The following is a 72,089-nucleotide window of genomic DNA, read 5'->3' as shown; positions in this document are numbered from 1 at the left end:
AGCCGTTTTCAGATAGCCCTCAATACAAACGCTCTAGGCGCAACAATTGGTGTGAGAGCTAATTCAATCAAGGAAACATTGCATATTGATGAAGCGCATATTGAAGAAGAATCAGCCGGGTGGTTCTTGTGGGAGAACAACTCCATTTGGCTCACTAACTTCACACACCATCAGGCTTCCAAGCAGCTCTCAAGGAAACTCAGTTCTCACACTCTAGGCTTAATGCCCTTTGAGTGCATTATTTAGGAATGAACCTGGTAGAGCATCCCACACAAACCAATGCTCCACATGCGGGTTTCACATGCCACCAACTCCACATTCACAGACCACTTCAGCGCCAAAGCCGTTTTCAGATAGCCCTCAATACAAAGGCTCTAGGCGCAAATATTGGTGTGAGAGCTAATTCAATCAAGGAAACACTGCATGTTGGTGAAGGGAATATTGAAGAAGTATCAGCCGAGTGGTTCTTGTGGGAGAACAACTCCATTTGGCTCACTACCTTCCCACACTATCAGGCTTCCATGCAGCTCTCAAGGAAACTCAGTTCTCACACTCTTGGTTAATGCCCGTTGAGTGTCTAGGACTGAAATGAAGCTTGGTGAGCTTGCCACATAAACGAATGCTACACATGCGTGTTTCACATGCCACCAACTCCACATTCACAGACCACTTCAGCGCCAAAGCCGTTTTCAGATAGCCCTCAATACAAAGGCTCTAGACGCAAATATTGGTGTGAGAGCTAATTCAATCAAGGAAACACTGCATGTTGGTGAAGCGCATATTGAAGAAGAATCAGCCGAGTGGTTCTTGTGGGAGAATAACTCCATTTGGCTCACTAACTTCACACACCATCAGGCTTCCAAGCAGCTCTCAAGGAAACTCAGTTCTCACACTCTAGGCTTAATGCCCTTTGAGTGCATTATGTAGGAATGGACCTGGTAGAGCATCACACAAACCAATGCTCCACATGCGGGTTTCACATGCCACCAACTCCACATTCACAGACCACTTCAGCGCCAAAGCCGTTTTCAGATAGCCCTCAATACAAAGGGTCTAGGCACAAATATTGGTTGGAGAGGTAATTCAATCAAGGAAACATTGCATGTTGGTGAAGCGCATATTGAAGAAGAATCAGCCGAGTGGTTCTTGTGGGAGAACAACTCCATTTGGCTCACTATCTTCACACAACATCAGGCTTCCATGCAGCTCTCAAGGAAACTCAGTTTTCACACTCTATGCTTAATGCCCTTTGAGTGCATTATGTGGGAATGAAACTGGTAGAGCATCCCACACAAACCAATGTTCCACATGCATGTTTCACATGTCACCAACTCCACATTCACAGACCACTTCAGCGACAAAGCCGTTTTCAGATAGCCCTCAATGCAAAGGCTCTAGGCACAAATATTGGTGTGAGAGCTAATTCAATCAAGGAAACACTGCATGTTGGTGAAGCGCATATTGAAGAAGAATCAGCCGAGCGGTTCTTGTGGGAGAACAACTCCATTTGGCTCACTAACTTCACATACCATCAGGCTCCCAAGCATCTCTCAAGGAAACTCAGTTTTCACACTCTAGGCTTAATGCCCTTTGAGTGCCTAGGAATGAAACGAAGCATGGTGAGCTTCCCACTAAAACCAATGTTCTACATGCGGGTTTCACATGCCACCAACTCCACATTCACAGACCACTTCAGCGCCAAAGCCGTTTTCAGATAGCCCTCCATACAAAGGATGTAGGCGCAAATATTGGTGTGAGAGCTAATTCAATCAAGGAAACACTGCATGTTGGTGAAGCGCATATTGAAGAAGAATCAGCTGAGTGGTTCTTGTGGGAGAACAGCTCCATTTGGCTCACTAACTTCACACACCATCAGGCTTCCAAGCAGCTCTCAAGGAAACTCAGTTTTCACACTCTAGGCTTAATGCCCTTTGAGTGCCTAAGACTGAAATCTAGCTTATTGCGCTTCCCACACAAACCAATGCTCCACATGCGGGTTTCACATGCCACCAACTCCACATTCACAGACCCTTCAGCGCCAAAGCCATTTTCAGATAGCCCTCAATACAAAGACTCTTGTTCTTATATACAAAGACTCTTATTCTTATTATTTCACACTCTTATCTAATGCCATTTGAGTGCCTAAGACGGAAATGAAGCTTGGTGAGCTTCCCACACAAACCAATGCTCCACATGCGGGTTTCACATGCCACCAACTCCACATTCACAGACCACTTCAGCGCCAAAGCCGTTTTCGGATAGCCCTCAATGCAAAGACTCTAGGCACAAATATTGGTGTGAGAGCTAATTCAATCAAGGAAACACTGCATGTTGGTGAAGCGCATATTGAAGAAGAATCAGCCGAGTGGTTCTTGTGGGAGAACAACTCCATTTTGCTCACTAACTTCACACACCATCAGGCTTCCAAGCAGCTCTCAAGAAAACTCAGTTTTCACACTCTTGGTTAATGCCCTTTGAGTGCCTAAGACGGAAATGAACCTGGTAGAGCATCCCACACAAACCAATGCTCCACATGCGGGTTTCACATGCCACCAACTCCACATTCACAGACCACTTCAGCGCCAAAGCCGTTTTCAGATAGCCCTCAATGCAAAGGCTCTATGCGCAAATATTGGTGGGACAGCTAATTCAATCAAGGAAACACTGCATGTTGGTGAAGGGCATATTTAAGAAGAATCAGCCGAGTGGTTCTTGTGGGAGAACAACTCCATTTGGCTCACTAACTTCACACACCATCAGGCTTCCGTGCAGCTCTCAAGGAAACTTAGTTTTCACACTCTAGGCTTAATGCCCTTTGAGTGCATTATGTGGGATTGAAACTGGTAGAGCATCCCACAAAAACCAATGCTCCACATGCGGGTTTCACATGCCACCAACTCCAATTCACAGACAACTTCAGCGCCAAAGACATTTTCATATAGCCCTCAATGCAAAGGCTCTAGGCGCAAATATTTTTGTGAGAGCTAATTCAATCAAGGAAACACTGCATGTTGGTGAAGCGCATATTGAAGAAGAATCAGCCGAGTGGTTCTTGTAGGAGAACAACTCCATTTGGCTCACTAACTTCACACACCATCAGGCTTCCAAGCAGCTATCAAGGAAACTCAGTTCTCACACTCTAGGCTTAATGCCCTTTGAGTGCATTATGTAGGAATGAACCTGGTAGAGCATCCCACACAAACCAATGCTCCACATGCGGGTTTCACATGCCACCAACTCCACATTCACAGACCAATTCAGTGCCAAAGCCGTTTTCAGATAGCCCTCAATACAAAGGCTCTAGACGCAAATATTTGTGTGAGAGATAATTCAATCAAGGAAACACTGCATGTTCGTGAAGCGCATATTGAGGAAGAGTCAGCCGATTGGTTCTTGTGGGAGAATAACTCCTTTTGGCTCACGAACTTCACACAAAATCAGGCTTCCAAGCAGCTCTCAAGGAAACTCGGTTTTCACACTCTATGCTGAATGCCCTTTGAGTGCATTATCTGGAATGAACCTGGCACAGCATCCCACACAAACCAATGCTCCACATGCGGGTTTCACATGCCACCAACTCCACATTCACAGACATCTTAGCGCCAAAGCCGTTTTCAGAAAACCCTCAATGGAAAGGCTCTAGGCGAAAATATTAGTGTGAGAGCAAATTCAATCAAGGAAACACTGCATGTTGGTGAAGCGCATATTAAAGAAGAATCAGCCGAGTGGTTCTTGTGGGAGAACAACTCCATTTGGCTCATTAACTTCACACACCATCAGGCTTCCAGGCAGCTCTCAAGGAAACTCAGTTTTCACACTCTATGCTTAATGCAATTTGAGTGCATTATGTAGGAATGAACCTGGTGGAGCATCCCACATAAACGAATGCTCCACATGCGGGTTTCACATGCCACCAACTCCACATTCACAGACCACTGCAGCGCCAAAGCCGTTTTCAGAGAGCCCTCAATACAAAGGCTCTAGGCGCAAATATTGGTGTGAGAGCTAATTCAGTCAAGGAAACACTGCATGTTGGTGAAGCGCATATTGAAGAAGAATCAGCCGAGTGGTTCTTGTGGGAGAACAACTCCATTTGGCTCATTAACTTCACACACCATCAGGCTTCCAGGCAGCTCTCAAGGAAACTCAGTTTTCACACTCTAGGCTTAATGCCCTTTGAGTGCTTAGGACTGAAATGAAGCTTGATGAGCTTCCCACACAAACCAATGTTCTACATGCGGGTTTCACATGCCACCAACTCCACATTCACAGACCACTTCAGCGCCAAAGCAGTTTTCAGATACCCCTCAATACAAAGGCTCTATCCGCAAATATTGGTTGGAGAGCTAAATCAATCAAGGAAACACTGCATGTTGGTGAAGCGCATATTGAAGAAGAATCAGCTGAGTGGTTCTTGTGGGAGAACAGCTCCATTTGGCTCACTAACTTCACACACCATCAGGCTTCCAAGCAGCTCTCAAGGAAACTCAGTTTTCACACTCTAGGCCTAATGCCCTTTGAGTGCCTAAGACTGAAATCTAGCTTATTGCGCTTCCCACACAAACCAATGCTCCACATGCGGGTTTCACATGCCACCAACTCCACATTCACAGACCACTTCAGCTCCAAAGCCATTTTCAGATAGCCCTCAATACAAAGACTCTTGTTCTTATATACAAAGACTCTTATTCTTATTATTTCACACTCTTATCTAATGCCATTTGAGTGCCTAAGACGGAAATGAAGCTTGGTGAGCTTCCCACACAAACCAATGCTCCACATGCGGGTTTCACATGCCACCAACTCCACATTCACAGACCAATTCAGCACCAAAGCCATTTTCACAAAGCACTCAACAAAGACTGTAGGCACAAATATTGGTGGGACAGCTAAATCAATCAAGGAAACACTGCATGTTAGTGAAGCGCATATTGAAGAAGAATCAGCCGATTGGTTCTTGTGGGAGAATAACTCCTTTTGGCTCACGAACTTCACACAAAATCACGCTTCCAAGCTGCTCTCAAGGAAACTCGGTTTTCACACTCTATGCTGAATGCCCTTTGAGTGCATTATCTGGAATGAACCTGGCACAGCATCCCACACAAACCAATGCTCCACATGCGGGTTTCACATGCCACCAACTCCACATTCACAGACGACTTCAGCGCCAAAGCCATTTTCAGATAGCCCTCAATACAAAGACTCTTATTCTTATATACAAAGACTCTTATTCTTATTATTTCACGCTCTTATCTAATACCATTTGAGTGCCTAAGACGGAAATGAAGCTTGGTGAGCTTCCCACACAAACCAATGCTCCACATGCGGGTTTCACATGCCACCAACTCCACATTCACAGACCACTTCAGCAGCAAAGCCATTTTCACAAAGCCCTCAATACAAAGGCTGTAGGCACAAATATTGGTGTGAGAGCGAATTCAATCAAGGAAGCACTGCATGTTGGTGAAGCGCATATTGAAGAAGAATCAGCCGAGTGGTTCTTGTGGGAGAACAACTCCATTTGGCTCACTAAATTCACACACCATCAGGCTTCCAAGCAGCTCTCAAGGAAACTCAGTTTTCACACTCTAGGCTTAATGCCCTTTGAGTGCCTAGGACTGAAATGAAGCTTGGTAAGCCTCACACACAAACCAATGTTCTACATGCGGGTTTCACATGCCACCAACTCCACATTCACAGACCACTTCAGCGACAAAGCCGTTTTCAGATAGCCCTCAATACAAAGGCTCTAGGCGCAAATATTGGTGTGAGAGCTAATTCAATCAAGGAAACACTGCATGTTGGTGAAGGGAATATTGAAGAAGAATCAGCCGAGTGGTTCTTGTGGGAGAACAACTCCATTTGGCTCACGAACTTCACACAAAATCACGCTTCCAAGCTGCTCTCAAGGAAACTCGGTTTTCACACTCTATGCTGAATGCCCTTTGAGTGCATTATCTGGAATGAACCTGGCACAGCATCCCACACAAACCAATGCTCCACATGCGGGTTTCACATGCCACCAACTCCACATTCACAGACCACTTCAGCGACAAAGCCATTTTCAGAGAGCCCTCCATACAAAGGATGTAGGCACAAATATTGGTGTGAGAGCGAATTCAATCAAGGAAACACTGCATGTTGGTGAAGCGCATATTGAAGAAGAATCAGTAGAGTGGTTCTTGTGGTAGAACAACTCCATTTGGCTCACTAACTTCACACACCATCAGGCTTCCATGCAGCTCTCAAGGAAACTCAGTTTTCACACTTTATGCTTAGTGCCCTTTGAGTGCATTATGTAGGAATGAACCTGGTAGAGCATCCCACACAAACCAATGCTCCACATGCGGGTTTCACATGCCACCAACTCCACATTCACAGACCACTTCAGCGCCAAAGCCGTTTTCAGATAGCCCTCAATACAAAGGCTCTAGGCACAAATATTGCTGTGAGAGCTAATTCAATCAAGGAAACACTGCATGTTGGTGAAGCGCATATTGAAGAAGAATCAGCCGAGTGGTTTTTGTGGGAGGACAACTCCATTTGGCTCATTAACTTCACACACCATCAGGCTTCCAGGCAGCTCTCAAGGAAACTCAGTTTTCACACTCTATGCTTAATGCCTTTTGAGTGCCTAGGACTGAAATGAAGCTTGGTGAGCTTCCCACACAAACCAAAGCTCCACATGCGGGTTTCACATGCCACCAACTCCACATTCACAGACCACTTCAGCGCCAAAGCCGTTTTCAGAAAGCCCTCAATACAAAGGCTCTAGGCGCAAATATTTGTGGGAGAGCTAAATCAATCAAGGAAACACTGCATGTTGGTGAAGCGCATATTGAAGAAGAATCAGCCGAGTGGTTCTTGTGGGAGAACAACTCCATTTGGCTCACTAACTTCACACACCATCAGGCTTCCAAGCAGCTCTCACGGAAACTCAGTTTTCACACTCTAGGCTTAATGCCCTTTGAGTGCCTAAGATGGAAATGAAGCTTATTGAGCTTCCCACACAAACCAGTGCTCCACATGCGGGTTTCACATGCCAACAACTCCACATTCACAGGCAACTTCAGCGCCAAAGCCGTTTTCGGATAGCCCTCACACAAAGGCTCTAGGCGCAAATATTGGTGGGAGAGCTAATTCAATCAAGGAAACACTGCATGTTGGTGAAGGGAATATTGAAGAAGAATCAGCCGAGGGGTTCTTGTGGGAGAACAACTCCATTTGGCTCACTAAATTCACACACCATCAGGCTTCCAAGCAGCTCTCAAGGAAATTCAGTTTTCACACTCTAAGCTTAATGCCCTTTGAGTGCATTATGTAGGAATGACCCTGGTAGAGCATCCCACATAAACGAATGCTCCACATGCGGGTTTCACATGCCACCAACTCCACATTCACAGACCACTTCAGCGCCAAAGCCGTTTTCAGATAGCCCTCAATACAAAGGCTCTAGGCGCAAATATTGGTGTGAGAGCTAATTCAATCAAGGAAACACTGCATGTTGGTGAAGCGCATATTGAAGAAGAATCAACCGAGTGGTTCTTGTGGGAGGACAACTCCATTTAACTCTTTAACTTCACACACCATCAGGCTTCCAGTCATATCTCAAGGAAACTCAGTTTTCACACTCTATGCTTAATGCCTTTTGAGTGCCTAGGACTGAAATGAAGCTTGGTGAGCTTCCCACACAAACCAATGCTCCACATGCGGGTTTCACATGCCACCAACTCCACATTCACAGACCACTTCAGCGCCAAAGCCGTTTTCAGATAGCCCTCAATGCAAAGGCTCTAGGCACAAATATTGCTGTGAGAGCTAATTCAATCAAGGAAACACTGCATGTTGGTGAAGCGCATATTGAAGAAGAATCAGCCGAGTGGTTCTTGTGGGAGAACAACTCCATTTGGCTCAATAACTTCACACACCATCAGGCTTCCAAGCAGCTCTCAAGGAAACTCAGTTTTCACACTCTAGGCTTAATGCCCTTTGAATGCCTAGGACTGAAATGAAGCTTGGTGGGCTTTCCACATAAATCCAATGCTACACATGCGGGTTTCACATGCCACCAACTCCACATTCACAGACCACTTCAGCGCCAAAGCCGTTTTCAGATAGCCCTCAATACAAAGGCTCTAGGCGCAAATATTGGTGTGAGAGCTAATTCAATCAAGGAAACACTGCATGTTGGTGAAGGGAATATTGAAGAAGAATCAGCCGAGTGGTTCTTGTGGGAGAACAACTCCATTTGGCTCACTAACTTCACACACCATCAGACTTCCATGCAGCTCTCAAGGAAACTCAGTTTTCACACTCTAGCCTTAATGCCCTTTGAGTGCATTATGTAGGAATGAACCTGGTAGAGCATCCCACACAAACCAATGCTCCACATGCGGGTTTCACATGCCACCAACTCCACATTCACAGACCACTTCAGCGCCAAAGCCGTTTTCAGATAGCCCTCAATACAAAGGCTGTAGGCGCAAATATTGGTGTGAGAGCGAATTCAATCAAGGAAACACTGCATGTTGGTGAAGCGCATATTGAAGAAGAATCAGCCGAGGGGTTCTTGTGGGAGAACAACTCCATTTGGCTCACTAACTTCACACACCATCAGGCTTCCAAGCAGCTCTCAAGGAAACTCAGTTTTCACACTCTATGCTTAATGCCCTTTGAGTGCATTATGTAGGAATGAACCTGGTAGAGCATCACACAAACCAATGCTCCACATGCGGGTTTCACATGCCGCCAACTCCACATTCACAGACTACTTCCTAGCCAATGCCGTTTTCAGATAGCCCTCATTGCAAAGGCTCTAGGCGCAAATATTGGTGTGAGAGCTAATTCAATCAAGGAAACACTGCATGTTGGTGAAGGGAATATTGAAGAAGGATCAGCCGAGTGGCTCTTGTGGAAGAATAACTCCATTTGGCTCACTAACTTCACACACATTCAGGATTCCAAGCAGCTCTCAAGGAAACTCAGTTTTCACACTCTAGGCTTAATGCCCTTTGAGTCATTATCTAGGAATGAACCTGGTAGAGCATCCCACACAAACGAATGCTCCACATGCGGGTTTCACATGCCACCAACTCCACATTCACAGACATCTTAGCGCCAAAGCCGTTTTCAGAAAACCCTCAATGGAAAGGCTCTAGGCGCAAATATTGGTGTGAGAGCTAATTCAATCAAGGAAACACTGCATGTTGGTGAAGCGCATATTAAAGAAGAATCAGCCGAGTGGTTCTTGTGGGAGAACAACTCCATTTGGCTCACTAACTTCACACACCATCAGACTTCCATGCAGCTCTCAAGGAAACTCAGTTTTCACACTCTATGCTTAATGCCCTTTGAGTGCATTATCTAGGAATGAACCTGGTAGAGCATCCCACATAAACGAATGCTCCACATACGGGTTTCACATGCCACCAACTCCACATTCACAGACCACTTCAGCACCAAAGCCGTTTTCAGAGAGCCCTCAATAAAAAGGCTCTAGGCACAAATATTGGTGTGAGAGCTAATTCAATCAAGGAAACACTGCATGTTGGTGAAGCGCATATTGAAGAAGAATCAGCCGAGTGGTTCTTGTGGGAGAACAACTCCATTTGGCTCATTAACTTCACACACCATCAGGCTTCCAAGCAGCTCTCAAGGAAACTCAGCTTTCACACTCTAGGCTTAATGCCCTTTGAGTGCCTAGGACTGAAATGAAGCTTGGTGAGCTTCCCACACAAACTAATGTTCTACATGCGGGTTTCACATGCCACCAACTCCACATTCACAGACCACTTCAGCGCCAAAGCCGGTTTCAGATAGCCCTCAATACAAAGGCTCTAGGCACAAATATTTGTGGGAGAGCTAAATCAATCAAGGAAACACTGCATGTTGGTGAAGGGAATATTGAAGAAGAATCAGCCGAGTGGTTCTTGTGGGAGAACAACTCCATTTGGCTCACTAACTTCACACACCATCAGACTTCCATGCAGCTCTCAAGGAAACTCAGTTTTCAGACTCTTGGTTAATGGCCTTTGAGTGTCTAGGACTGAAATGAAGCTTGGTGAGCTTCCCACATAAACGAATGCTCCACATGCGGGTTTCACATGCCACCAACTCCACATTCACAGACAACTTCAGCGCCAAAGCCGTTTTCAGATAGCCCTCATTGCAAAGGCTCTAGGCGCAAATATTGGTGTGAGAGCTAATTCAATCAAGGAAACACTGCATGTTGGTGAAGCACATATTGAAGAAGAATCAGCCGAGTGGTTCTTGTGGGAGAATAACTCCATTTGGCTCACTAACTTCACAGACCATCAGGGTTCCAAGCAGCTCTCAAGGAAACTCAGTTTTCACACTCTAGGCTTAATGCCCTTTGAGTGCATTATGTAGGAATGGACCTGGTAGAGCATCACACAAACCAATGCTCCACATGCGGGTTTCACATGCCACCAACTCCACATTCACAGACCACTTCAGCGCCAAAGCCGTTTTCAGATAGCCCTCAATGCAAAGGCTCTAGGCACAAATATTGCTGTGAGAGCTAATTCAATCAAGGAAACACTGCATGTTGGTGAAGCGCATATTGAAGAAGAATCAGCCGAGTGGTTCTTATGGGAGAACAACTCCATTTGCCTCACTAACTTCACACACATTCAGGATTCCAAGCAGCTCTCAAGGAAACTCAGTTTTCAGACTCATGGTTAATGCCCTTTGAGTGCATTATGTAGAAATGAACCTGGTAGAGCATACCACACAAACCAATGCTCCACATGCGGGTTTCACATGCCACCAACTCCACATTCATAAACCACTTCAGCGCCAAAGCCGTTTTCAGATAGCCCTCAATACAAAGGCTGTAGGCACAAATATTGGTGTGAGAGCTAATTCAATCAAGGAAACACTGCATGTTGGTGAAGCGCATATTGAAGAAGAATCAGCCGAGTGGTTCTTGTGGGAGAACAACTCCATTTGGCTCACGAACTTCACACACCATCAGGCTTCCAGGCAGCTCTCACGGAAACTCAGTTTTCACACTCTAGGCTTAATGCCCTTTTAGTGCCTAGAACAGAAATGAAGCTTGGTGAGCTTCCCACATAAACCAATGCTCCACATGCGGGTTTCACATGCCACCAACTCCACATTCACAGACCACTTCAGCCCCAAAGCCATTTTCACAAAGCCCTCAATACAAAGGCTGTAGGCACAAATATTGGTGTGAGAGCTAATTCAATCAAGGAAACACTGCATGTTGGTGAAGCGCATATTGAAGAAGAATCAGCCGAGTGGTTCTTGTGGGAGAACAACTCTATTTGGCTCACTAACTTCACACACCATCAGGCTTCCAAGCATCTCTCACGGAAACTCAGTTTTCACACTCTAGGCTTAATGCTCTTTGAGTGCCTAGGACTGAAATGAAGCTTGGTGAGACTCACACACAAACCAATGTTCTACATGCGGGTTTCACATGCCACCAACTCCACATTCACAGACCACTTCAGCGCCAAAGCCGTTTTCAGATAGCCCTCAATACAAAGGCTCTAGGCTCAAATATTGGTGTGAGAGCTAATTCAATCAAGGAAACACTGCATGTTGGTGAAGCGCATATTGAAGAAGAATCAGCCGAATGGTTCTTGTGGGAGAACAACTCCATTTGGCTCACTAACTTCACACACCATCAGGCTTCCAAGCAGCTCTCAAGGAAACTCAGTTTTCACAGTCTTGGTTAATGCCCTTTGAGTGCCTAGGACTGAAATGAAGCTTGGTGAGCCTCACACACAAACCAATGTTCTACCTGCGGGTTTCACATGCCACCAACTCCACATTCACAGACCACTTCAGTGCAAAAGCCATTTTCAGATAGCCCTCAATGCAAAGGCTCCAGGCCCAAATATTTGTGTGAGAGCTAATTCAATCAAGGAAACACTGCATGTTGGTGAAGCGCATATTGAAGAAGAATCAGCCGAGTGGTTCTTGTGGGGGAACAACTCCATTTGGCTCACTAACTTCACACACCATTAGGCTTCCAAGCAGCTCTCAAGGAAACTCGGTTTTCACACTCTATGCTTAGTGCCCTTTGAGTGCATTATCTGGAATGAACATGGCACAGCATCCCACACAAACCAATGCTCCACATGCGGGTTTCACATGCCACCAACTCCACATTCACAGACCACTTCAGCGCCAAAGCCGTTTTAGGAAAACCCTCAATGCAAAGGCTCTAGGCACAAATATTGGAGTGAGAGCTAATTCAATCAAGGAAACAATGCATGTTGGTCAAACGCATATTGAAGAAAAATCAGTAGAGTGGTTCTTGTGGGAGAACAACTCCATTTGGCTCAATAACTTCACTCACCATCAGGCTTCCAAGCAGCTCTCAAGGAAACTCAGTTTTCACACTCTAAGCTTAATGCCCTTTGAGTGCATTATGTAGGAGTGAACCTGGTATAACATCCCACACAAACGAATGCTCCACATGCGTGTTTCACATGCCACCAACTCTACATTCACAGACAACTTCAGCGCCAAAACCGTTTTCAGAGAGCCCTCAATACAAAGGCTGTAGGCGCAAATATTGGTGTGAGAGCTAATTCAATCAAGGAAACACTGCATGTTGGTGAAGCGCATATTGAAGAAGAATCAGCCGAGTGGTTCTTGTGGGAGAACAACTCCATTTGGCTCACTAACTTCACACACCATCAGGCTTCCATGCAGCTCTCAAGGAAACTCAGTTTTCACACTCTTGGTTAATGCCCTTTGAGTGCATTATGTAGGAATGAACCTGGTAGAGCATCCCACACAAACCAATGCTCCACATGCGGGTTTCACATGTCACCAACTCAACATTCACAGACCACTTCAGCACCAAAGCCGTTTTCAGATAGCCCTCAATGCAAAGGCTCTAGGCGCAAATATTGGTGTGAGAGCTAATTCAATCAAGGAAACACTGCATGTTGGTTAAGCGCATATTGAAGAAGAATCAGCCGAGTGGTTCTTGTGGGAGAACAACTCCATTTGGCTCACGAACTTCACACACCATCAGGCTCCCAAGCAGATCTCAAGGAAACTCAGTTTTCGCACTCTAGGCTTAATGCCCTTTGAGTGCCTAGGACTGAAACGAAGCATGGTGAGCTTCCCACTAAAACCAATGTTCTACATGCGGGTTTCACATGCCAACAACTCCACATTCACAGACCACTTCAGCGCCAAAGCCATTTTCAGATAGCCCTCAATGCAAAGGCTCTAGGCACAAATATTGGTGTGAGAGCTAATTCAATCAAGGAAACACTGCATGTTGGTGAAGCGCATATTGAAGAAGAATCAGTAGAGTGGTTCTTGTGGGAGAACAACTCCATTTGGCTCACGAACTTCACACACCATCAGGCTTCCATGCAGCTCTCAAGGAAACTCAGTTTTCACACTCTAGGCTTAATGCCCTTTGAGTGCATTATGTAGGAATGAACCTGGTAGAGCATCCCACACAAACCAATACTCCACATGCGGGTTTCACATGCCACCAACTCCACATTCACAGACCACTTCAGCACCAAAGCCGTTTTCAGATAGCCCTCAATGCAAAGGCTCTAGGCACAAATATTGGTGTGAGAGCTAATTCAATCAAGGAAACACTGCATGTTGGTGAAGCGAATATTGAAGAAGAATCAGCCGAGTGGTTCTTGTGGGAGAACAACTCCATTTGGCTCACGAACTTCACACACCATCAGGCTCCCAAGCAGATCTCAAGGAAACTCAGTTTTCGCACTCTAGGCTTAATGCCCTTTGAGTGCCTAGGACTGAAACGAAGTTTGGTGAGCTTCCCACTAAAACCAATGTTCTACATTCGGGTTTCACATGCCAACAACTCCACATTCACAGACCACTTCAGCGCCAAAGCCGATTTCAGAAAGCCCTGAATACAAAGGTTCTAGGCGCAAATATTGGTGGAAGCGCTAAATCAATCAAGGAAACACTGCATGTTGGTGAAGCGCATATTGAAGAAGAATCAGCCCAGTGGTTCTTGTGGGAGAACAACTCCATTTGGCTCACTAACTTCACACACCATCAGGCTTCCAAGCAGCTCTCAAGGAAACTCAGTTTTCACACTCTAGGCTTAATGATCTTTGAGTGCATTATCTAGAACTGAAATGAAGCTTATTGAGCTTCCCACACAAACCAGTGCTCCTCATGCGGGTTTCACATGCCACCAACTCCACATTCACAGACCACTTCAGGGACAAAGCCGTTTTCAGAAAGCCCTCAATACAAAGGCTCTAGGCGTAAATATTGGTGGGAGAGCTAAATCAATCAAGGAAACACTGCATGTGGGTGAAGCGCATATTGAAGAAGAATCAGCCGAGTGGTTCTTGTGGGAGAACAACTCCATTTGGCTCACTAACTCCACACACCATCAGGCTTCCAAGCAGCTCTCAAGGAAACTCAGTTTTCACACCCTATGGTGAGTGTCCTTTGAGTGCCTAGCACTGAAATGAAGCTTGGTGAGCTTCCCACACAAACCAATGCTCCACATGCGGGTTTCACATGCCACCAACTCCACATTCACAGACCAATTCAGCGCCAAAGCCGTTCTCAGATAGCCCTCAATACAAAGGCTCTAGGCACAGATATTGGTGTGAGAGCTAATTCATTCAAGGAAACACTGCATGTTGGTGAAGCGCATATTGAAGAAGAATCAGCCCAGTGGTTCTTGTGGGAGAACAACTCCATTTGCCTCACTAACTTCACACACCATTAGACTTCCATGCAGCTCTCAAGGAAACTCAGTTTTCACACTCTAGGCTTAACGCCCTTTCAGTGCATTATCTAGAACTGAAAAGAGGCTTAGAGAGCTTCCCACACAAACCAATGCTCCACATGCGGGTTTCACATGCCACCAACTCCACATTCACAGACCACTTCCTAGCAAATCCCGTTTTCAGATAGCCCTCAATACAAAGGCTCTAGGTGCAAATATTGGTGTGAGAGCTAATTCAATCTAGGAAACACTGCATGTTGGTGAAGCGCATATTGAAGAAGAATCAGCCGAGTGGTTCTTGTGGGAGGACAACTCCATTTGGCTCATTAACTTCACACACCATCAGGCTTCCAGGCAGCTCTCAAGGAAACTCAGTTTTCACACTCTATGCTTAATGCCTTTTGAGTGCCTCAGACTGAAATGAAGATTGGTGAGCTTCCCACACAAACCAAAGCTCCACATGCGGGTTTCACATGCCACCAACTCCACATTCACAGGCAACTTCAGCGCCAAAGCCGTTTTCAGATAGCCCTCAATACAAAGGCTCTAGGCGCAAATATTGGTGTGAGAGCTAATTCAATGAAGGAAACACTGCATGTTTTTGAAGGTAATATTGAAGAAGAATCAGCCGAGTGGTTCTTGTGGGAGAACAACTCCATTTGGCTCACTAACTTCACACACCATCAGGCTTCCAAGCATCTCTCACGGAAACTCAGTTTTCACACTCTAGGCTTAATGCCCTTTGAGTGACTAAGACGGAAATGAAGCTTATTGAGCTTCCCACACAAACCAGTGCTCCACATGCGGGTTTCACATGCCACCAACTCCACATTCACAGACCACTTCAGCGCCAAAGCCGTTTTCGGATAGCCCTCAATACAAAGGCTCTAGGCACAAATATTGGTGTGAGAGCTAATTCAATCAAGGAAACACTGCATGTTGGTCAAGGGAATATTGAAGAAGAATCAGCCGAGTGGTTCTTGTGGGAGAACAACTCCATTTGGCTCACTAACTTCACACACCATCAGACTTCCATGCAGCTCTCAAGGAAACTCAGTTTTCACACTCTATGCTTAATGCCCTTTGAGTGCATTATGTAGTAATGAACCTGGTAGAGCATCTCACATAAACGAATGCTCCACATGCGGGTTTCACATGCCACCAACTCCACATTCACAGACCACTTCAGCGCCAAAACCGTTTTCAGAGAGCCCTCAATACAAAGGCTCTAGGCGCAAACATTGGTGTGAGAGCTAATTCAATCAAGGAAACACTGCATGTTGGTGAAGCGCATATTGAAGAAGAATCAGCTGAGTGGTTCTTGTGGGAGAACAACTCCATTTGGCTCATTAACTTCACACACCATCAGGCTTCCAGGCAGCTCTCAAGGAAACTCAGTTTTCACACTCTAGGCTTAATGATCTTTGAGTGCATTATCTAGAACTGAAATGAAGCTTATTGAGCTTCCCACACAAACCAATGTTCTACATGCGGGTTTCACATGCCACCAACTCCACATTCACAGACCAATTCAGCGCCAAAGCCATTTTCAGATAGCCCTCAATGCAAAGGCTCTAGGAACAAATATTGGTGTGAGAGCTAATTCAATCAAGGAAACACTGCATGTTGGTGAAGCGCATATTGAAGAAGAATCAGTAGAGTGGTTCTTGTGGGAGAACAACTCCATTTGGCTCAATAACTTCACACACCATCAGGCTTCCATGCAGCTCTCAAGGAAACTCAGTTTTCACACTCTAGGCTTAATGCCCTTTGAGTGCATTATGTAGGAATGAACCTGGTAGAGCATCCCACACAAACCAATGCTCCACATGCGGGTTTCATCTGGATCATTACCTTTTCTGGTATTTCTTCCCATTGTGTTAGTGTTTCTTTTTTGAGAGACCTAGGCACCAGTGTGCTGAGGGGTCTTCAAGCACTATCCCGTAGAGATTGGAGTCTGCAGGCGTGGAGTAGTAAGGTGTGGGAATTTTCAAGGCACTTTTGGTGCGTCTCCAGAACACTGGACCTCAGGGCACCACATCCAGGACCCAGCGGATTCAAAGCACACTCTCAGCTCGTCCCCTACAGGTATGCTACCACAGGGCATGGGGGAGTGAAGGTACTCTCTGTGCGCGCCCCCTGTGCATGGGATCACAGGGCTCGGAGGATTCTAGGTGCTTTCTCAGTGTGTCCCCAGTGCCAGGGACTGCAGGGCGTGGAGGTTCCAGGTGCTCTCTGGGAATGCCTCCTGCACACGGGTCTGCAGTGCCCTCCTGGTGCATCTCCGAAGCACGGGATTATAGGGCGTGGGGTGTTCCAGGTGCTCTCTGGAAGCGCCTCCTGCTAAGGCCCACCTACCCCAGCACTTGCAGGGGGACCGACCGCCCCAGCACTAGCACAGGACCGCCCAGCCCAGAAGCGTGCTCTGGTTCCTGTGGGACAGCACTGCCCAGCTGAGTGCCAGACCGCAAAGGCACGGGGGAGTATTCATTGTGCCTTTTGCCTTTCTCCTCAGTGTACAGGATCGCTGTGCGTCACCTCCCAGACACAGTTTAGGCAGTTTCAAGGCACTCGTCCTGTGTCCCCAGACACTGGAATCTCGGGGGGGGTGGGGCGGGGAGATGAGCACCAAGGGTGATCAGGCTCTGTGCATTCCCCTGGGGGGCCAACTCCCGGAGCCTCCGACCCACCACTGTCCCCACCCAACTCACTCAAACCTCAGGTTTTTGCAGTCTGCCTCTTCCTCTGCTGGGAACCCTCACAGCGGGTGCATCTCCTGGCGACTGCAGGCGGGTGCAGGTTCTGGCGGGTCCCAATGGGACCTGGAGACTGTGGCAGGTGTAGGTCCTGGCAGGACTTGACAACTAGGGTGGGCGGATGCCAGCGGGTCCTGATGCCAGCGGGTCCTGATGACTGCAGCGGGTGCAGGTCCTGGCTGGTCCTGGCGACAAGGGTGGGCATGTGCCAGCGGGTCCTGATGACTGCCAGTCCTGACGGCCACAGCGTCTGTGGGTCCTGAGGTCTGCGGGTCCTGAGGCTTTCAGCGTCTGCACTCAAAGGTGACTTAGCAGGTCAGGAGCGGAAAGTCATCTTCCCTGCCCTTTGTTTTGTTTTGTTTTGTTTTTCCCTGGTTGCTCTTCTGAGTTGTGTGGATTTTTTTGGCTCCACACTGTCCAGGGAACTTCACGTTCTTCTCCTTGTAGCTCTATGCTGCTCCACTTATGCTTTTGTCGTGTTCTAGCCCTCTCTGTCTGTGAGCTCCCTCACAGTCTTCCTCCTATGTCGGCCATCTTGCGAGTCTCCCCTTTTTTTTTTTTTAATCTCCAGCTCTCCAGAGTAACATCTCACAAATACAAATGTTTGGGTCTGGTGTGGTAGCCTAGTGGCTAAAACCCTCACCTTGTATGCACCAGAATCTTATATGGGCCCCGGTTCACGACCTGGCTGCTCTATTTCCCATTCAGTTTCCTGCTTGAGGTCTGGGAAAGCAATGGAGGATGGCCCAAGCCTTGTGACCCTGAACCCATGTGGGACACCCGGAGGAGATTTTAGACACCTGGCTTCAGATCAGCTCAGCTCCAGCCGTTGCCAGCCATTTGGGGAGTGACTCATCAGACGAAAGATCTTTGTCTCTGTATCTCCTCTCTATAGATCTACCTTTCCAAGAAAAACAAATAAATCTTTTGGAATATGCATATATATGAATGCTCAATAAACCTCTGAATGGATGACTGAACTGACAAGAAATGAACCCATAAAAAGTGATAAAAAATAAACCCATAAAAAGACAGAAGATCTTCCTCTGTGTCTCTCCTCCTCTCTATATATATCTTACTTTCTAATAGAAATAAGATAAATCTTAAAAAAAAAAAGACAACAGATTTCATAGCTGCTCTTGAGAGCTTCTCTGCCTACTGTGCCTGGGAGGGGGCCAAGCTGCTATGATCTCTCTCTCTCTCACACACACACACACAAACACACACAGAAAGGCTTACAGAAGATACACCGAATTGACCTCTCAGGAAGGAGACCTGCTCAGCCCCAGCAGATCAGCTGGGGATTTGGTTCCTACTCCTTGCATCCTGTTGCATCACAGTTCCTAGGATGTTGCCCTCTGGGACCTGGTTACAGTGGGGTCATGAGCACTGCTTGCATCAGCTTGTGAAAGGGGAAGAGAAAAAGTGAAGGTCAAGCCATCTCCTTTGAAACATGAAATGCAATAGTCATGCAAACATCCCAAGCACTGACCACAGCTAGCTGCAAGGGAGGCTGGGAAATGTAGTCTTTGTTTGGCCATGGTGTATTGAGCTAATAGCATGGAGCAACTGGCATCCTGATCAAGGATGTCTCTTGGTCCCACACCCCTGCTCTCCACAACCTAACATTATTTTAGTTGGTACATGACAAAGGTTTTATCTTCTGTTGGCATCAATCACACAGTGATAGTTTAGAAATGCCAGTACCTATGGATTTCTGATCAGTGGGACTATCTATGGCAGTTTACTATGCGTGTTATATATTCATGTGTTTTCTGTGGCTGGTGCTCCGTGAGGACAAGGACATTCCAAGTGACAACTGAGAGGATGAATTTCCAGGACAGTGAGGCTTAGAATCCACTTGTTCTACTCCATGGGGATGTGATGCCTGTGGGTTGTTGGAAACATAAGCAGAAGCTACACAGGTGGAATAGAGAGAATTCTGCAGAGCGTGAGCAGCAGCTGCAGAGGCCTGTGGTCACAAAGTATATTTGTATTGGTGGGACGGAGATGGGGGGGGAAGCCTGCAGAGATAGAGGGGAGGCGGATCGCTCCCGGCCTTATGCACCAAAAAAAAGCATGGGGCTTTGCCCTGCAGAGTAGAGATGAGGGGCACCTTCCTGGTCCAAGATCTACATCCATCACTCCCTGTGGGTCAGCTCCTCTTCCTCCTAGCTGACTGGCAGCTCTGAGGATAAACACTTGACCCAGGGAAGGCCAATGATGTCCTTCTCAGGAACTGGAAGGTGGAGTTGAGACAGTCGTCACAGAGCAGGGCTTGGGTGCAGTGGGTCAAATCCCTGCTTGTGACATCTGCATCCCATGCTGGAGTGCCTGGTTCATGTCCCAGCTGTTGTGTTTCCAATCCAGCTTCCTGCTAACACACATCCTGGGAGGTAGTGGTAATGGCTTAAGTACTTGTGTTCTTGCACCCACGTGGGAAACCCCGATTAGGTTACAGGCTCTTAGTGCTGGCCTCGCCCAGTCCTGGCTACTGCTGACATTTAGAGACCAAAACAATGAATGAAAGATATCCTCTCTTTATCTAACTTTCAGATAAAATAAGGGTTTCTTTTTAAAGATTTATTTTTATCGGAAAGGTAGATTTACAGAGAGGCAAGCTAGAAAGATCTTCCTTCTACTGGCTCACTCCCCAAATGCCCACAATGGCTGGGGCTACAGAGCTGAGCTGATCCAAAGCCAGGAACCAGGAGCTTTGGGCCATTCTCTGTTAGTTTCCCAGGCCACAAGCAGTGAGCTGGATGGGAAGTGAAGCAGCTGGGATACAAATTTGTGCCTATATGGGCTGCTGGTGCTTGCAAAGAGTGGATTAGCCAATTGAGCCACTGTGCTGGGCCACAAATGAAGGTTTTTAAAAATAAAAATAGGAACCACAGTCTTCGCTTGTTGGTTTTTAGGTCTGTAGGGAGTACCCTGGAAACTGTGGGGGCAGCTCCATGAACTAACTGAATGCATGGACAGAGGTGGTCTGCAGAGCACAGAGGGCTGGAGCAGCTGTGCAGAGCCATGCAAAGTGGCTCGTCAGGAAAGGCATTCTTGGGTTTCTGCCGAGTCTCCAATCCCTAGGCCCAGTTCTTTCCTGAATCTCAGGGGTCTTCTGTCCAACAAGCCCTGAGACCACCAAGGGGTGAGACGACAGTACTCTTCTGCAGCAGAGACACTGGAGACAAACTGGCAGAGAAGGATGTCCATTTATTTGATAGAAGTCACAAGCTCTGTTATCCAAGGTTGGTATGCAAGCCTCCTGTCTACCTGCTCCATTCTGGGGTTCCCCCTCCTCCCTCTGTGTGTCTAACCTCCTGTTAAGAGGTTGTCAGGATCGCTCTTGATTCGCCTTATATGTTTTTGTAGTTTTACTATTGTCTAATGCTGATTCAAGTCTGTTGTCTATAAGTTATCTGTTATGTTCCTGATAGGTTATATGTCACGTCTTCCTCACACATTCTAAGGAGATGGAAGATTTCTCTGCTTTCCCTCCCCATTTCTGAGTAGCATAGGGTCTTAAAAGTATATTAAGTTTTACAATTCTTTGATGTAGATCATAAGCAGTCTGACTCACATTGATTGTTGGTTCATTGGTTACTTCACAATATCTTATTGCATGAGATACAGGCTGTTCGGGGTTGAAATAACATAGCAGTTTACATGTACTGTTTTTCGGATCGACATCATTTCATTTTAAATTAAGGCAAACATGTGGTATCTAACCTTTTGGGATTGGCTCATTTCCCATAACATAATGGTTTTCAGTTGGGCCCATTTGGCCACAAAGGACTGCATTGCATTTTTTAAAATAGCTCAATAGTATTCTGTGGAGTAAATGAACCATAGCTTTTTTATCCAGTCTTCTGTTCATGGGCATTTTGGTTGCTTCCAAGTTTTTGCAATTATTGATTCTACACATGTCCAGCAGTTTCATTGGGAATCCATCATTCGTCTAGATGCAGGGATGCATGTTCCATTGTACTTCCACGTCTGTATATACAGACCCCAGTACTCCATCACTATACATTACCATAAGTGAGGAGCCATGAAACGAGGTCAACAACCGGTATGAGTTATAACAGCCACATCATCAACAACAACATCAACAACAAATTATTCCACCTTGAAAAAATAACACGCCACTGAGTAACCAACACATGAGTGACAAAAAGGAAACACAGAAGTCTCTGGGGAAAAATGATGCCATCTATACTTCATGAGCATGTGGTGAATTCTACTAGAGAAAAGAGATTATTTGGAAGGAACCAAACTGAAACAAAAACATCAAAACACATGGGATACAGCCAAAGAAGCAAACAATCGAAAAAACAGTATATATTGGACTGTTGGAGTTATACTTTCCATGATGGCTTCCTTTTATGAGAGAGAATATATGGTATTTGTTCATTTGTGATCGACTCATTTCACTGAGCGTAATGGTTTCTAGTTGGGACCACCTGGTTGTAAATAGAATAATTTCATTCTTCTTAATAGCTGAATAATATTCCATGGAGTAGATGTACCACAGTTTCTTTAACCACTCTTCGTTGGATGCACATCTGATTTGTTTCCATGTCTTTGCTATTGTAGATTGTACTGCTGTAAATATAGGATTACAGATCCCCTTCTCATATGCAGATTTCACTTCTTTTGGGTATATTCCTAGGAGCGGGATAGCTGGGTCATATGGCAGGTTTATTTGCAATTTTCCAAGCACTCTCCATACTGATTTCCACAGTGGTTGTACTAGCCTACACTCCCACCAGCAGTGAAAGAGGGTGTCTTTCTCCCCACATCCACGCCAGCAGGTGTTGTTAGTTGAGTTCTGAATGTAGGCCAGTCTCACTGGAGTTAGGTGGTACCTCAAGGTGGTTTTCATTTGTTTCTCTCTGATGGCTAGGGAGCCTGAGCATCTTTTCATGTCTGTTAGCCATTTGAACCTGTTCTTTTGAGAAATGTGTGTTCATTTCTTTTGCCCATTTTGTTACAGGGCTTTTTTTTTTTTTTCTGTCCCTGGGTTTCTGAAGCTCTTTGTAGATCCTGGATATTAGTCCCCTATCACTTGTGTAGTTTGCAAAAATTTTCTGCCATTCTGTTGGTTGCTTCTTCACTTTGTTAATTGTTTCCTTTGCTGTACAGAAGCTTTTTAGTTTGCTGTAGTCCCATTTGTTCATTTTCGATTTGATTGTCGTTGCTTTAGGTGTCTTTTCTAAGAAGTCTTTCCCTATTTCTATATCTTGGAGTGTGCTTCCTATGTTTTCCTTTAATAGTTTGATGGTTTCTGGGTGTAGATTTAGGTCCTTGATCCATTTAGAGCTGATTTTTGTATAATGCGACAGGTGTGGGTCTTGCTTCTTTATTCTGCAAGTTGCTATCCAGTTGTCCCAACAGCATTTGTTGAACAGACTAGGCTTTTTACCTGGATTGTTTTCAGTTTTCTTGTCAAAGATTAGTTCATTATACATGTGTGGATTCCCTTCTGGTGTTTCTATTCTGTTCTACTCATCTTCTTCTCTGTTTCTGTACCAGTACCAGACTGTTTTGATAACCACTACTCTGTAGTATGTCTTTAGGTCTGGAATTGTGATTCCTCCAGTTTGATTTCTATTTTTCAGGATAGCTTTAGCTATTCATGGTCTTCTGTGATTCCAGATGAACTTTTGTATCATCTTTTCTATTTCTGAGAAGAATGTTGTAGGGATTTTGATTGGGATTGCATTGAATCTGTATATTGCTTTTGGTAATATGGTCGTTTTGATAATGTTGATCCTGCCAATCCAAGAACATGGTAAGGTTCTCCATTTTTCAAGGTCTTCTTCTATTTCCTTTTTAAATGATTTATAATTTTCATCATAGAGGTCTTTCACATATTTAGCTAGCTTAATTCCTAGGTATTTAGATTCCTCTCCTCTATTTTAAAGGGGACTGTACTTACAATTTCTTTCTCAGCCATGGAATTATTTGCGTACACTAGTGCCATTGAGTTCATTAATTTCGTATCCTGCTACTCTTCCATTGGTCTTGCCTGGGCTGAGTGAGGAGGCAGGAGATGGCTGTTTGGTCAGCTGGAGCTGGGAAACTTAGAATGGTCTCAACTGTGGGGGCAGCCTGGAAGATGGAGACTCCCTTGTCAGGTAAAGCAGCTTGAGCTCCTTTTGTTAAATAGGTTTTTTCTTGTTTGCTCGCTTGCTTTAATTTATGCAAGAGGCAGAGAGCGACAGAGAAAGGGAATGCCCATCTACTAGCCTACCACCTCAATGCCCATAGGAGCTGGTCCTAGACCAGCAGGAGCTGGGAGCTCACTCAGGCCTCCCCCACGTGTGAAGGAAATGCAGATACTGGAGCCATCATAACTTCCTCCCAGGGTTTGAATGAACAGAAAGCTGGGTCAGGAGCTAAATAGCCCGAGCTGCTTTATGTGGCATCTGGATGCCAAGGGAATGGGCCCCGCAGTGTGCCAGTGCTTACCAAGCCTCTGGGTGGGTCAAAGTTGCATCTCATCAGTCATGGCAGCCCAGTCCAGAGTCAGTGTGGGAGGAGACTACCCAAGGGCATGGATCCAATAAATGCCAACGACCGGACTCCTGGAGAGCCCTTAGTGTAACTGTGGCTTATCCATGTTATCGCTGACACTGACACTGGGTTGTTCCAGTCATCGCTTTTTATAGTGGAGGGAGGAATCCAAGGCCATGGAGGCCAGTGCGATTAATTGCCTAAGGTCCATAGCAGCGAAGGGATGGCAAAGTCCAATGTTTATACTGCAAACTCTGTGACCTCCCTCCCGGCAAGTCCCAGCCTCATCTGGGAAGACCTGGGATGGGAAAAGGGGTGTAATTCGGAAAACACGCCACCCCACGTGTTTATCTCAAGGGAACTATAATAGGCTGTCTGTTGCTTCTATTCCTATAAAGGAGATGAGGAATGAGTCAGATAATGTGGGCTGAGATTTCACATTTCTTTTTGAGAGGCAAAGTTACACGTACACACACACAAGGAGAAAAAGTGAAGGAGAGAAAGAGAACATTTCCACTTGCTAGTTCACTCCCTGATGTGTCTGTGACCAGGGTGGGTGGGTCAAGCTGAAGCTGGGAGCAGAAGCGAGGCACTGGGATCTCATCCCAGTTTCTCATGTGTGCGTGGCAGCGAGCCCACTACCTGAACCATTGCTTGCTGCCTCCGAGGGTGTGCAATAGCGGAAGCTGGAGGCAGGAGCTGGAGGCAGGAGCTGGACCCAGTGACTCCAGTGTCTTAGATGCTAAGCCAAATGCCATCCTTCCCCCCATCCCCAGAACACTGTTCCAAGAGCTCAACTGTCATCTTCGTGGCTGAACCGCCTTGCAATCTCAGTGGCAGCTTCGTGGATGCTCAGCCGCAGTCCCCCAATCTTTCCTACATGATTCTCTGCCACAGTTCTTACCCATGGACTACCTGCCCTTTGCTGTTTCTTAGGAGCACCTCCTCAGCTGGATCCACATTGCTTCATAGGATTGTCAGGGCGTAACAGGCTCTCCACATGTGGGTGTTGAACGAGTGAATGGGCAGAGGCCTCCGAGGCCAGAGAGGAATCCTTCCTGGAGAGCCAGGCTCCCCCAGAGCATCAGTGAGCTATCGGGGAGGGAGGCATTCCACGGGGTGAACAATGAGTTGTGGAACATTTGAAGAGTAAGGAGGAGTTTGTGGAAGCAGATGTTTTTCTTGAATAAATGGGTCAAAATTTATGGACGTCATAAAAACTCATAACATTGATTTGTGCTTTCTCAAATTTGATTGACTCCTGCTGAGTTTCCATTTAGAAAATTTCTCGTGATTTATTTTAGCCTGTACTCCTTGATTCTTTATTTCATTTTTAAATGTTTTTTTTCTCCAATAATTTCTTTCTACAACTTAAAAAGCCCACAGGAAAAGTCACAGTCAAGTGCACAGCCTTCTGTTCTCTTACTTCTACTCCTTCCAATTCTGATCTAAAGCATCTAATGTTGTTGTTTTGTTTTCTCTACAACTGGAAGTAATTTATCCCCAAGAAAATGTATTAAAAAGCACAGGAGAGGGCAGGTTTTGTCTCCAGAGATACTGAACAATTGAGCAGTAAAAAATTAGGGATGTTTAGTCTATTTCAGTTAGGATTCTGGTTAAATTTTTCTATCCTGTCTCATAGTGCTGGGTTTAATGCCCTCGCAGAGCTCCCAAGCGCAGTGTCCTTTTTCAGGCAGTGGGTCACTCGCGTAATTGGTCCCTGTCACCGTGGAAGAGACCTACACTGAGTTCCTGGTTACCATCTTCAGCCTGGCCCAGTCTTCACCATTGTAAGGATCTGGGGAGTGAACCAGCTAATGAAAGAGTTCTCCCTGTTTCAGATAGAGAAGAAGAGACAGAGAGAAAGATCTTTCATCCACTGCTTCACTCTCAAAATGGTCACAATAACCAGAGCTGTGTCAGTCCGAAGCTGGGAGCCAAGAGTCTTGGTCTCCCATGTGGGTGCAGGGTTCCAAGACTTTGGCCCGTCCTCGACTGATTTCCCAGGCCACAAGCAGGGAGCTGGATGGGAAGTAGAGCAGCTGGGACATGAACAGGCGCCCATATGAGATGCTGGCACTTGAAGGTGCAGGATTAGCCTGTTGAGCCACAGTACCAGCCCAATAAATAAATATTAAATTGAAATTCACCCTGAGCATAGCACCCCCAGCAATTTGTGAGTGATATATTTTAGCAGTCTTCTTTTATGTAACAGGAAAAATGAACTCCAATAGGAAAATGGGGTAGCTTTCTATCATTTTTGTCAACTATTCCTAAAAAAGAACTCAGATTTAAAGTGGTAACTTGCCATCTGCAGGAAACATAGAAAAATGAGAAGTATGTTTAGAGGCATTGCTTACCCTTCAGTGTGACGGAGATCACAGGCCTAACCATGAACTTGATGCTGTACGCAGGAACTCACACATAGTGTGACTTCCCTAGTTTCCCAGCACCTGCAAAACCTGCGAGACCTGCCCCTGTTGACCCAGCAGGCTGTGGCCAACAGGAGGTTCCAAGAGCTAGTGTTCATTTCAGATTTTACTGGCCACCTTCCAGATGGCCTATAGCTTGTGTGGGTCTTATCTCCAGGAAACCTATTAGCAGGCCCACGCTAGTACCGCTATACTCAATGGCACCAAGTTCAGGGAAGCTAGGCCGTAGCTTCAGGAAGCTGATGCAGGTTTCTGATGAGTTTCAGACTTTTCCTTTAATTACCCCCCACTCCCACTCACTCTGCCCCAGCCAAATGTCTCTTTGGTACAGTTGCTGGCCACATTAGAAGGCCTGTAGCAAAAGGGTGGTTAGTTTTCATACTCACAGCTAACTTGCATCCCAACTTGCTTTATAAGACCCCTCCACTGAGCAAGTAAGGAAAGTAAAGTCAGAAGGTAAAGAAGGGGCAGCATCGTGGCATTGTGGGTTAAGCTTCCACTTGAAGTGCCAGCATCCATGTGGATACCAGCATGAAGTGGACACCATTCCACTTCTGATTCAGTTCCCTGCTAATGGCCTGAGCAAGAAGGACAGGACAGCCCAAGATCTTAGATCCCCTGCAAAGAAGGCAAGGAAGCAGCTCAGAGATTTATCTCAAAAGCCTGGAAACACCTAGAAGGGGTACAGAGCCCTGGATGGACAGTGGGGAACAACTGTTGTGGAGACTGCTGGGGCCCAGCTCCCCTGCCTGGATCTCACGAAGATCCAGGGTCGAGAGCTCTTAGCCCCCAGTGAAGAAACTGAAGCTCAGAGAGGCAGCGCAGCATCCCTAGCATCCCAGGCAGGTGCCAGCCTTGCAACCCAGGGGCAGTTCTTTCAACTTTGTCTGGCTTCCTCCAAGGAGCACAGATGGCATGACTTGTATGTCCCTCTTGCACCTTGGAGACCAGTTGCTCACTGGGTACAGTGTTCCAGCTTGGAATAATGAGAGCATCTGTGGCAGAATGTGGAGGAGGGCTGCACTCCGGGGCTGCGGTCGGTGCCACTGACCTGTGCAGCCACACATGGCCAGAATGACAAATGTTACATGTATTTTATCATGTACTTCAAAGATTGATGTATTTGAACAGAAGGTGCAATTAGCAAGACAGACTCACACACACACATACACAAAGAGAGAGGATAAGAGAGGTTCCATTGGTTGATTCACCCCCCAAACGGCAGCAATTGTCATTTGAAAGGCAGAGAAAGAGAGAGAGAGAGAGAGAGAGAGAGAGAGAGAGAGAGAGAGAGAGATTCTCTCTGCTGGTTCACTACCCAATTGGCAGCAGCGGCCAGGCTGAAGCCAGGAACCTAAAAATTCATCCAGGTCTCCCATGTGAGTGGCAGAGGGCAAGCATTTGGTTCATTTTCTTCTGCCTATCCAGACACATTAGCAGAGAGCTGGATGGGAAGCAGAGTGGCCAGGACTCTAACTAGCACCCCAATGCAACATGCCAGTGTTACAGGCTGCACATGGACCCATGGCTCACTGTGCCAAGCTTCACATAACTGGAACTTAATGCTCACCTGATCTGTGACAAGCCATCTCCAGATGGTTAACAAGCAATGTAAAAGTTCTAGCTAAAAAATAGCATGCAATTGGATAGAAAAAAATCTTAGGATATCCTTTTTTCAGAGGTCATCCCAAACCATTACTCCTATTAAAAACAAACAAACAAAAAACAGTGCTGAAGAAGAAAATGTAAAATGGGTCAATGCTAGGCTCATGCACAACACAATGTTAGAAACCTGGACAATGTTGCATGCTGCTTGGGGCCAGGCCGTGGAGTGCTCGGGGCTGGGAGGCCTTGTTAGAAGCAAGAGTGCCCTGCTGGTAGGTGGTCATTCTGATGAGTCTTTCGCTTTCTAATCCTGCTGTTTCTCACTCTGTGCCTATGTGATCTCTGCAGTCATTTCTGGCAAATCTTCATTCCAGAGCTTAAAAATCTTGCACAATTTGCCAAGGTCTCCTAGTACCAGTGGGCACAGCCTTTGTGGGCCCTGGAAGCAGAGGTTACAATGATTGAAGCTTCTAGGAGCAGCTCGGGCTGGTGCTGACCCCACACGCCTGAGCACCCCAAGCACTTGACTGGCTCACTCTGTGACAGAGGTCACAGCACAGATGGCAGCTGAGGGGCTCCAGAGCTGGGAAGCTCCTGGCAAGGCAGGCATGTGCTGCGAGCAGGAACTGGGAACGCCTGGGAGCAAGGTTCCAAAGCCCCAGCAGCCTGGGAAGTGGACAGAGGGAAGGCAGAGGTGGAGATGCTGCCAGCAGTTGGAAAAGGCAAACCACGTGCCTCTGGATTGCTCCCGCCAGCTGTGGCCTGGAAGCCAAACACATTCTGGATGTGGCGGCTTCCTGGCTGACGTCATGATTACCAAACTTCTGGACTGAAACACGATTTCCGTTACACATTGCAGAATTAAATGTTTGCCTCAAGTTGGGAAGAACAAACATTGGCACAGGTGATCACTGGGGGGCAGGTTGATGAGATTTTCTTGTTGATTGTATTGATCGATGAATCTGTGCTACTTTTATAACATTTTTAAGGCACTACATTTTTTTAAGGCTTGTAATTACTCCAAGATTAAACTTGTGTTTGAAACTTCAGAGAGAGGGTGCATGCCTTGTGAAGCATAGAATTAGAGGACTAAAGTAAAAAGAAAGTCTATCTCCTTAGACTGGGAAGATAGTGGTTGGATGAACACGTGGCCCAGTGATGTTAACAACAGACTGCTATCTCTCCATCACTCTCCTTCTTCAATTTTACCTTCATCTTTAAGGAAAAAAAGATTTATTTTATTTTATTGGAATGGCAAATATACAAAGAGAAGGAGAGACAAAGATTTTCCACATGCTGAAATGACTGGAAGTGTTTGAGAGATCTGTCTCTTCGTGTCAGAGAAAAAAATTCAGAAAAATAAAGTTGCCTTCATAGTGCGTGTGAATGACATCATCTACAAAAATCTGCACCTCTGAAGTCTGTAATACATGACTATCGAACACAACTTAAATCTTTATCCATGCACACAGGAGGAGGACTGCTCTGACTTGCTGGGTGGACACTATTATCATTCCAAAGAGCTCTCTTTTCTTCACCTCTGATAGTACTTACCCTGATGTCACGTAAGCCACTCCAGCTTTATTTTGATGGCTGTTAGTGTTTAGCACCCTTTTGTGTGAGACAGTAACACTCACAGAGTAACAGCTTCCTTTGTAGACATCATCTCAAACTTGCAGAGAAATTGCAAGACGCATAAGAGGATCTCTCCTACACCTCTCCTGCACCTGCCACCCAGCCTCCCATGTGTACACCAGTTAGCATTCAGGAGAAAGCTAAAGGGAACCATCTACACATTTCATTTCTCCCTTTGTGGCTTTTGCTCTGCAATTCTCTGTCCTGCAAATTCTGGCTGCCTTGGCTGCCCCCAAGTCCTCGATTCTTGTCTCCTCAGCTAGGGAGACTACCAGGCTATGTGTGGGCTTCTCTCCGTGCCCTATGGCTTAGGCACTCCATGCAATTATCTGGGCAGTACCAGAGCCTGCTCGGCTGTATCTGTTCTCTGAGACCCCCGCTATGCTTTGCCTGTGGTTCTATACCTGACAGTGGTTTGCTTTTCCCTTACATTTTTCTCTGTCTTTAATTATTTAATGTGGGACAGCCACTTTGACTGCTAGTTTACACTTCTTCATCTAAAAAGTTGTGTCCATAAAGTCACATGAATTTATCGAAGTCAAGTAGGAAAACAACGAGAGGAAAAAAATAAAATAAAATCATAATCTCCAAAGAAAATGCTGTATGTATCTAGATGTACCATATTATTCACATCTTTTCTCCAAGGACATCTATTTTTAAACTAAGGCAATTTTCCCATGTAACTTGCTATTTTCAGCATTTTTATTGTAGTAAAATGTTTGACATACATTTTACCATTTTAATTGTTTCAGTATACTGTTAAGAGTATTTAGCATGTGGTCCATGCAAGGTTATGCAAACATCGCCTTGTTGCCAGGACCTTTTAATCATCCTGGAATGAAATTCCACTCCCACCACGCAACTCCCATTTCTCACTCCCAAGTCTCCAGTAACCTCCACCCTATGTTCTGCCTCTCTATGTGGAATCACACGCTATCTGTGCTCAGGCTTCGCCCACTTAGCTGAGGTTCTTAAGGCTTCCCCATCCTATATCACGTTACAGCCTCATAATGTATGAAGACTGAAAGCTTCTCCCTCTTACATGAATAGACTGCGTCTTACTCTCCTCTGTCTGCCCTGAGCACTTGGGTTGCTCTCACCTTTTGGTGAGTAGTTGTGAATGACACTGTTCAGAATATTAGTGCGCATGTATCTTTGCGTCTGACTTTTAATTACTCTGGGTATGTACGTATGACTGGCACTGGTGACTCATATATTTAGCTTTCTGAGGAAACCCCAACTTATTTCTACAGAAACTGTATCATTTGACATTCCCTCCAGCCAGGAGCAAGCTCTCCAATACTCCATGTCTTAACCATATCCCTGAGCCTGGGGAATGGTGCCAGGAAAAATAAACATTAAAAAGATAACATGAATCTTCATCTCAACTTCAAATCAGAGATGACAATGAAATTGAAAGTCACTTTAAGTCTACACAGGAAAGAAAAACTACAATCCAACATAAAAGTTCCTAGAGGAATACCTAAGAAGAAAACTTCAGTTCTGGAATAAGCCAGGCTTTCTTTTTTTTTTTTTTAAGATTTATTTATTTTTATTACAAAGTCAGATATACAGAGAGAAGGACAGACAGAGAGGAAGATCTTCCATCCAATGACTCACTCCCCAACTGACCGCAACGGCTGGTGCTACACTGATCCGAAGCCGGGAACCTGGAACCTCTTCCGGGTCTCCCACACAGGTGCAGGGTCCCAAAGCTTTGGGCCATCCCCAACTGCTTTCCCAGGCCACAAGCAGGGAGCTGGATGGAAAGTGGAGCTGCCGGGAGTAGAACCGGCGCCCATATGGGATACTGGGATGTTCAAGGTCAGGACTTAAGCCACTAGGCCACGCCGCCGGGCCCATCTTTTTTTTTTTCAAATAAAGATTTATTTAGTTTTATTGCAATGTCATACATACAGAGAGGATGAGGGACAGAGAGGAAAATCTTCTGTCCACTGATTCATTCCCCAAGTGACCGCAATGACTGGTGCTGCGCCAATCCAAAGCCAGAAGCCAAGAACTTACTCCAGGTCTCTCACGCTGGTACAGGAACCCAAGGCTTTGGGCTGTCCTCTACTGCTTTCCCAGGCCACAAGCAGAGAGCTGGATTGGAAATGGAGCTGCCAGAATTAGAACTGGCGTCCATATAGGATCCCAGTGCTCAAGGCAAGGACCGCTAGGCCACCGCCCCAGGGTCCAAGCCAGGCTTTCTTAAGCAGAACACAAAATATAGAAATTATTGAAGAAATGATGATTAAATGGCATTTCATTAAAAAGTGACAACCTTAAAAAAAAAAAAAAAAGTAACAACCTTGCCACTAAGAAACACATTAGGATAGTTCAAAGGCAATGTGCTGTTCTAGAAAGAGAGTTGCAAATAGACACAACTGGCAGAAGCCAGCACTACTGAGTATCCTAACAATCCCAAACTTGACAGCACCACATTCTCTTTAGTCTTAAAAATACAACAAGGCCTGGCATGGTGGCCTAGCGACTAACGTCCTCGCCTTGAACGTGTTGAGATCCCATATAGGCACCGGTTCTAATCCTGGCAGCCCAGCCTCCCATCCAGCTCCCTGCCAGTGGCCTAGGAAAGCAGTCGAGGACGGCCCAAAGCCTTTGGACCCTGCACCCGTGTGGGAGACCTGGAGGAGACTCCTTGCTCCTAGCTTCAGATTGGCACAGCACTGGACATTGCGGTCACTTGGGGAGTGAATCATCAGACAGAAGATTTTCCTCTCTGTGTCTCCTCCTCTCTGTATATCTGACTTTCATAAATAAATAAATAAATCTTTTAAAAAATTTATTTAAAAAATCTAAAAAAAAAAAATACAACAAAAGTCAAGGCCGGTGAAGTGGCAAAGAGGGTAAAGCCATTGACTTCAGTGCCGGCATCCCATTTGGGCACTAAAGCCCCATCTGCTCTATTTTCAGTCCGGCACCTGGGAAAGCAGTGGAGCATGGTGCAACTACTTGGGCCCCTAAACCATTGTAGGAAACCTGCGCAGCTCCAGCCATTGTGGCCATTTAGGGAATGAACCAGCAGATGGGATAACTCTTTCTCTCTCTCTGACTCTCTCTCTCTCTCTCCTTTTCCTCTCTCTGTGACTCTGCCTTTTAAACTAATAAATTATTACAAGAGAAATAAAAAAAAGTATAGCCATCCTAATGTGTTTCAAATAGCATCTCATGATGTCAGTTTGCATTCTGTAATGATGAACAATGCCGAGCATCTTTTCACATGTTAATAACTACTCCTGTGTCTTCTTTGGAGAATTATCTATTCACATCCTTTGCTCTAGCTGTTTCGGTCATTTGGGGGTGAGGCAGAAGATGGAAGATTGACCTCTCTGTCTCTGCCCTCCTGCCTGCTGTCTGTAACTCTGCTTTTCAAATAAATAAATACTTTTAAAAGAAAGATGGGATGTGCAAAACAGCCCCTTCTGCTATGGGCTCCACTTAGAGATACCAATCTTCTTTTCTCACTGCACCATAGGTCAGAATTTTCCACTCTCCCGCTCTCCCACTCTCAGATAGACCTATTACATTAAGTACTTTTCAACCCACTCATGCTGGGTATTTCTCTGCATGGGGATTTTCACACGTGCTGGTGAATGGGTGTTAATTCTCTCACTTTTTAATAAATTCTGTTCATATATGCATGTAATATGTGCATGTCTGCTTTAATATTTCTACCTCTTCAAGAGGTAAGAACCTAGATTAAAAATTTATGTATACACTGCCCATATCAGTGGCACCATTGCAATTATTCCAATTTTATAGAAAGTTTTGAAATCAGAAAATGAGAGTCAAATACTGTTGTTCTTTTTCACAATTGTTTCTGGCTGCTTGAGATTTTATATAAATCCCAAGTGCCTTGTGGTTCCATGTCTGTTTAGAATGGATTTTTCTGTTCCAGAAAAAGAGGGGGCGGGCATTGGGATACTGATAGGAACTGCACTTAACGGGTAGATTGCTTTGGATAACATTGTTATCCCAACAACATTGTCTTGTGATCCATGAAGATGGATGTTATTTCCATCTTACTTAGTTTCTTTCAGCAATGTTTGAACTATTCAGTATTCAAATCTTTAATTTTCTTGCCAATGTTTATTCCTAAATATTTCATTCTTTTTGGATGCTGTTGTAAGTGGAAATGTCAATAAATAACTTTATTCTGGGATTATTTATTGCTAGCATATAAAAATGCAACTCTGTGTGTGTGCGTATGTGTGTGTGTGTGTATCTTGAATTTTATCTGGCCACTTTCCTAAATTCTTTGCCCATTCTAACAGGTTTGTGTGTATGCACGCACATGTGTGTGTGTGTGTATAATTAATAGCATTTTCTACATGTAAGATCAAGTTATCTGAGATCACAGATCATTTTGTTTCTGCCTTTCCAACCTCAGAGCCTTGTATTTCTTTTTCTTGCCAAGCTGCTGTGTTTAGAATTTGCAGCACTGTACTGAATGAAAGTGGTGAAAACAAGCATCTTTGTTTTGTCACTGATGTTAGTAAAAACACGTTCAGGCTTTTGCCATTGAGTATGATATGCATTGCAGGTTTTCCATAAGTGGCATTTATCATGTTCAGAAAGTTCTGCTGTCTTCCTATTTCATTCAATGCTTTTATCATGAAAGGATTTTGAATTTTGTCAAAAGCTTTTTCTGGATCATTTGATATGACTATATGGGTGTTTTTTCTTTATCCTGCTATTATAGTATGTTACATTGATGGTTTTTCATGTGTTGAACCATACTTTTTCACCCTATTAAATCTTACCTAGAGGCTGCTGCAAGGGCTCAATTGGCTAAACCTCCAGCTGCAAGCACTGGCATCTGGTGCATTTTCCAGGTCTGTCAGTGGGTGCAGGGTCCCAAGGCTTTGGGCCATCCTCCTCTTCCTTTCCCAGACAAAAGCTGGGAGCTAGATTGCAAGTGGAGCAGCTGGGGCTTGAACTGGCACCCATGGGATGCTAGCATTGTAGATGGTGCCTTAACTTACTATGCCACAGTGCCAGTCCCTAAAATGTTTTTTTTTTCAGATTTTAAAGATGTTGACTCATAATCTCATATTGCCTGACACAGTATGCTAATTTCATCCTCCAGCTAATATTGTTCACTCATTCTGTTCAAAACTGTAGTTTTTAATATGATTATTTATTTGAAAGGTAAAGCAATAGAGACAGAGTTCGACTGAGATCTTCCCTCTGCTGATTTAACAACAGCCAGTGCTGAGCCAAGTCAAGGTGGGAGCTTGGAATTCCACCCAGATTTCCTATGTGGGCGGCAGGCTATCATGAGCCTCTTCAGGTGCATTAGGAGGGAGCTGGGACTCGAACTGTTACTCTAGTATGAGGTGTCATTGTCACAGGCAGCAACTTAACCCACTGCTCTGTACAACAGGCCCCAATATGTACCATTGAGCTACAAAACAATGCTGCTGAAGACCCACCCGACCACATGAGTCTTAGAACTTAATGTTGTTCTCTGGTGTCTGATTAATACATAGAGCAGGCTCCACTTTGTAGTTGCTGAAATACTATGCAAATTTTGAGTATGTGAAAGATTGTCTGTGAAGAGCATCTACTGTTTTGTAAAATTTCCAAGGACTGCAATCTCCCAGACTTACATTTTCAAGACCATATTAAACTGGGAGCCACCAGAAAAAAATATGTCATGGAAAGCCAGAAAAATTTTTCTCCCTGCCTTCTCTATCTAGGACTTTTATAATAAGTGGGATTACAGTTACAAAACACACTGAAGTCCCTGTGGCATCCCACACCTGCCCAGATCCTGAATGTCTCTAGGAATGTGTCACATCAAACCACAGGATGTGGCTAGGACAAGATGCTCATTAAGACAACTGCATGTCAGAGTGCCTGGGTTATTAACGAGTCCAGTCTGTGTCTCCCGACGCTAGCTGCCTGATGGTGTTAACATGGGGAGGCAGCCAGTGATGTTTTGAATAATTGGGTTCCTGCCACACATATGTGAGACCTGGTTCCTTGTTTCACCCTTCCCTAGTTCTGGATGTAGAGGGAGTTTCAGGAGTAAAGCAGGGGATGGAAGCTCTGCATGTGTCTGTCTGCCTCTCAAATTAAAAATTTTTTTAAATGGAACACACAAAATGAGAAGGCCTGAAGCAAAATGGAGACATTATTTTATCCAAACCTGTATGTTTACACGTGAAGGAGAGGACACCTAGGAGTACAGTGGCAGTTCAAGGTGATAGGCAGAACAGGAGACCTGGGACATGGGAATCCAGTCGCTTACCAGGGATGGAAGTTTCTTTTCCTGTAACATCAGTGGTGGCGGTTTTTAAATTCCATTTATGTAGGTGAAAGAGTGGATTGTGTGCTGTAAACACAAGGTTGTGTGTCACTTTCTCATATGTAGACTTCATGTCCTGTGGACATATTCCCAGAAGTGGGCTAGCTGGGTTGAACAGTAGATTGATTTTCAGCTCTCCAAGAACTCTCCATATTGACTTCCATAGTGGCTACATCAGGCTACACTTTCAGTCTCATTCTAATTTGATGTGTACCTTCCTGGTGGCTAATGGTATTTGTTTTTCATAAATTTGTTGACCACTCAAGAAGGGTCTAACTATTTGCCCAGTTTTATTTTTGTTTACTTAAAAGAGATTTATTTATTTGAAAGGCAGAGTACAGAAGAGGAGGAGTCAGAGAAGGAGAGATTTTATGTCTTCTGGTTCACTTTTCAGATGTTCACAACAGCCAGTGATGGACCAAACTGAAGTTAGGACCCTTGAAAACCATCCTTATTTTCCACATGGGTGGTACAAACCCAAGTAGATGGGTCATCTTCTTTTGCTTCCCAAGCAAATTAGCAGGGAACTAAAGCTGAAGTAGAGCAGCTAATGCTTGAGCTGGCAGCATCTCAACTGGAGGCGAAATTTTCTGTACCACATTGTAGGCCCCATGCCTATTTTTAAATTTGATTATTAAATTTTCACTACCCAATTCTTTTCATTCCCTATATACTTTGAATATTAACCTTTTGTCAGATGAAAAGCTTGCAAATAGTTTCTCTCACTCTGACAGTTGTCTCTCTACTCTGTTAATAGTTTCTTTTTCAGGCTAGAAGTTTTAAAATTTAATGTGTTCTTATATATCTGTTTTTGATTTTGTTGTTTATACTTTTGGAGTCTTATTTAAAAAATCATTGCCCATACTGATAGTTAGAAACACTCCACCCTAAGTTTTCTTGTAGTAGTTTCATGGTTTCAGGTTTTACATTTAGGTAGTAGTGTCAGGTCTTAATTTTCTGCATATAAATATCCAGTTTTCCCTAGCATCATTTATTGAAAAGACTGTTCTTTTTCCACCTTCATTGTTTGTCTTTGCTACTAGTGATTTTGACATTGAGCAGGGGTGGAGACCTTGCCAGCAGGGTGACAGTAAGTCCATGCTGCTGAACTGACACAGTGCCTCCATTCTTTCTCCCATGACTCCCTTGTGCTGTTAAGTAGACACATATGGGTGAGGAAAACACTGGTTGATGTCTATGGTTTGCTTCATCTTGCCTTCCTGATTATTGTTCTCTACTGAGGTTGACTGGGGCACAGCACCCACATTGGAACTAATCTTGTATCCATGTTCTTTTCAAGCTTCTGATCATTCAACCCAACCATTAGATGCTACTCATTAACTGGTATATACTTTTAACTTCACTCATCTCACTAGGCAATGGCAGTCAAGTCCACAAAGTCCTGCTTACCTGAAGATATTCTGTTCACCACTTTCCTTTAGAGCTACCTAAGTAGGGCTATTAGTAATACTACAGCTTACTTTTGTGTGGCATCAGCATGTCCTACTGAATCATCTGTAGACCAGACTAATTTTCCGATATTCAGTTAGGTGATCCTAAGGAACTTTGCATTTTTTTAAGAGACAAGAAGCAATCTATCAATAATAGTTCCTATAGGGATCTGGTCTATTTGCTCATGCACATTAGTTATGCCCTTAGGACTTGATCAAACCAGTGCTAGGTCAATGTTATTTGATATGCTCAAATTTATGAATTGGTAGATTAGCCATTAGCTTTTATGATGGGCTACCTGAGGTTATATGGTACATTTTGGCAATGTAATCAGGATCTGCTGAGGACCAATGTGGAGTTCAAAGCCAGATTTCAAGGAGAGAATAGTTAGATGTAGAGAATGATTCCTTTACATCTAAATCTGTAGTTTTTTTTTTTTTTACTGTGATTCATTTCAAATCTGTAGTTTATACTTTGATTCATATCTGTTGAGGACTGTGTACATTTTTCAAGATAAATTTTGTATTTTGTTTAAATTTGAAAGGTAGAATTATAGATAGAGAAAAAGAAAAATCTTCCATCTGCTGGTTCATTCCTCAAATGCCTGCCAGCGCAGGGGCTGGGCTGGGTTGAAGCCAGGAGCTGGGAGCTTCATCTGTATCTCCCATATGGGAGAAGGGGCCCAAGAACTTGGGACTGTCATCTGCTGTCTTTGCAGGCCATTGGCAGGGAGCTGTTGGGACTTGAACTAGTACTCTTATGGGATGCTGCAACCATGGGTGGAGGCTTAGCTTGTTATGTTATGGTGAGACCCTCATGTGCATATGTTGAAATCAACTAGTTCCAACTTTCTGCTTGCTATGTATAGTCCGAATTGTATTACCTTTGTTAGAGAACTTAATGCAACTTATGATATTTTGCTGGAATGGAAAACTGATCAGTGTGTTTACAGGATGCACTACTGATAGCTGGTTAGAACTTTGAGGTGGGCAACAAAGGGTGTATTGCTGGCTCTATCATCTGAATGAAATTGTTTTTGATAGCTTTTTATAAAGGATAGAAAAGCTTTATTCCATTTGGCAGAAAATTTTACTTGTTCTACCACAAAAGTACATCTTTATCCATAACTATAATTGGAATAATGTGATTATTCTTACAGTAATTTACTATCATTTCTTAAGATCCATCTGTGTTTGGAACAGGCTTAAATAGATGAGCTAAATGCTGATGGTGGTAGGAATCACTTTTTTTTTATGGTTCAAGTTTATTTGTGAAGCACTTATTTCTATAATTTTTCCAGGAAATTTGCATTACATTTGAATTATTTATCATTTCAGTAGGTAATGGTTCTGTTGACATGAACTTGGCTTCCTCTACTTGGTTGTCCTCTGTGGTATCGCTTACTCTATGGATCAGGTAATCAAGTTGGACCTTGTGCTAATTGTGGTATCTTGCAGGAGGACATTGTGACCCTAAAAGGTCAGTGAGCACAGGATTACAGTTGGTTGGATAATATTTGGAGGAGAATAACCAAATGGCTACCTTTTGTATACCTTATTGGATATCATCTGCATATGTATATGAGAACACCTGGTGGAATATACAAGACAAAAGGAGTTCCAAACAAGCATTAATGGTTTTGTTGATAAGCTCAGCACTTCCTCCCTTATCCTATATGACCCTCAGAGTATAAAGTCTGATGCTACTAATAAACCTCGGCTTTTGACCATCAGTCAGGGTCCACGCGTGTTATTATCGGCTCCGTGCACCAAGTCCATCGCTGCGGGACAGCGACAACTGGCGACAGTATCGCTTACTCTATGGGTCAGGTAATCAAGTTGGACCTTGTGTTAATTGTCATGTTTGTCTTTTCTATCTGTGCTTTCTAAGCTGGGGAGGTAACTTTGGGGTGGATTCAAGTACCTGTTCAAAGCTCTGGTTAGAGACCTTATCAGTTAATCATCCAACCTCTGTAAACTCTTACTCTCACTGTTGAATCACAGATCACAGTAGTATCTATCTATCTATCTATCTATCTATCTATCTATCTATCTATCCATCCATCCATCCAACCATCCATCTATCCATCTATACATATACCTTTTAAAAAGCATTCAATCTTTTGTTGTTTTCCTACATTCCTACAACTTTTTTCCCCCACTGCATTGTTTCTTAACAATTCTTTCTTTTGTCATCTTGCCAGAAATCAGTAGGTAGGAGAGTGGTTGAGAAGGTGGGTGAATAAAAACACCTCATTAATTAGCACTTACTGTTTCTGCTGTGCAGGTATATATTACTGAGTCAACAGTACCAGTTTGAAAAGCAGCGCTTTTAATGATTCATGTGAACAAGATTTAACTTTTGAGATTTTCTAAAAGGAAACATTTGAGTAGATTGTCTGGAACTTTTTCTTTTACCCCCTCCCACATATTGTCTTTAACCTCAACTTTATTCCTGAACTTAAAATCCATGTAAGTTATGTGAATATCCTAAAAGTACCCCAAATTCAGCATATTCAAAATTGTACTCATTTCTTAGTCCCTGAAACTCATGCAGACTCTTTTTGGAATTAGTATGATCAATCCTAGTACCAAATTAATATGTAAAACAGAAAACTGGGAATCACTGTAACTTTTGTTCTTATAGAACTCAGTTTGGGGCTTCATATGGATGGCAGGTACCCGACTGTTTGAGCCATTACCTACCTCCAGGATTCACATTTGAGGGAGCCTGGGATCAGGAATGGGACTGGGATGCAAACACAAGCAGTTATGGGAGGTGGGCAGCCCACATGGTGCCATAATGCCTGTGCTTAATGCTCACCCCTTAATGTCTTTGTTCAGTGGAGAGGTAGCAGAGAGGGAATTCTTGGATTTGCTGGGTCAGTCCTCAGATGCCCACATAGATCATAGGTAGGGTTGAAGGCAAGACCTGGAAATTCAATCCAGGTTTTCCAGGTGCAAGGCAAGGACTCAACTGCTGGAAACATTGTGTTGCATCCTAGGGTCTGCTTTCATAGGATGTTGGAATTGTGAACCATAGGTTTAAATCCAGGAACTCTGAAGTGGAGTATGGGCGTTGTAACCAATGTCTCAACAGGTAGGCCAAATGCCTGCCAATGTAGTGCACAGGATGTTACTTGGTTAAGACAAATTAAAATTTTAAATTAAATGAGTCAATAAGGGTCTTATTCCTGAGTGGTCTGTCTCTCTTTATAAGTATTTTGTCTAGCTGTTTCTTTTTAAAATGGTTGTGGGTAATACATACACTATTTATTTCACTGGGACTTTATTATGTAAACATTTTCAGGATAGAACACCTTATTTTATGTAGAATTCATGAATATGTATATGAGTCAGTCTGGAGACTATATTTTTTTTTTCTCACTGCTTAAATACTTGTGTTAAAGTGATTTTATTCTTCTGAATTTCTGAGAGGAAATGTGCTCTATTGTTGTAAAGGCCAGCAGATTTCCTGAGTGTCCTTGAATGATTTATTCATGGCTTACTTGTACAGCAGCAAAAGAAAAGAATTATACATTACATTTCAAAATCTTCTGTGAAAGTAATTTTAAAAAATATATTTGATAAGACCTTTAATCAAAATTTTAATGAGTTGTCTTTCCAAGTGATAGTCATTAAAAAGGATGTGGTGTCTCCTCCACTGTCATGACTCAGAGCTGTGTATATTTGCTCCCTTGTTGTAATATGCATATGTAATATGTTTTCATCTTCCTTTTGGTTCTTAAGTTAAATATTCTTGTCTTTAAGAAAATCCAAATTGTGCTCCTAATTAAGACTGTAAAACATTTTCTCCAAGGTTAAAACACCATTATCACCATACTTTGAGGTGTATATATCATTGATGTATAAATATGTGAATAAAGTTATATGTACACATGAGTATAGAACATATATGTATAAAATTAACAGAGGATGTCCCCTTCCTTATTTTTCTTTATTCTTGCTTTCTTTCTGCATCTCTGTCAAGTTTCAGTGACTGAATACTGAAGGATGGATGAATGATCTGATAGTGGCCTCTGAATTCTGTGTAGCTAGAAACAGAGACTGCACTGGTCATGTTCACCACCATATACCTAATACCTCAGAACAGCACTCATAGAAATGTAGTACATTAATTAAATGAATGAATGATACAATACCTATTGTGAATACTTCTTTTCAAAAATTTCTTGTTGAAAATGTGTTCTTTGCTATTTTGAAATGACTAGATTGTGAATTAGGGAGAAATTATAATAGCAAGTGAAAATCTTTTTTGATGTGAGGATTTTCAAATTTCCTACTGCTTTTTAAAGATTTATTTATTTTTTATTGTAAGGTCAGATATGCAGAGAGGAGGCAATACAAAGAGGAAGATCTTATGTGTGCTGATTTATTCCCCAAGTGGCTACAATGGCCAGAGCTGAGCTGATCCGAAGTCAGGAGCCTGGAGCATCTTCTGGGTCTCCCATGCGGGTGCAGGGTCCCAAGGCCTTGGGTCATCCTTGACTGCTTTCCCAGGCCACAAGCAGGGACTGGATGGGAAGTGGAGCTGCTGGGATTAGAACCGGCATCCATATGGGATCCTGGTGTGAACACAGCCAGGATTTTAACTACTAGGCTACCGTGCCAGGTCTTTTTAATTTTTTTCTTAGCACTTAAAGAGTAGTACAGTCAGTATTGAATTTAAAGCATGCTTGAAACCCTATTTTTGATTTTGATAAATTTTGGATTAATGTTTGGAGTTATATTTGACCATGTGACCTTGAATAGTTCTGCCAATTATGGCCCAACTTAAAGCAGTTTGAGAGCATGCTATGAAAACACACATATTTTTACAATAAATATCAGTTTTAGGGGTTTTAATTGAAACATGATGTGCAGTATGTAAAAATAGTATTGCTGTTATTTATTTCAGACTGTTAATTTGAGAGTTTTGAGAAGTAAAGGTTATTTCTAAGTATAACAGAATGTTACAAGTAAAGTACTATATTGTGAAAGACTTGACTGATGAAAAATGCAAAAACTAGAGTTAAGTGTATGTGACTCTTCCAAAAATGTTAGTATAGACTGCTCATTTTATTTCTGAATAATAGGTATATACAAATACTGCAGTTACAATGGCGATACAACAACCTAATAAAAAGCAAAAGCCTAACAACTGGTTTCAAGTGTCATGTGTATTTTGATAAGGTACAAAGTAGCCATGACATATTAGAAACTTTGATTTAATTCCTTGTTTTGAAAGGTTATTTAACACTTGGCTACTCAGCAGTACTGGTAAACTTGGAGAATAAGATCTTACCCGATGTTTCACATCTTTTCAGCTCTTCCTAATTAGAATATCGGTGTTACTGTTTGCTTAGCTTTTGCCCCTCTGTCGCTGTAAGGGTATGTTTTCATGCTATTTTTTTCTCTAGGCATCCACAAGGACAAAGATAAACCTCCCAGCTTCTCTGCTGTCCTTGAGACTTTAAGGCGTACCTTGACAGATTACCAGAACAAGCTGGAAGATGCATCTAATGAGGTAAAACTTGCACTGTTTGGCTCCATAGGTATAGCCTTCGGCCTGTGCCAGTACGTATCCCCTGCTTGTTGCAAAGGTCAAAAAGATTGGGAATGTTGAATTGACAGCTTCACAGATACTAGACGTAATAAATTGTCTGTCACAGTTCTTTCTTTACGTGTAGCCTAAAGTCGTGTCTCACTTCAGTTTTTCTGACTCTTCAGGCACAACACTGTAGACTGTTGTATTGCTGGTCTGCATAATTTACCTGTTTTATTTTGATAAAAAGAGCTGCAAGTCATTTAAATGAATGTGTTGTATTTAAAGGTTAATATGTTTTTTGTCATATTTGAAATTAGCTAGTGGAAATTTAGGTTTTTGTCAGTATTTTAGTTCATGATTTCTGTAATTTTTTTAATAAAAAAGAGAAATTAATATTCTCTAAAGTATTGTTAGAAGTTTTTGCAAATAAATATCTGTTTGATGTAGGCTGAAAGCTTTTAGTTGGCTGATTTTAAAAGCTCTTCCTCTGTCATCTCATTTGTATTGTTTAATGTGTGGGTTGATAATTTTCATGGGTATTATAATGTTTTATGAATACATGCTTTAAAAATTGATGAGTTTGTTTAGTTACAGTTTGTCAAAATAGCATATGAAATAATTACAGTAAACACAATTAGTTAGCAAAACAACCACCAGATTGCTTGAGCCAAAGGCAAGTCACATAGCATGGAATTTTGTGTGCATCATTCTGTTTATCCCTGTTTTTTCATATACTAAAAAGACCATGAAACTGTTACATCTCACGTTTCAGGAAGAGGTTTATTTTAGTTTAGTTTGCTATGATGAACAGAGAAGGTAATGTGGGTCATGTTCGTATTTTCAGTAACTGTTAAAATCACATAAAGGAACGTTACCATAGAATTAAATTTCTATGAAGAACAAATATTGCTAAGTTTTTCTCAGCGAGACGAGACAACCTGTATTGTTAGTGCTTTGTGAGGCTCTTCCGAGGCCTACTTTTGGAAGCTGCAGGGTAACCAGGAACACATTACCCACAGCGAACTGTTATTTGGGAGGATGGATATCACATGATCCTCTGCACAGTTGAAAAGTCGACTCAGCAGGCTTTGGCTTAGTAATGCGCTTTGTTGTGAACCAGTGCCAGAGACAGCAGTGGGGAGACCGAGGGGGTGGCTGCAAAGAAAGTAAAAAGAGCAGTCTGACAGAAAGAAGAATGAACTGTCAGAGAAAATAAATCACAGGTGGTGCAGGACCAACTGATGACCTGCCACAGGCCTTCCCAGTAGGACTGCATGTGACCGACCCTGAAGCTGTCATATGGAGAGAAGAGGCCAGAGAATACCCTCCCGATGCAGAGAAAGAACTGGCTCTGGCCCTCTTCTTTCTTCTTTCCTTATCGATGCCACTGCTCTTGGCATTTTGATCCACTAGGATTTTAAGAATAAAGTTATATTTGTTTACAGTAAGAATACAAGCCTTATCCAGACATCTGGTAACAAGGCAGTGCCACGGCTGACATTTTAAGGTTGGATGCTTTCTTTTCTTTTTAGCAATGTGAGCCTGTGACAGACACTGCGTTACACAACCAAAAGAAACCTTTTTCACAACTCTTGATGACTACTGAAAAATTTGAATTTAAGTAGTTGCATAAAAAGCATTTCAAGTTTAGATTTGAGTTACCCATGCCTGAAAATTTTTAAAAAGTTACTTATATATTTTTTTCCATGAGCTAAACAGCATGAATGACACAAAGCAAAAGGTGTCTAGCGAACTTGATTGTAATAGACAGAAGATTGAGTCTCATACTAAAAGTATAAAGGTATCATAAATTATATTATTTAATTTTTCCTTTTCTATTCAGCAAATGTAATTACCTTTGTAATATTTTAAGTTAATATAACTGAAAGTAGATTTAACTATTAGAGTATGTTTGTATACTATTTTAATTTTTATTATTTATTAAAGTGATAAGAGTTATTTTTATTAAAACGATTGAAAATTCAGTTAAGGGGAGAAATTTATTTTCTAGATTTAATGATATAGATTTAAAGAATGATTTAAGAGTTAATGTTAAGCTCAGATACATTTTAAACATGTTTTGCTATAACACATCTGTATTTGGGCTCAGTTTTTTTTTATATCCTATTAGGGTGGAGCCATTGTTTTTATGTATCATATTTGGTAGTGTGTTGAGACCAAACTTGGCTCAGTTTATTTTATATGCTGGTTTTATGTACTACATCTTTGCAAAATTATGTTGTTGGAATGGTGGTGATTCATGCTGTGTTTGCTACAGCCACTCAAATAAAATTTAAGGTTCGTGAGTATCTGCTTCCGAATGTTATGACATGTGTTTGAGATTTCTAGTAAGGTTGATAATGTCTTTGAAAGCTACATGTCCTTACGTTAAATTTCAAAGGTTTATTTAAAAATGCTCTTTCAATATTTAAACTTTTGAGCTATCAGTTTAAGAAAATATAAATGGCTTGAAAGGAAAGTCCTCTTCAGAGTTTTGGAATTCAAACTTAACAAATTTTCTCATGTCTGAGATAAGATTTTATACTTTGAACACACATTCCGCAAAGCTACTTTAGTGCCTGGCATTGTTAACAAGTGCTTGCTTTGGAGATTCTTGTGTATTACAGATTTAAAGTTTTCCTTATGCATCCTGCTTCTGTGCCCCCTACTCCCTTATCGGAGGCCTTCCCACAATCTCTTCCTTTCTTCAACAGGAGTTTCAGGATAAACTGGCCAATGTCAACAAAGAGTTAAGTCATTCGCTTACTAAGTGCGCAGACCGTGAGGCTTTAATAGGCACGTTAAAAGTGGAACTACAAAATGTGCTACACTGTTGGGAGAAAGAAAAGGCGTGGGCACCCAGTCTGAAAGTGACCTGCAGAAGCTGTCCCAGGCCTCCCGTAAGGACACTGAAGTATCACCTGAGGCCAGGTCACTGTCAGTAAAGACCCCCCCTTCGATACATTCATATCTACCAGGTGGCTATTTTCACCTGTGTTTGATTGTTTGATTTAATTCAGAAAATCTGTCTGAATGCAGTATTTTGAAATGTTCCTGAAAACAGAGAAGTCAGCAGCTTCCTTTGTGCTACCTTTTTTTTTTTTTTTTTTTCTTTTTTTTTTGCCAGGGAAATATAAAGTTTAACCCTTTTGTCTTTTAGACAACTAGTTTTCTTGACTATTCGGAACCATCATGTTAATAAGTGGTTCCTAACAGTCCTTTGGAGTTACTTGTTAGCCACTGACAGATTTTTTTTTTCTTTAGTTTAGTAGTTGTGTGTACCCTAATATATTGGCAACAGTGTGCCTTTTGTCATTGGATAGACCTGGACTTGGCTTTTCAATTTACAAACAGCATGGCTGCAAACAATCCATACAGCTTAGCTTTCTCTTACGTGGTTTGGAATTTGCAAAACAGGAATATCATTAATCACTTTTTAAAATGTCATGACAAAAATTTGTGTTCTTTATGAGCTTGTGTGAGTAGAAACATTCATTTGTACTTTCTTTTACCCAAAGGGATATAGAACTAGTCTAGCTAGTGTAACTGGTTTGTCTAAGTTTTCTTGCATATTGAGTTCATTACTACAGCAAATAAGAACATTAGTGCCAAGAGAGTGAAAAGGAAACATTCTTTCTGCTCTTCTCACAGTCTGGGATTTAAACTGTGTCCACATGAAGGGGTTGGAATTGTTCTGCACACAAGATAATGATTAAAGTAAAGGAAACTAGGAGCCTGACAGTATTGTAAAGTCAGCATGTCTACAGCATTGTGGTTGGGCTCAATGTGTGTGAATTGATTCTGGATCTTGGGATTCTCTTTGCATGCCAAACACATGATTATCATGCTTGGTTTATCACAGCCCAAGCAAAAAAGGGCATAATGGTGACACAGTAAAGGGTCCTTGAGGGCAGGCTTCCTTGAGGATGAATGTGATCATTGTGCAGAAGTGTAGGAGGAATATTCCAGTGCCTAAATATTACATTTTTGGTTAGACACATTAATAAGATTTCAAATATTTCAACCTAGTTAAAAATGCAGAAGTTATCTCTCACTGCTTATAAAAGGATAAGACTGAGCATATTCATGAATTTGATTTCTTAATTCAGTTTGTGGTGCTAGCTACATTTTCATCCTTTTGGTGTTCAATTAGTGTATAGTATTTGGGAAAAAGTAAAGAGTGGTGGCACAGAAGGTAAATGAAAGATATATAGTTTTATTTTACAGATATATAAAATACATTAAAATATAAAATATATAAATATATATAAAATAAAATATATATAAAATATATTAAAAATTATAAAATATATAAAAGCTTTTCCCAGTTTCTTTTTTGAAGGTTTATTTATTTTCATTGGAAAGTCAGATTTACACCGCGAAGGAGAGACAGTTAACCATCTGGTTCACTCTCAGATTGCCGCAGTGGCCGGATGAGCTGAGCCAGGAGTCTCTTCTGTCTCCAAATGGGTCAGCGTCATCAAGAGTCGAGCTACTCCCTGCTACTTTCCCAGGCTACAAGCAGGGAGCTAGATTGAAAGCAGAGTGGCTGGGATGTGCAGCAGCTCTCATGTGAGGAGCTGGCCCTTGAAGGTGAAGAACTAGCCTATTGAGCAATGATGCTGGCCCTTCGCACAGGGTGTAATTATACAACCTTTGCAAATGCTGTGTTCAGTTCTTGTAGTTAGAAGAATTTTTGTTTCATCCTCTGACATTTTCTTCTTTTAAAACTTTTCTGTTCTTGTTGATATATTAAAAAAAACTTGAGGGAACTTGTTTTATTCACATAGAGCATTCATTTTGTAGCTTCACAGTTACGTTGTCTTTAGATTCTATAGTTTAGGTGAAACACCTTATAAAAAGAACCATTTCACAAGTTATTAAGTAAGTCTTCTGCATGTGTTCAAGATGGGATCAACGTTAACCTGAGTTTCGTAGGATAGTAAATGTTCCTAGGTTTCTTCACAATGAATTGCTTAGTCATTACAGTGATAATATATAATTTTATTTTTTAAATAAAAAAAGATAGACATAAAGGTGTACATGTTTATGGGAACTATATACTATTGTAGTACATGTGCATATTGTGCAATATCCATTTAGAGGATAATATACTTTCTTTAAATCTTGAATTTTATGGTACATTTCCATATAGTTTGGGATTTCTCTACTCCCTCCAAGATAATATACTGTCAAAGAATTGTTTTTACGTGTCTGATTAGTTTTGAAAATATGTCATGGGCAGCTATATTTTTTTGCCTTTGTAATATTTAAACACCTCCAAATGCCCAGGGTGACAAATACCGTATGAACTTCTCAGTAGGGAAAGCAAAGGAATTCGTCTTCCATATCTTTCATATCATTATAAACTTTGCCTAAGGAGTTTGGAATAGATGTCCTATAAGTGGTAAGTCAGTTGTACTCTGGAGAAAGAGAAGTAATTGTGTACATTTAAAGTACACTTATTGGTATAACTTTTTCTTTATTATAGTTGGTTAGCTTTCTTTATATATGTATCCATATATACATTTAAACTTAAATAACACCTGCTTTGACCAATGTAAATGTGAATTATAAAGCTGCCATACTGACTTCCATCAGAGGATTTAGCAACAACTATTCCAGAAACATTATGTTGCAACTCAGGGAGCTTGGGCCTGGCAGGTGCTCAGTCAGATCTCATACTCGGCAGCAGAACTGGGGTCAGAACCAAGGCTTACTGGCTTCTATGCTTCAGAGTTTGGTTTTGAATGCCAGCTGTAAGCAATGCCAGCTGTAAGCAATTCCAAGGATTCTTTCTGCTGTTTAGTTGTCAATGTGTATGTCTGTGTGCCATGCAAGAGGCAGTATTCTGTTAAGCATTTTAAACCTTTTCTAGTTTTTTTTTTTTATTTTAAATAAGATCTCTTTGTATTTTACCTGAAAGTCAGAGTTACAGAGAGAGAAAATGAGACACAGAGAGAAAGATCTTCTTCTGCTGGTTTACTACCTAAATGGTTGCAATGGCCAGAGCTGAGCTGGTCTGAAACTTGGAGCCAGGAGCTTTGTCTGGTTGTCCCACATAGGCACAGGGGCCTTGAGGAATCCTCCACTGCTTTCTCAGGCCATAAGCAGGATCTGGATCAAAAGTAGAGTAGCTGGGATAAGAATGGGTGCCGATAGGGATTCTGGAACTCCAGCAGGATGACTGGCTCACTAAGCCATTTTGCTGGCCCCTTTTCTAGGTTTTAAACATAATTTCTTCATTATTTGTGATATAAATGGGATCCTTACCAAAGTTCAAGAAAAATGTATATTATGAAAAAACTATATATAGATTTCAAAAAAATTTTTGTACTCCAATAAACTGTTAACTCAATTTTCCATGAACTTTTTGAGGTACCCTCATCTGTTTATGCATAGGAATCAGTTTTTTCTTATTTTATTGCAGGAGAAACTAACCTTCCTTCAAACTCTATATCAGCACTTGGTAGCAGGCTGTGTGCTCATAAAACAACCAGAAGGCATATTGGATAAATTCTCCTGGTCTGAGCTTTGTGCGGTTTTGCAGGAGAATGTTGATGCCCTGATTGCAGACCTCAACAGGGCTAATGAGAAGGTAACTGTCCTGAGGCACCAGATACCTCCATTAAATCCAGTGACATTTGTCCACATCACAGTATCATTAAGAGGGGCTGACATTCATCTTATTTTCAAAAGAATTTGGGTGCTAATAATTGAATACCATTAATTATGGCTTGTCTACAACTCAGTTTGATGCCATTGCTGTGGGCATGTAAATGTGACTGAAGTCTGTATGAAGTCTCTAAGCTCCACTTTCTGTGCAGGACATGCTAATACTACTAGCCAGTATTAGCCACAGGGACCTAATTAAAAGAAAATAAATTAATCTTACTGATGAAGCAATTCAAAGAACTTAGTCATTTACATTAATAAAGTAAGTCTTTATGTTAGCATAAAATGGAAACAAGATTCAGTTATTCAAAAACATGATTTTGAAATTCTTTGCTTAAGAAATATAAAGTGTTGTTTTCAAAGCACTTAGAGAATTTTCATTTGCATGTTTATGACTTATTTCTTGAAATAAAACAAACTGTGGGCCCGGCGGCGTGGCCTAGCGGCTAAAATCCTTGCCTTGAAAGCCCCAGGATCCCATATGGGCGCCGGTTCTAATCCCAGCAGCTCCACTTCCCATCCAGCTCCCTGCTTGTGGCCTGGGAAAGCAGTTGAGGATGGCCCAATGCACTGGGACCCTGCACTCGCGTGGGAGACCCGGAAGAGGTTCCAGGTTCCCGGCTTCGGACCGGCCCACATCGGCCCATTGTGGCTCACTTGGGGAGTGAATCATCGGACGGAAGATCTTCCTCTCTGTCTCTCCTCCTCTGTGTATATCCGGCTGTGATAAAATGAATAAATCTTAAAAAAAAATATAAATAAAAATTAAAAAAAAAAAGAAATAAAACAAACTGTATATTGGAAAACTCATCCCATGATTTAGAATGTAGGAGGTACATTTTGTAGGAGAAAACAGTGGAATTTTACAGTCCTTTACTATTTCACAAACCTAACAATACAGTCTTTCAAACAGAAAAAAAGCTTAAGCTTGATTTGGCTATAGAAAATGAAAATGACTTAGCAGATCAACAAATGCCACTGGTAAAAATACTGAATCTTATACTCGATTTGTTGAACTTACTGGAATTGCATTTGGTGATTTGGTTTCAGGTCTTAGTTATAATGACATTTGCTCTTATGTGACAAAGAAAGAGACTTGTTAAACAGCTAAGAAGAATTGATTAAACTATTAGCACAGCATTTGGACCCAATTGTAGGGGGGACTGAGCATTTTTGCCTTAGTCTTGTTGGCAAACACAACTATAGGCACTAACAATAGAACTGAGTAGCAGAATCGAGAAATGAGGGATAAATTGTGAGAAGCACAGAGCTGCTGTTCCTGATTGTGGTTGTGCATATAATAGGTTTGAAAATCAGTGATGGTTAAAGCTAGTGTTTTAACTTTCTGAGATGGCATTGTGTTTTGAACAGTTTTTCATAATTTTGGAGTACCATTAATTGTCACACAATTCAGGACAGAAAGGTTTTTTTCCTCTAGTGTTTGTGAAATTGAAATAATCTGCTTTTTATATGTAGAATGATTTCAAATTTGTAAATTTCACTTAAATACTTCCTTTTCCTTTGAGGGATCTGAATAGCCTTAGTACATTCTAGAAGTAAGAATTTCTTGCTCAGTCTTCTTAGTAAAATAGTAAAATTGGTTATAGAATAAATAGCTTTATTAGAGAACAGAATAAAAATGTTATCAAAGTACACAAATGATAGAATTTTCTGCTAAAATATATGTGCTGCAAGTTCGTATTTATTTACCTACACTTAAGAATATTGCATATTCTTATATAATCTCAAGGTGTAAAATACAGTAGAGAATTTTGGGTGTTTTTTGGGCAGGTGATACTAAGAAATGGTATGTTAATATATATCATTTTCTTATACATTTCTCCGTATAGATAAGCCATCTAGAGTATATTTGTAAGAACAAGTCCGACACCATGAGAGAGCTTCAGCAGACTCAGGAAGATACCTTTCACAAAGTGGCAGAACAGATCAAAGCCCAGGAGAGCTGCTGGAACAAGCAGAAGAAGGAGCTGGAGCTGCGGTACTCCGAACTCCTCCTGGAGGTGCAGAAGAGGGCACAGGTACACTCCCACACCCGGAGTAACCCTCTTACATGTTTTCTTTTAGTCCCACTGCAAATAAGTTTAGAACTTCTTGGGAACCCTGCGAAACTGATGTACGAATGTGGTGTGCAAACATTCATGTGTATGTAGACACACAAGGATATGTTTGTATGAAGAAATGCCTTTCACTTAAGTTTCATTAAAAACAGTTGAACATCTGCTTTTGAACTAATTGATGGACTTGTATTTCCTTTATTTTTAAAATAAACATCAGGAGATTTGGTAAAATACAAACATTATTTCTGTTGGTGTAGATATTTGTTCTTTTGTCCAGTTTACTGAATCTGTGGGAGTTTCTGTGTCAGCCATCCTTTTATTCCTTTTGGTATTAAAATTTGTTATACCAATAACATCTTCTGGGAACACTACGTAAGTTATAGAATTTGCTGCAAAATTACTAACCATGCAGTATATGCTTTTGTTGGTATTCACTGAGAGTGAAAGTTATGGGCAGTTAACATAACCATATTTTTTCCATGAAAATTATTATCAACAAACTGTCATTCCTGCCCAATAAGGAATAATATGATGATGATGCATAGTTTTTTGATATTGAATTTATATTGTTCCCAAGATAGGATGCTTAAGAACAGAGGTTGTGTATTTTTCCCGTGGTTGATGCAATCAATTTTTTTTCCCTTTTTTCCTGGTTATTATTGCTAAGTTCCATTAAAAAATCACCAAGAAGCAGCATGTAAATTTATCTGCTATTAACTGGTTTCCGAATTCTTAAAATGAGACACTTTATATTAAGGACTCTATAAAGAACTTATACTTTTCTCTGAATTTGAATGAATCAAAATGCTCTCTAAAAGTAATGTTTGTAAATCATATTTAGATATTGTGTGGTGTGCTCTGCATTTTCTGTTGCTGAAGTGAAAGACTTGAGCAATTTATGCTTTATGTGTGATATTAACATACAAGGAAGCATGCAAATGTTAGGTATTCATTTTTTTGGTCGGTATAAATATCTGTGTAATTATCACTCCATTTAAGACTTGAACATTTTCATAACCACAGGGAGTTCCCTTGTTTTTTTCTTCACTCCATTTTCTGTTCTTTTTATTTTAAAGATTTGTTTTATTTTTATTGGAAAGTCAGGTTTGCAAAGAGAAAGAGAGGAAGATCTTCTGTCTGCTGGTTCACTCCCCAAGTGGCCGCAGTGGCTGGCGCTAAGCCGATGCGAATGCATGAGCTTCTTCTGTGTTTTCCATGTGGCCTCAGGGTCCCATAGCTTTGAGCCATCCTTGACTGCTTCCCCACGTGAAAAGCAGGGAGCTGGATGGGAAGTGGAGCAGCTGGGGTATGCACTGGCACCCATATGGGATTCTGGTGCATGCAAGACCAGGAGTTTGGCCACTAGGCTACTGCATCGGACCCTCAGTCCATTTTCGCTCTTCATGGGGAATCATTGTTCTGATGCTCATCGTCACAGATGTGTGTCACCTGCTTTTGAATTTCACATAAATGGAATCATTTCAGTATGTAATCTTTGTGATTGGCTTATTTCCAATAGTGTTAATATTTGGAACATATTGTCATTCATGTTGTGGGATGTATCAGTAGTTCTTGCTTCTTTATGGTTGAATAGTAGATTGAAGACTAATGGATAGTCAAGTTGTTTCCACTTTTGGACTATTGACGTAAAACTGTTATGAATGTTATTACACAAGTTTTTGTCAACATGTTTCCATTTCTCTTTGTTAATTACTCAGAGTGCAATTGCCAGATCCTAGAATAGATATGTGTTTATAATAAACTGTTGAGGGTTTTTCTAAAATAACTGTTATTTTTATATATTCCCATAGGGAACATATTTTTATTGTTCTCTGTCCTCTTCAGCAGTTGGTATTGCCTTTACATTTTAATTCTTTATTTTAAGGTTTATTTAAAAAATTTATTTGAAAAACAGCACAAGAAAAAAGAGAAAGAGAGAAAGGGATAGAGACTGATCTTCCATCTATTGATTGACTCCTCAAGTTGCTGCAACAGTCAGGTCTGAAACAGGCCAAATCCAGGGACAAGAAACTCCACCTGGGTCTCGAGTTAACTGAAACCTCCTGCACTGCCTTTTTAGCCCTGATAGCAGGAAGCTAGGTCAGAAGTGAAACAGCTAGGATGTGAACCAGCAAATTTAAATGGGATGTTGACAAGACAAGCAGGGGTTTAACTTACTGTGTCACAATACTGGTCCAATATTTTTAATTTTAGTCATCATATAGGTTTTAAAATACTTTCATTTTGATTTTATGTTTTCTTCATGATTAAGAATGGTTATACACTTTTCATAAACTTGTTCATCATGTGTCTTCCTTTATAATGGTAGCTCTTCAAGTGCTTGTCTGTTTGACAAACTAGGGTGTGTGTGTGTGTGTTTAAATTGGTCTTGACAGGTTTTTAAGAAATTGTTTATTTGAAAGTCAAAATTGCAGAAAGAAGGGGAGGAAGGGAGGATGGTAAAAAGGGAAGGATGGAGGGAGAAAGAGAGAGAAAGGAAAAAGAGAGAGAGAGAATCTTCCATTTGCTGATGTGCTGCGATGGCTAGGGCTGGGTCAGGCTGAAGCCAGGAGCCAAGAGCTTTTTCCGAGTCTCACATGTGGGTAGCAGGAACCTGAGCACTGGCCCATCTTCTACCGCTTTCCCAGATCCTTACTGGGGAGTTGGATCAGAAATGGAGCCGCTGGGACTGGGATGCTTGCAATGAAGGCAGCAGTTTTACCTGCTATTTCACAATGCAGGCCCAGATGTTTGTGTGTTTTATTGTTGATTTGAAGGAGTTCCTTTTATATCCTGTATACACATCTTTTACACAGGCTGTTCAACTTAAAATTTTTCAGATTTACAATGGGAATGACAGTGATACATATTAAGTGAGAAGTATGTTTCATCTTTTCCTGGGTAGTACAGTAAGTACTCCCTTGTGTTTCTGGGAAGTAGTGGTGAATAGTAGCTATGGGATCATGGGGGCGAACAACCGATAGTTTAATTGCAATGTGTTGTTAGCTTATGATTTCTTCTAGATTCAGTTCACTAAATTTTGACTCACAGTATTTTCAACTTATGGTAAATTTGTTGGGACATAACTGTATTATCAGTTGAGAAGCATCTATAACTGCATCATTGTTACTTTTCCTAATCTTTCACATATATTTTCATTAAGATTTGGTTGAAGATCACAAGCTTTACAGTTTTGATGAAGTCAAACATGGTTTTTTTGTTAGCTATATTTCTGTGCTAGGTAATGTTTAAATACACCACAAATGTGAAGATAATTTTAATTCCTCCTAGTAGCATTATAGTTTAAGCTTTCCTGGGTGATCCTCTTCAAGTTAATTTTTGTGTATGATGTTAGGTGCTGGCTTGGGTTCGTTTCCCCCTCTTCCTCCAACTCTTCCTCCACTCAGCCTTTGTATCTTTGTAAGAAAACACCTGCATATGTGAACCACAGCCCTGTCCATCTGTGTAGTTAAGCCTTTCCAAAGTATCATATAAATCGAATCATCAAGTATGTTGCAGAATAGACTAGGTTTGTTTCAAACAATAAGGTGAATTTGAGGTTTGTTCACATTGTGTTCTCAGTTTGTTAGTTTCTTTTTATATTGCTGGATAATCTATTATACATAAGGATATTTCAAAGCATTCATGTAAAATAAAAATGAAAGATTTATTTTGGATGTAAAAAATTGAAATCTATGTGTACAGGTTTTCCAAAAGCTGATGCAAAGTGTATATTAGGAAAAAATTGTGCTTAGATGTAAGACATTTTTCCATGAGCATTTTGAAGTACCTCCTTAATACTCACTTTATTCAGATAATTGCTGATGGCCTTAGAATTGTTTTGGTGAAGGTCTGATGTATGATTAGAGGTCCATTTAAAAAAATACTTAGTTTGGTGGGCCTTGGAGATGGGGGCAAGTGACGCTCCTCACAGTGTGGTGGCTGTGGGGGGTGCCCCTGCCGGGTCGGACCCAATGCTGGGGGCTCACGCCAAAGACACTGCCGCAAGGCAGTGAACGAGTCCTCGGCCTCCCCCAGGACCCAAGAGAGCTCTTCCCTCAAGGTAAGTGCGCCATGAGGGAACTTGGGAAATAGGTTAAAATTCCTAGCTCCACCCAGCTGCTAATATCTTGTGGCTGGATGTGTTTGGGAGGGGTGCAGGCCTTGGGTTTGGGGGCAAGTGCTGCTCCTCACAGTGTGGCGGCTGTGGGGGGTGCCCCTGCTGGGTAGGACCCAATGCTGGGGGCTCACGCTAAAGACACTGCAACAAGGCAGTGAACGAGTCCTCGGCCTCCCCCAGGACCCAGGAGAGCTCTTTCCTCAGGGTAAGTGCGCCATGAGGGAACTTGGGAACTGGGTTAAAATTCCTAGCTGCTGGTCACCTGGCCAGGGAGCTCTGGGGTATTGGTTGTCTGAATCGCTGCTTAGGTAGCTACTTGAGTCAAGAACACTAAGTCACACTGTCTAAGGCAGAGGCCAGGACAAGTGAGGGACTGAGACAAGCTGAGTTAGAGCAACCACTGGCAGGCACATGATCTACGGCTAGGAAGAGGCCCAGTTGGGGAGGTAAGGGGACACCTTAACTGGGTTGAGGTTCCCACCAAGGGGTGCGTGTGCTGGAATGGGGGCTGCATTCTATCTAGGAAACAGTTGCAATCTCCCGAGGCACTAGTGTGGACTGGGATTGGATGCACCAGGCCAGGCCAGACCCCAACATCATCTGGTGTCCTGGAGAACCAGGGTGGATGTGGGACTGACAAGGCTGGGTCTCAGCCCCATACTGAGCCATGTGTGAGCTGTAGGTGGGTATGGACGAGCCATGGCTGGGCTGAAACATCCAACAACAAGAACCAGAATGGGGTGAAAGCAAGCCAGGAAAAGCCACTGTTCCTGCTAGGACATGAGGTGAACTGAATAGGGCTGGCTCAAGGACCTCCTGGTATGCGCAAAATCTTGCATTGGGAGAGGTTCTGATGGAGAAGCCTGGACAACTCCTCTGGCAGGACACAGTCCCTGCAGGTAAGCGCAAGAAGCATGACAGGAAACAGCCCAAAATAGGCCATGGAAAGTTTCCCACTGGCATACATTTGGCATGGGTCAGGGGCAGACCAGGCTGAATCAGTTCATGTCATACACTGGTAAATCCAAACACCAGAACAGCGTGGATCAGGCCGGGACTGGTCGCCACAAAACCAGTGCACACTATGGAACGCTGGGTGAGGTTGCCTGTACTGGATTTGACTGCATCACCCAACCAGCATGTGCGAGATCCAGGAAGGAAGGGGCAGAGCCGGCGGGGGGATTAAGGGGCTGATCCCCTCGCCACACAGCTACTCCCACTGGAGAGCTTGGGCTGGGATGGGGACAGACCAGACTAAGCAAGGCTGCAACACCTGTGCACTGCATGTGGACTAGATCAGGGAAAAGCCAGGCTAGGCGGATGATTCCTGCTGGTGCAAGCATAAAGTAGAGCGGGTGAGGGATGTTTGGGCTTAACCACAGCATCAACTGGCAGAAGCTGGCATTGGGGACTAATTCTGTCAAGTCAAATCACAGAACCACCCGAAGAGTGAATAAACCAGGACTGAGAGAGACCTGGGAGGGAAATAGTGGGTTCCCCCCTCTTGGGTCACTAAACCGCGGGAGGGTATGAAAACTAAGATGGGGGCTTGGGTGGCTAGACAGAGAGGCACTCAACAACATCCGTGAGTTGGTTAGATGGAACTTAGCTTTAATACCCACTGACAAGTACAAGAGCCAAATAGGATGTGGGACAGACTGGACTAGTCTGCTATACATACTGGCAAACCAGGGTAGGGGGTGGGCCTGGTGGGAGTTATTGTGGGTCGCCCCGACTAGGCTGCAGCTCTCACTGGTTGATGCAAGGGCCGAGTGTGTGCTGGGCATAGACAGGCTGGACTGCAACACCCATTGGTTCCAGTGGCAACTCGGGACCGAAAACAGAACCAACCCAGCAATTGAAACCACCAGCTGATCGTGGGGACGGACTGTGCCGAGCCCTGTGCTTGCTAGAACATTCAAGAGTCTGTTCTGGGAATACCTCAAAGTTTCTTTGGAGATCTCCCCAATCGAACTGCTGGACTCAGAACCCTAGCCAAGAAAAGACAGATGACAGAGCAAGCCAATCAACCACCTCAGCTATAGTGTTGGTAGCGAAATACTGGGCAAATGAAGACTCTATGATGGACTGTGTCAATCAGTGGACGACCTCATCGAGTGAAACTGGCAGCAATTCAAAACTGGAGAACTATTAAAACCATTTGAGCAAGGATCTCAGAGCATGCCCCACATCTGGGACTTGGGGTGGGTGGGAAACTGGGTGGGGCTTCTCCGTCAATATCCCCCTTTACCTCAGATACATGATGGAAACAATATGGACATAATACTATTACCCACTTCCCTATACCCCCTGAACCTTTTTTTTTCCCATAATTAGCTATGTAAAGATTGTCAAAAAAAAAAAAAAAACAACTAAAAACACACACTTCTGCCATGATCATGTGGCCTGCTTCTATGTATTCCAGAATAAAGAGAATTGCTAAAATCTGTGTGCCAACCTGGGTATTGGCTTCTTTGAGGATCACCAAAATCTGGAAACCATTGTTTACCCACCAACAGGTGAGGGAGCCAGCAGCACTGGAACACAATTTAGCAATCCAAAGGAGTGAATGCTGCCCCTTGCTGGCACAGAGGGCCATCTCTCATAGAATTCAAGAGGCTGGATTCAAAAGGCCACCTCTTCAGGGAAGGTCACCTGGCCAGGAATGGCAAGGGGCCCCTACAAGTCCCTGAAGTGCACAGGACAAAGGATGATGGGATGGGATGGGGCCATTTGGGATAAGAGAACTTTGCCCATGCAGAACAGAAAGTGTGAGAAGTGGTGTCATGGGTAGCTTGAAACACCCACGCCACTCTCCTGGGCTGCAGCTCCAAGCAAGGGGTTGAATCTCCGTACCTCAATTTATTTCTGTGACATGATCCTCATCTCTTAGCCTGAGAGCTGAAATGTGCCTGGTGCAAACAGTAAGGGATCTCATTTGTCCCACTGCCAGTAACCTAGGGTCCCTGTGCTCTTTGGGACACATGGATTAGGGCAGGAAATGAGGCACACACCGTGCCTGTACAGGCTGGTGGGGACACAAACACTGTGAAACCACAGCAAGGGCTGGGAAGACATTTACAAAAGTGCTAAACAGTGACTATGACTTACAGGTGTTCCTACTACCTAGAGGTTGCCAGGGGAGGCCTCTTGGAAAAGGGGGCATTTTAAGTGAGAGCTGGACAATGAGGTGGGGCCAGTCAGGAGCAGAGCTGGGGGAGGTGAGCATTCCAGGCAATGGGGAAGCAGGTGCAAGTGCCTTGAGGCCAGAATGAGCTTGATATGTTGGAAGGTTCCACCAGGCCAGTGTGGCTGCAGGGGCAAGGAGGAGAGGGCAGGAGAGCATTGGAGAGAGAGAGAGAGAGACAGAGAGAGATAAATACTGAGATTGTGGGGGGCATTAGAGCCAATTTGTTTCTTCCTGATGCAGGGCAGGGCACCCTCCAGGCTTTGGTCCCAGCAGCTTCCTCTGCAACCCTTCATATCAAAAGCTTAACCAACCCCACACCTTGGGGGCCCCAGCACCTGCTCTGTTCCATCCACAGTGAGACCCAGCCTCCTGATGGCATTGTGACCAAGTGCACAAGATTGATGGGGTTCTCATAACTCTAACTTGAGCCTCAGTTTCCCCTCCTATCGGGTTGCTGGTAGCAGGCAAAGGATGTACAAACATGGTACAAGTGGGAGGAAGTTAGGGAAGTCTACAGTGACAAGAGAATGGGGAGGGAAATTGGGTGCAGGCCCCAAAGCTCTGAGCAGTGACTAACACACAGTGGATACCCAGTAACTGCACAAGTGCAGGACACGAGGGCTGCCAAATACTTGTGCCAAGAGGAATGAGCAGGTGAGCTGATTTCAGTGCAAGACACTTTGCAGCCCATGCCCTGTTCTTCCACAAACTTCCTATAGACCTCCCTCTGAGCTTCTCATCATTCTGGACCCTATGTTCCTTATTAAAAGGCCCATGGTTCCTAACTTACCTGCGGTGGATGTCTGAGTAAGAGGACACTTCCCAGTGACTAGCAGGTATCCATGCCAGGTAAGGAGCCACTCTCACTCAGCTGGGGCAGGGAGGCAGCCTTTTTCCCTTCTCCAATCACTCCTTAAGGGCCACACTGCAGCCAGGCTCCTGAGTGGGCAGTGCGGTGCTCTTTGGTGTCTGGACGTGGGAATGACAATCCAGGCAGTGGTGAGGGCTTGGTGGAGGATGGGGCCAGAGCAGGGAATCCAGAGAGGGGGTGTTGAGGTGGCCCAGTTGCTCTGGGTGGGGAGCAGGGATGCCAGCACCAGGGTGGAATCCTTGCTCTGTCCTCTGGAATAGCATCCCAAGGGCTGGAGCTGCTTGCAACCTTCTGCTAGGCTTAGGCCTAATTGCCCAAAGGCTGTGTGCATGACCCCTGCTTGTTTTGAGTTGCTCTGTCGCCTCTTGAGGCCCACATTTGAGAGGCAAGCAGTTGCCAGCAGCCACTGGATGGTATGCTTTCCTTTGCAACACCAGTAACTTCCACTGGCGCCTTGGCCTTGTAGAATGGTGGGATTAGGGAGACTAGCATGAAGCTCAATGGCTACATCCTCGCCCTGCATACACCAGAATCCCACATGGGCATCAGTTCATGTCCTAGCTGCTTCACGATCTATCCAGCTCCTGATTGTAGCCTGGGAAAGCTGCACAGGATGGCCAAAGCCTTCAGATCCTGCACCCACGTGGAAGACCTGCACGAACTCCTAGCTCCTGGTTTCATATTAGGTCAAGCTTCAGCTATTGCAGCCAATTGGGGAGTGAAATAGCAAATGGAAGATTTTTTTCCCTGCTGTATCTCCTTTCTCTCTAAACCTGACATTCAAATAAAAATAAATAAATCTTAAGAAAAAATAGACTTACTGCTTCTTGATTCATGTAATTGGGGGGACTTCTGCTAAAAAGGAATACCCCCAGCTGTTGGCAACTGCCGAGGTTGACCTGTACCTGGGCAAGTGTTACACTGGGGAAGAGCAGCCACAGCTGGCTGGCATTCTGGGCCTGATTCAGGGCAAATGTGTGTTACCTGTGCCAGTGTGACAGTATGGTTGCTTATACTTTCTCTTTCTTTTTGAAGATATCAGGAGAAGGCTGGGCAGACCAAGACATGCCAGTCTAGCACCCAGGCAGGGGCACTGCAACTGCCCGAGGGAAGGGGTCCAGGGAGTGGGAACGGCTGAAGGCAAATTCAAAGGTTCCAGATGATTTCTCTGTTTGAACGTCTCCTTCTTGTTGTGGGACCGTTGCCATCACAACAGGAAAAAAGAAAAAGAAATGTGAAGTTCAAGGTCAAGTTGCCAGTGGTTTGTCACACCAAACAGCCCCAAGGCGTGCTGGAGGAGGGCTCAACATGAAGGGGCAGGTGTTTTGATTTGCCAGTACCCCTAATCTCAGACACACACATACACACACTTACATATGCACAACTGTCAAAGCTGTGTGTGTGTGTGTGTACAAGGAGATGGCCCGCGTTTTGACCATTAGAAAAGCAGTGAAGTCACTTCCTGTGCTTACACAGCAAAGCAGGCAGGATCACAGCTCAGGTAAACCAGAATCCCAAGTCACATCCAGTTCAAAAGACCCCTCCCATCTGCCTTGGAGGAAGAACTCAAGCCTGACAGCTTCCATCTTGTAGGGAAGGCCAGGGCAGTGGACCAGAACACAGGTTGACATGATGACCCCTCTCTCTGGAGCTGGAGACCACCTTCTGTTGACAAGGAAGAGGAAACTGGCATGATTCCAGCTTCGACCTGCCCTGTGCAGCATGCAAGGCCTTTGTCCATCTGACCTGACATTCCCTCCTCCTTCCGACCCTCCTCTCCCATCTGCCTCTTTCTGTGGCACCTGTCATGCCCAGCTTGGGGTTCCTCCCCCAGCATGTCCTGTGGAGTCCACGATTGTCATTTCTACCACTGAATGCCTGCCTTGTTCTGCGCCCATATGAGCACCTCTCATCACCCTCACTTACAAAATCGACCCATAAGGGGAACATCTACACAACATTCCCGCTGTCAACACTCAACTCTTGCAAATCCCTGTTCCAATGGAGGGCTTCCATTCACTACCCAAGGACAGAGGACAGGCTCCATGAGGACACAATCCACCACTCACCGTGAGGACAGGCACTCACTCAGCACATGGCAGTGGAAGACAGGAACAAATAGAACCCCCAGAAAACTCTGCAGGCTCTTGTTCGTGGCCTGGGATTCTCTGCACACAGGACCCTCCATCTTTTCCCTGAAGGCAGCAAAGAATGAGGCTCTCTTATCACTCCACAAGACCTACACCTTCTTAAACTAAGAGCATGAGAGAGAAGCAATCACAGCAGGCAAAGCTGTTTTAGTGCCCAGCATGGGGCGACTCCTCAGCCCCACGGGAGTTGCTTTGCCCTTCAGGAGAGGAACCCAAGCAGCCTTGGCCTTCTCCTGCCCACTGTCGCTCAGCTCTGCCTTCTGTGCACTGAGCCCTTGCCATTGCTTCAACCCCAATAGATACCTGACCTACTGGGTGCCAGCAGGATTCTAGGCTCCTCTGGCCACCTGCTGTGTGACAGTTTAGCTGCCCAGGAGGCAGAGATCATGTTAAGTGGGTGTAGGGACACTGACACAAGTAGCTCAGCTGTGGTGAGGCCACCTTTGCGAACACAGGGGACTCAGACATCTCTGGGAAATAGTCAGGCTTGATTCCTGAATGCTCAGGAGAATGGGAGCTCTGTGAGGCCCGGGGTGTGGCCCTGGCAGTGGAGAGTGCCTAGCAGCCACAAAAAGGACAGGGTCTCCTCCTCCACCTCTTCCCCCTCCCCGCCCCCCACATGGCCTGAGGGCTCCTGCTGCTGTGTCCTGCTCCCTGAGTCTCAGCAGGGGACTCGGTCAGCAGGCTGGTGCTTCTGCCCTCACTCTCCAATGGGATTTTCTCCATCACCTTTGGCTGGACCATAATCTCTGCTTCTACAAGTGAAACTCACAAACCCATGTCATGGCCTTGCTGCTTAGCTTCCTTGCTGATCCCCCATCTCCCTCCTCCCAGCTTCAGACACCCCTGCCCTTGTCTCCTGGTGAAGTGACTATGGGACCCCATGGCCAACAACCCAAACTACCACCATTCCAATGGCAGAATAAAGACCATGGCCTTTCAATTCAGTAATTGGGTGACTAGCTCAAGAATGTAGGGTACTGCTGGTTTTTAAGACAGGCACAGCTTAGGACCCTCACCTCCTGCCACAGGGACACCAGCTGTGAGTGACTGGCAGTATCTATGATGTCACACTCGCTGAAAGTGACTCCCTGGGCATGAGGCAACTGGTGACCAGTAGTCTGCTGACTAGCACACTGTAAAGTTGTTGCTAACCAAAGCAGGAGAGATTTTCAGAGAGACGATGGATTTCCAATGGAGGTGAGTGGGACTTGTTCTCTGCACTACAGTGTGATGCCAACCCCTGCCAGGTGGGTGTCCCTGGTCTCCCACACCTGTGTCCATGGGTGACATCATTGAGCCACAGGGGCTTTCCTGTGTGCAAGGCATGTGTACAGTCACCTCACTCCTACACTGTGAAGTTGGTAGGTGTGAATGTGTCAAGTTAGGCCTCTGTGAATATTCACAACAACGTGTTCTCTGCTCTGCTCTTGTTTGGAGCCGAGGTTGGGGGCAGCAGGTCTGGCTCTGAGGGTCCCAGAGATATGGAAATCCAAAAAGGGAAAGGAACTCCTGGGTTAGGATACCCTACTGGGAGGCCAGACAGGGAGCTGTCCTGACATGGCCATCCCACTGTCCCATGCTCTGGGTCCCAGCCTGCAGGTGCCTCCCTACCTGGCTGTTTGGCTGCCCTCTCTCTGACCGTGGGCACAGATCTCCTGGGCCATCAGTTCCCATCAACTCACCTGTGCTTTGTACTCATATTTTACAGATTCAAAGGGGCCGCCCTGAGGACCCGCGGGGACCAGGAACATGCTCAAGTCTTTTCCCTGTATCAACAGGTACAGGCCAGGTGCTGGGAGAGAATGGGGGTCCCTTGCCTCATTGGCTGTGCCTGTGATCCTCAGACTCTGGGATCCCAGGGGATACTAAAGAGAGAGGGGCTGCAGAGCTGTTCTGGACTTTGAACAGCCCTGGGGTCTGATTGGGGTCCCCTCTTGGCTGCAGGGACCATCTATTGGACAGGACGATGATGGTGACGATGAAGTTGTTCCGGACAGGTTTGGTTTCTTATGGTGAGTTGTTCGCATTCAAGCTCATCTCTGGGCAGGGATAGCTTTCAAACTCCTACAACTGACACTGTGGTATAGCGGGTAATCTCCACCACCAATGCTGGCATGCTAGACAACACCACTCTGTGTCCCGGCTGTTCCACTTCTGATTCACTTCCCTGTGGATGGTCTGGGAAAGCAGAGGAAGACAGCCCAAGTGCTTGCGACCTGAACCTGAGTGAGCCATCCAGATGAATTGCCTGGCTCCTGGCTTTGACCTGGCATAGCTCCAGCTGTTGTGGCCATCTGGACAGTGAACCCATGCATCAGTGATATCTCTCTCACACACACACACTTACTCATTCTATAATTGTATCTTTCAAATTAACAAATCCTTAAAAGGAAAAAAAGAAAGCCCCTCTACATGAGGCAGCACACCTTTCCCCAAATCCTGTCTTGGATCCATGTTGCCATCTTAGGGGTCATCATTTGGCCAGAGCAGGGTGACCCAGTGAGTGATCGGGACATGACAGGGATGGATCTGGACATGAGGCAGGTGTGGGACACTTTGTTTTGAGGGAGGTTTCTGTTGAGGTCAGGGGGCAGAGTGAGGGTCCTGGCCTGTTCTCAGAGGACTTGGCCTGGCCATCAGCATTCCAGAACTGTATGTACAGGCTCAGGCACCAGCCTGGCAGTTGTCCAGCAGGTGCCTGCCTTCGAGGGCCTGGCTCTCAAAAGGCCTGTTGAGGTCAGGGCTCAGGGACAGCCAGGGAGTGGTCTCAGGGCTCCAAACTGCCTGGGACCTCTGAAGAAGAGACTAGGTAGGAGGTTTGGCAGGTGAGGGCCCTGGTCCTGGGTCTGCTCTGAGAGGATAGCAGGGCTGGGGTGCAGCAGCCAGGACTGAGGCTGCCTCCACCCCGCCATGCTGTGCAGGACAGCAGAGAGGCCTGGAAGGGTGGATGCAAGTGGCCAGTAGGGGTGGAGCCTGGGCTGTTTCTGGTCATGTCTTAGCAGCTCACCTTAGGACTGGGATTAGGCAGGGAATTTTGGCTCGTGGTCTAAAAAAGAACCCACATGGAAAGAAGGGTCTAAGTCAGGGGGAAAGAACACCAAGGGCTTGGCCTCCTGAGGACCGCGGTGGGAGCAGGTACTCCAGGCTGGGAGTGCACAAGGGAGGAGAGAAGAGGAGGCAGTTCCGGGAATGGCGGAGGTGCTCCCAGGTGCCCTGAGCCCAAGCGGCACACTCACATTTCAGAGCAGAGTGCATTAGGCCTCCTAGAGTTGGCCAATTCCAGGCTGCCTTCCCAGGGCTGGCTGATGTGGGTACACAACCCCCTCATCCCTGGACAGCCTGTCCCTTCTGAGGACAGCAGCCTCACAGCTGCTGCAGAGGGGGCTGCCACATCCAGAGCATGGGCCTTGGGACAGCACTGGACCCCCATGGACAGTGAGAGTGGCATCCCTGTGCTCCCAGCCCCCAAGGCCTGCCTGGCATCTGCCATCAGGGAGGCCACCTCCCCTCTTCTCCATCCCGTGAGCTGAGGAGATGCAGTTGGTTCTTTCTTGGCTGCTTTGCAGGTAGAAGGGCCTGGTCTGGGACCTAGCCTCACAGCTCTGCTTCCCTCCCCTTCCTTTCCAGTGAGAAGCCACTTCCCAAAGACAACACACTGAGGACTAAGGTGAGAGCTAGGCCTTGGCCTTGGGCCCCTCTTCTGCTAAACAGAGCTAGAGCGCTTGTGGGTGCACAAGGTGGGAAGTGGGAGCCCTAGGGTCCAGAACCCACAGCGATTGCAGGTGCCTGTGGGGGTGTGAACTCACTCACCTGTCCCAAAGCTGGCTGTATATCTGGCTTCCAGAACTGTGGGCCACCTCAACCCATTTGCGTGGTTGTGACTGTCTTGAAGGCAGCTCAGGGGTCTCTGCCTTGAGCATGGGGTGTGCTATGCTCAGAGGCTAGGCTCTCGGCACTTCCTCTGACACTAGCTCTGGGGCCCAGGTCTGCAGCATCTTGGGCTCCTGAGCTGCATCTAAAGGCCATGCTCAGAGGTTAGACCCTGGGCTCATGCCATCTTCTCTCCTTTTCCCACAGAGACGAACAGAGTCCAGGAGACTGACCAAGTGGGTCAAAATGCTAAAAAACTATAGCAAGTACCATGACAGTGAGAAGGTACTGTGGGGAGAACACCTCTGGGGAGCACATTGAGCAAAGCAGGGGTAAGGGGTGTCCTTTGCTGGGACAAAGGAAGTGGGAAGTGGGAGCCCCCCCAGCGGGGCTGGACACCATTGGGCTCTCAGATGCCTGAGGCCACTGTCCTGCCCAGAGTTACATGGGTCATCTGCACCCCTTGTCCCTATGCACACTTCACAGTCCTGGTGAAACCTCTGAGGTCAATCAACATGGGTGGGAATCCCAGATGCAGGTGCACATGCATTCTCCGGCTCCCTAGGGAGCAGGCAGTGCACAGCAAAACTGTGTCCTCAGCCCCGCCCCCCTCTCATGCTGGGTCACCAGGACTAGGCAGATCTTTCCTCTGAGGACACAGCATGGAGCCCAGGGCACCCCCTCCTGACACCTTGCCTGCACTCCTTCCCCTGAGCAGCCATGGCCCCACTCACCTGAGCCTCTTCTCTCCTGCAGTTCCATCAACGCATTTTTAAGGGAATCCCTGGTCAGGTGCGCGGGAAAGTGTGGAGGCTACTCCTGGGTGTGGATGCAAAGAAGGCCCAGAACCCAGGCAAATTTGAGGTGGGTCTGTGTCCTCAACCCACAAACAAGCTGCCCTGCTCAGGCCTTAGCAGAGCAGTGGGTTCCCCATGGTGTTCGGTCCTGCAAAGGAGCACGGGGCTGCCGCCTCATCCTGCCTCAATCCATCTGCATTCACCTGCAAGCATCCCTTCACATCTTCCATGCCCAACTCAGGCTGGACATCCATGCTTCTGCCCAGGCCCTGCCCTTATCCCTACTGGGCCAGGCCCTGGGCAACTTGGCACAGAGCAGGTGCTGATCGGTGGCTCAGTAATGATGGGCACAAGGCTCCTGGCATTAGACCCCAACCTGGGGACAGGCTCTGTGCTACCATGGGCTGCCCGCACCTGGGCCTGCCTTCTCCTGGCCTTGCATTAACCAGCAGTGCCCAAACCTCAGGTGACTGGTTGACTTGTGACAATTAGCTCTCAGCTGCTTCTGGGAGATGTGGAAGCCAGGACTTCAGAGGGTCGGCAACAACTGCCCACTATCACCCTGTCAGGCTGCCATCAGGAAACAGAGCCCAGCTGGGGATGCCAACCAATTTCTCCTCCAAGCCTTGTGTTTGGGGCTGTCCTTGGGTGCTGGGCTTGGAGCAATGTTTTGCTCAGGCTCCAGGCAAAGCCAGGAGAAGCTTCCAAGGTCTAGGTGGAGACAGGCCCTCTTGGAGGGGCAGCAGGGTGTGGCTGAGACCCTAGGGAGGAGGATTGGAGGCCTGATGCGCTGTTGGCTGAGAAGCACTGCGGGCGGGCACGGTGGGGGAGAGGTGGGTTACAAATAGAGCCGGCGGAGCCCCTGGCTGATGGTGATCATAGTGGTCCCCTCTGCCGGAGCTTAAAGAGCAAGCCAAGCTGAGCTCCAATCAATTTCATCAAATTGATTCTGCGGTGTGTTGGACATTCAGAAACCACCTCATGTTCCAAAAACGATATGGACTAAAGTGAGACGCTGGTTTGCAGGGGCCCCAGGGGGTTGAGAGCTAGTTTCCTGGGAGAGATGGGGTACAAACCTAAAGCAAAGGCAGTTTATGAACAAAAAAAAGGATCTATACAGCTTTATTTATATACATTTTCCAAAGACAACAATGAAAGAAGAAAATGGAAAAAAAAATCAACAAAGCACAAGGGAAGAGAATACATTGTACTCTCATCAAATAATGGTGTTATTTGCAGAATACACAAGGAACACCTAAACTCAATAACAAGGCAATGGACAGCCCCCCAGCACCCCACGGACACATGCTCAGAAGGGACACTTCATGAAATCACACACAATTCATCCTGTCAACATATGAACACGTGCTTAATGCCTAAACCAACATGGGGTGCCAGTAAATGCTGTTAGAATTGGTGGAATGAACCCAATGAGGACATCAGCTGCTAGTGAGTGTGGGACACAAGCACAAATCTGGGTCATTGCTAGGAGGGAAGGGTCGGAGTCACGACACTCAACAAAACAGCAAGGCAGACTGTCACAGATCAACACTCACCTTCTGAGTGAAGCAACCACATGCATGCACACCAACCAACCAGGAGAAACTCAGGGCCAAGAAAACCTGCCTGCTAGAGTCACTGCTGTGTTCACAATCACTAACATGGAAGTAGTTTGAGTGATGGTCAGCTGGGCACCGAGAAGCATTCTGTGTTGCATGTGAGTCACAAAGCAGGATCAGGGAGAGGCAGGAAATGCAGGGCCGTGGGCCGACATGAGTGGATCTCAGGTGCATTCTACTCAGAGCAGCCCGACCCACAAAGGCTAGCTAGGCTGTGATCCACTCGGGGGCACCTGAAAGTGTCCAAGGCCAAGAGGCAAGGATGAGGCAAGGGTGGCCAAGGCTGCTGGAGGGTGGAGAGCTTGCCCCAAACAACCCATGGGGAACTGTTGGATATAGGAGTTGCTCTTTACATGCCTGCACTGCCTTGTGGGCTCATTGATTCCCCATGGCATGGAACCTTGTCAGACTGTACTTTGATAGAATGATGCTAAGCCAGGAAAGCTGAAATCCACCAGAGGAAGATTAAACCACACACAACTGCACCCTGAGATGTGTGCTGGTCCTGGCAGGCAACTCTTACCCAGACGGTGCAGAACATGCAGGTGCCTTAGGTCACGGCCCTGCTCCCATGGTGGAGAGGTGGACTGGGCCCTGGTTGGGGCCGGCAGGGTCTGGGAGACAGGACTGCACCAAGAGCCTCAGCAGGGAAGGAAACGCTGCTACCTCCGCTCTCATTGCAAGCAGCGAGGTTTGTTCGAAGTCTTGATGGCCTATGCCATGTATAAGCCGGTGAGTACTTGGGGATCAGCTCCACAAGTCCAATTCCCAGGCTGTCCATTCAGGGTGTGCCTTGTGACAGAGGACCAAGCTGGCTTTTTGGGGGCTCCCCAAGCCACATCTGAGAAAGCCAGTAAAGAGGCCAGGCTAACAGCCTCCCTGGTCCCAACATCAAGTTTTGGGAACAGAAGGAGTGCCTTCCTCTTGTGTTGCTCTCTGCATCCCAGGAAGCAGGCAGGGTGGAGGATGCTCCTCTTGAGTACCAGCCTTCCACAAGGGGTTGGACAAGCCGTGCAACTATGCTGTGGTCATCATAGTCAAGTCTGGGTCCCCCTGATGCCATTGTACCCATCAGACATGTGGCAGGTGCCACTAGCCTGAATTCCACTCCACACAGTTCCATGACCATGCAAACCCACACACACCTTTCCCATCAGAGACACAGCTGCTGAACTCCCTCCAGTGACCCCAGCAGAGCATCCGCTCCCTGACCTTAGAGGAGTGCTTCCAGGAAGCCTGGTCCACACCCATCACTTGTCTATTCTCTGTTCTGGCTCTGGCAGGTCTCACAGTCCTAGTTCTTCCTTTTGTCTGAAATGACCCCATCAGGGTAGATAGCACAGAGCTCCAGAGGTGACCATGGGATGGAGTCTGGATTCTCAGACCAGCATGCCTCACCTTGAGTTCTTGGGGGTGCACCTGTGCCCCTGCCTCTGGTCTCCACGCTGCCTAGCTGAGGCCCTGTAGGACTTCCAGGCACAGGGAAACCTGGTACATGCTCTACTTGTGAAAGTCCTGACACCCAGGGGCAAGGGAAGACCAGGGGCTGCCACCTCCATCTTCCTACTCCCTTCATCAGTGACCCAGCCCTCCAAGCGAGGTCACCCAACCCATGTGAGATCAGCCTAAGCAGACAGGTAACTCAACAGCGTTCTGGGTTTTCTTGCAGGAGGTGGGCTATGGCCAGGGCCTGAGCCACGTAGCAGCCCTGCTGCTAATGTGGCTAGGTGAGGAGGATGCATTTTGGGCTCTGGTTCAGCTCATGGAGAAGGAAAAATACTCAATGGATGGTAGGTAGACCACAATGGTGGGCCCACTCTGTGCACATCCACTCACATGGCCATGAAGGCATGGGATTCAGTCTTTTCTCCCTTACTGTTTGCTGGGTGTATAGGGCAGTCCTCCTCTGGAGGATTCCTGAGAAGCCAGGGCTGGCAGAGGCCTCCTCTACTGACCACACGCCCCTCCCTTCCCATCATCAAGTCCTGCGGCCTTGCCCAGGCTGTCACCTGTGTGGGAACCTACAGGTCAATGAGTCCTGTCTCTGTCCAAGTGGCACATGTCTTCACTGGCCTCTTCCTGGAATCTACGCAGACTCCATCCCACTGAACCACACTAGGGCACTCCAGAGGGTAGCATCCCCTGTAGGGTCACCCCCAGCCCCCTCATTCATGAATGTTGGGATGTCGTGATGCACATGGTCTGACTGCAGTGTTCCCAGCAGTCACTTGGGGGCCACTTGCATTGGAACCCACACAGTCCTGCATTGGAACCCACACTCTGAGATTACACTGCCCTGGGTCATCTGTCCACCCTCCTGCCCATTTATTGCCTTCCCTCCCGTGGGTGATCAGAAAGGCTCTGCCCCTGCCTGTGGCTCTGCAGCCTTCCTGGGATGAGGCTCTGATGTGAGGGGTGGGGGCTGATTCTGCTCAGGTCTCTACAAACCTGGATTGCCACAGCTGGAAAAGCTCCAGGAACATCTGGGTGATACTGTGCAGTGCACAATGCCCACTCTCTCATAACACTTGGTGAGTAAAGTGCCTCCTTGCCTCCCCCCCCAACCCCAAGGGCTGTGTTCACAGGGATGAGGGAGGCTCAACAAGGTCTACAGGTCCTGGTGGCCAGGGAGGCCTGTCCTGCTAGGGCTTTTCTTGGTTCCTTTGCTCTGCAGTAGTGCAGGCATCAGGTTTGCTTCCTAGCCAAGTGGTCCCCAGAGTTGGCATAGATCTTGTGAGACTCACCAGGGAGAGTGGCTGGAGGGGACCTGCGTCCCTTCAGACACCTGTGTGGCTGTGAGGTGCAGATGTACCTGTTGCTGGGCTGCCTGCACCCTGGGGGCTCTGCTAATGGAATCAGAGCAGGGAGGGCTTCCAGGCCTGCTCCACACCTTGACACCTCCTCTTACCTCTCCTTCAGGAGGAGCAGGGAGTGAGCCTCAAGACCTGCACCACACACTGCTTCACCCAGTGTTTCCTGGATGCTGTAAGTGCCCATTCCTCCCTCATCCCTGGCCCCACAAACCAGGAACCTCTTTCGCAAGGAAGCTCCCACCACAGTGCCTGGCTCTCCCAATTCTATATCCAATTGCCCAAAGTAGAGCTGAGCTCGTACAGTCCAACAGACACAGCAGCACGCCACCTGTGCACACAATGCAGGCCCAGAAAAGTAGAGGCTGGCCCAGGCTGAAGTTGCATTCCAGGGCAAGCAGGTAGGAGACAGGTCCTATGAGCACATATCCACAGAAGCCTGAATAAGTCCAGAACCCTCCAGAAGGAAATGGAAGACCCCAATGACCTCTGTTTCGACCCCTGTGTGTAGCTGGACTGCCTTAGTCTCACTTGTAGAAGGCCACCTGGGGTTAGCCCACAGGATGACTGACCCCTCACCCAGGTCACAAGGGTCTCCTGCATCTCCCGTGTGGCCTCCAAACTGTGCAAAGAAGTGTGTTGGTTTCTCCAGCATACGGGCTGTGCTGGCCAGGCAGGCCTTATCCCTCCTCTCTCAGGACCTGTGGACAATAGCTCAGTGGGCTCAGATGTGGCTGACAGACATGGTCTCACCTGCCACTGAGATGGGTCTCTCACAAAGGAGCCTAGGACTTCCTGTGAGGCAGCCTCCTGGGGTCTCTGGCTGTGCTGGGGGCAGAACACTGCACTCCAACAGCCTCTGAGGGCTCTGCTCAGG

The 72,089-nt window shown here is 45.0% G+C and overlaps 1 long non-coding RNA gene across 1 annotated transcript in view; it reads left to right on the top strand.

Moving 5' to 3' along the window:
* Positions 1-71,134: 71,134 nt before the first annotated feature.
* LOC131478007 (uncharacterized) overlaps positions 71,135-72,089 on the top strand; it is a 1,480-nt gene continuing 525 nt past the window's right edge. The window contains exon 1 of the long non-coding RNA XR_009244240.1: positions 71,135-71,387. This is a non-coding gene — a long non-coding RNA (uncharacterized LOC131478007). The remainder of the gene's footprint in view (positions 71,388-72,089) is intronic.

The sequence above is a fragment of the Ochotona princeps genome, chromosome 26 (assembly GCF_030435755.1).
Source record: "Ochotona princeps isolate mOchPri1 chromosome 26, mOchPri1.hap1, whole genome shotgun sequence".
NCBI lineage: Eukaryota > Metazoa > Chordata > Mammalia > Lagomorpha > Ochotonidae > Ochotona > Ochotona princeps.
This window is presented reverse-complemented; position numbering and strand designations above follow the sequence as displayed.